This window comes from Cuculus canorus, chromosome 2 (genome assembly GCF_017976375.1).
Source record: "Cuculus canorus isolate bCucCan1 chromosome 2, bCucCan1.pri, whole genome shotgun sequence".
Lineage (NCBI taxonomy): Eukaryota > Metazoa > Chordata > Aves > Cuculiformes > Cuculidae > Cuculus > Cuculus canorus.
This window is the reverse complement of record NC_071402.1, coordinates 70,219,183-70,280,130: the sequence shown is the minus strand read 5'-3', so window position 1 is coordinate 70,280,130 and position 60,948 is coordinate 70,219,183. Positions and strand designations below refer to the sequence as shown.

The 60,948-nt window shown below is 39.9% G+C and overlaps 1 long non-coding RNA gene across 2 annotated transcripts; it reads right to left on the bottom strand.

Moving 5' to 3' along the window:
• Positions 1-379: 379 nt before the first annotated feature.
• Positions 380-22,037, bottom strand: LOC128851176 (uncharacterized). Of its 2 annotated transcripts, XR_008448446.1 has the most exons (4): positions 21,977-22,037; positions 9,876-9,949; positions 7,163-7,256; positions 380-6,326 (listed from the first exon to the last, which is right to left on the bottom strand). It is a non-coding gene; the product is annotated as an uncharacterized LOC128851176 (long non-coding RNA). The 2 variants fall into 2 exon arrangements; XR_008448445.1 differs by having other exon boundaries at positions 380-7,256.
• Positions 22,038-60,948: the final 38,911 nt, after the last annotated feature.

Below are 60,948 nucleotides of genomic sequence, written 5' to 3'. Positions count from 1 at the left end.
ATTCTCAGTCTAGCCTATCAGCTTGAGCACAAAAACAGAAGATACATTTTTGGTCTTTTCAAAAAATATTTTCTGTGTTCAGTGATAGCCTTGTTTTTTCTGCTAAGTAAAATTTTCATGAGGTTTGTGAAGCTGCCTATTTTTAGTCCACCTGCAGGGATAAAGCAGCCTTTCTTGTGAGCCAGGTGAAAATAGGGTTCCTAAAATGCGGATACATACAAATGGTATTTTGAGACTGAGCTAGTTACTAGGAAGGAGATCCCATTTCCTTACACATACAGTACTTGCACTGTGTTTCAAAGCAGACAAGCAGATTGACATGAGCATGCTTATTTGATACCCACTGCCTGCACGTGCATGTGGACTTAAGCCACTGAAAGGATCATGAGACACTGAAGGATCAGAGCACCTACTGCTTGAAACTGTGTTATGTCAGTTCAGGCCCTCTTCTCATCTAATACATGGAGCTGCACACCCAAAGCTGCCTCCAAAAACCCTAATTGAAAAATTCCTTCTCCAAATCCACTGACCTGTGTAGATCTTGCTTATTCCAGTAGACACTGGACACAGATGGCAGAGATGCTATAGGTAGACCCTGGTACCAGAATTGAAGCAGACCATGTACATAAACACCAGGGTTGGTATTCCCATAGGTATTCAGGTGTTTCTCAGATGCTGCAGTTACAGGGGTCAGCTTCCTAAGCTCTCTGGGCCCTTACCTCTGTAGTGGCTTTCTCCTTTCAGATCTCAGAAAAACAGGGGTTGGTATCAACACGTATCTGAATTTTATGCTTCTGAGTACTGTGTAGAGTAAAGGTAGATCCCCAAGGTATGCAGTAGGTAAGTAAAAGCTGGAAGGAAGAGTCAGCTGAAAAGACCAATATCAGTGAGCTTGAGGTTGTCAGCCTACCGCGGCTCAGCAAAAATCACATATGCACTCAGAGATTGGAAAATAAACAGGAAAATCAATACACCGTCCCTCTATGTTGCACATACTGAGATGAAAATAATTAAAATGCGTCTCACTGCCTGTCATGCAGATTTAAAAAAGCATAAATGCACTGTACTCCGCTGCTACTCTGGAGACATGGAGGAGGGGCAAATAAATGTCAGACTCTGAAAGGTGTGAAGTAGACATTTTGGCTTTGCGAACTAGCATGAAGGAGCATGAGACAACCACCAGCCACATGTGAGCAGCGCGCTGCAGAGCACAGGCTGCCTCTTGACTGAGCCAAGATCCAACATCAAGAGAGCATAAAGGGACAGGCTGCTCCTGCAGAGTGGTAACATATGCACACTGCAGGGTGGGGAAATGTGGAAAGTGGTGCTCATCCCTGAAGACGTGTAAAGATCAACAGCAGAGAGGAACTTCAGTGTAATGGTGATCATCACTGTAGGATTTTGCTCTTAATCTCCCCCATTCACCAAGCGAACCTGTAACCATCGCAAGCTTTTTCAGTTGAGGCTGTCTAGATACTGTCAGCAAATTGTTTGAAGTTCTTGCTGTTGAGGGATAAGCAGCTTTTATGCAGAAAAAGCTGGCACTTCAAAATTTTTAAAAACTAAATTCAGACATCAAGCTAGGAAGCTGCCACTGATGCAGATTTTGTGTAAAGAATGACTGCTTTTCCCTCAAACAGTGGAAAGGTAAAGAAATGGCACTCTACCCTCCCAGCGTGCTGAAAGCAGCTACAGGCTAATCCTGTCATTTCATACTCAGTTTAAAAGAGAAAGTGAATATAAATGCAAAAATGTAAAAATGTGTTGTATAACACACCGGGAAAAAAAAAAGTTGGTAATATTTTCTACTAATTAGTATTATATATGGCAAATAATGAATACACAGCTCTCTGGGACTGCATTGCTGAATGGTCTTAGTGGTAACACCACCTTCCTTCCTTTACACTTCTTTTTTTTCTGTTGGTTATCCCTCACGTTTGCACTGTACAGGTAGAAGTGAGCTCCTCACAGCAGTGACCGCACCTGGCAGCAAATGATATTTAGCCTGCTTGAGGGCCTGTGTAAACTCAAAAAGGGATTGTGTTACTCCTTCATGTAGGTTATTTTGTCAGGAACAGCTTTGGTCATCAACATGACAGAGCTGTTAGCTACAGACAGCTTGAAGAATGCTACAATGCATCTAATCCCAGTCAGATCTCCTGCACTTTCTTAAATGCAGCAAGCATGGAGTGTTGTAAGCGGTGTCCATGGCAGGCAGTTCTATTACTGCAGCTAAAGTAGAAATCAGTCCTTTACTGATCTGGACACACGTGAATCATATCTTTCAAGGACACGTCAATCGTGTTCTACCTGTGTGCTATATATGTGCACTGGTATTCAATTTACTGCATTTCCACTTAGTATCACCAACATTCACATATTGCAAACAGGAAGACTGAGGCAAGAAGTTTGGCAACTTCTTTTATTTCACAGATTTTTTTAAAGAATACTTAAACAGCACATCAGTTACTGTACTGAACACTACACTAATAAATTCTAGTATTGCATATGCTATATAGTAAAATTTAACAACCCCTTATGCTTTAGATTAAGTGTTTTCTCTCACAAAGCACATCCTGAAGGACTCAGCAACAATATTTTTATCATCTATCTAGGTACTTATATGGCTCCCATCACTGCTGTACCTGAGTTTATGGTAACTGTGAAATGGAGAGCCATAGCATCTAATATGGAATCAAAACAAGGAAACATTGTTTGTTGAATACTATATAAGCCAACAAAGGAAGCTAAACAAGACTCCCAATGAGTTCCAACCTCTTTTATGATGCTGAATCACTCTACTTCCAATTTATTGATAACAAATTGCTGTTGTTAATATTAAGTTTGAGCATCACCTGGAAGAAAGCCACCACTTCTCAAGAGACTGTGATGTGAGATACAGAGGAGGGTGGAAGAGCGGGATTCCCATTTTTTCTCTTATGAAATCCTCAAAAGAGAGAATACTTATCCTGCAACATCCATCAGTTGGTGTGAGTGACTTTTGCCTTTGTTTCTGTAAGAAGAAATGAGAAGTGCATACCAGAACGCAAGCATGTACATCTCATCTGTTACGACCAGCCTCTCAGAACAAAATGGCACTATCTCCTCAATGAAGACCCATTGCATTTTTGTCCCACAGTCATTAACATCTTCACAAAGTAAATGTGATAGACAACAGCACTGGGCGTTGTTTTTCACTCTCTATGGGGATACAACTGATGGCACAAGGCAGTTTACTGTGGAAGAATTCAGAATGTGAGAACATAAAGCTTTCATATACTTTTTTTTTTTTTGTGAACATGCCTTACTTCTAGTAATGAACTTGCTTAGGTATTTTCACCTTGGATAGAAGCAGGAGCAGGTTTTTACTTCTGAGGAAAAAAACAGCTGGGTCTACAAGCTTAAGCAGACCTGCTACTGAGAGAGGAGGTGCACACAGATCCTGAGTTGAAAGATTTTACATGCAACAGCACAAGTACTCTCAGAGCTGAGGACAAACTGGAGGACAGGTGAAGCAGACTGGTCTTCAGCAGGACATCCTTTGGGAATGGAGGGTGTAAGGAGCAGTATATGGAAGAGGAGAGAGGCTGGGCAGAATACTGACACGATATAAAATTGGCTCAGGAACACTTTGCCTAGAGGAGAACAGCTGCTGTGTATATGGAGATGCATTAAGACCTTCCCCTGGGAAAGGTTCCCCAGGAACCTCTACAGCTGGAAGGTTGTAAGCTGACAAGTGTCTTACCAGTAGGTCAATGGAAACACAGAAGTTCTCCTTCCAGTTTCATCTCACTCAGCTACAGACAAGTCCCACAACCACATTATATTGTCAAGGATCTGGCTCAGCTTTCATGAGAGTCTCAAACAAACTCTTGATCTGCAAGACATAAAAAGCCTAGACATCAAGACAGTGAAAGGGTCACCCATCAGAGAAAATGTGATGTTTCAGCCAGGAGATGCTTAGCAGACATCATTACAGCTGGCCAGAAACACGTACTAGCAGCTGTGGGACTTGGGACAGAAACAGTGTTTGTGAAGTCAGTTCTGGGTTTAGGTCTCTATTTCATTGAAGAAATGTCTTGTATTCTTTCAAGAACTTCAGAGCAACCAGCCTGTACCTGAAATCTGCATTATTCGATTAAAGTACAAAACCTTCTGGGTTCATCCGTGGAAATAAATATCAAAGAGCAAGCAGAAAATGAGGTGTTTCTTCTCAGAAAAGACTGAGGCTGCTGTTTCAAAGCCATAGAAGTGACACAGGAAAACCACCTGCGGTGCTGTCTGTTCTCCGTTTCTGAGGCAGGGGCAGAGAGGAAGAGACAGGGCTGCCAGATGCCATTTTGAAAGCAGCTTTTCTGTGTCTGGGGTTACTAAACTTTATCCTTGGATAAAGACCCTGCTGTCAAACCAGAGGAGGAGAGACAGGTTCTGCAGTACCCAGAATCACCCAGAATCAAGCACTTGAGATGCGGGGTGCATGTCAAAAGAGGTCTGAATCCACTGTGGATCTCACGTTTCCCTTGTCTGGGGAACGTTTCCACCACTGCTCCAGGGCTTCAGAGGGTTAAACCTAGAAACAACCCTGCACAGGCAAGGTGGCAATCCATACAGTTTACACAGACCCACAACTTCTCTACCATTAATGCTTGCTATTTCTTAACTTGTTTTTTTCTGCTGTATTGCAGGACCCCAGGAGGCTGTAGAGGTGTCCTTCTCTGATTCTGTAAGACCTGTTGTGCTCATCCTTTTTACCCCCAGCTCTGAAAATGGCAGCTGTTGGATGGGTGCACTGGGGAATTACACCTCCACTGCAAGGTGACCATATGGCATCAAAGAGGTAGAGGGAGCATAGTGGGAATAAGACAGGGGAATGAGGACCGTGGGGCATCAGAGGGTCTGGACCAGGAAAGGTGTGGGTCATCGCTTTATACAAGAGCCTGTTTCAGAGGTGGTGACCCACAGGCTACCCCTTGCCCCTTGCTGAGTCTGGCAGCTGTCTCAGCCGTGCTGACGAAGCACAATCTTTTTCTGACCTCAGGTCTCAACTTTAAGTGACAGAGAGCATGTCAGGTGAAGAGAAGTACCTACTGAGTCTCTTGCCATTTGATACTAGCCCCTCTTCTCCTTATAGAATTCAGGGAGAAAAAAAAAATCAAAATAGTCTGGCTAATCCTGCGTGTCTTTCTACCACAAACACCTTCTGTTCTGGCCTATGCAGTTGCTTTCACAGCTGGAAAGGGAATATTTTTTCCTTAAATAAAAAGAAGAAAAAAATGTCTGGACTGTCTTCAGTGTGTTCTGGGGAGCTTCGGGAAGCCACATGAAACTAAAATGCTCTCTATCACACCTTTGGCACCTCTCCACATCTCCCTGGGTGTTACTGCCAATTAAGTTACATTGGCTACACTTAAAATTTTTGCTGAACATAACTCATCAAAGGTAAACCCACGGAAAACCTTTGGCTTTGGAAGCAATTATGGAGACATCTTGATGATGAAACCACATGTTCCCTAAGGGCTGGCCCCAGGCATTCTGCATTAGCATGCCTGCACCAGGCTCCAAATTTTGAAGTGACCCTCTAAAGACACTTTCTACTGCCTGCTTCAAAGGCTGGACAAGAAGATCTAAGGGGAAGATAAAACCCGTTGGAACACAGGTTCTGCTTTCATAGCAGGGCACAGCAGGCTCAGACCTCATACAAAGACTAGGCACAGGTGGTAGGGAACAGAAAGCTGGTGTCATTCTTTATAAACCACTCTTCAGCTATTGAACATTTCCTCTGATTTCCCACCAGAGAAGCTAATCTCTCCAACAACCTGGATGACCAGCACAATCCTTTGAGCCAGCTTCCCCTCACCGACTCTTCCCATATGTAGCCCAGCCCCTCAGACTGTCTTCCTCCAGCGGCACCATGCAGTGGCCAGAAAAGATTGTTTGGGTCTTGTTTTCTTTCAATGCGAGCCTCTCTGCACAACCGTTAGTAGCTCTCCTGCCATAAGCCACCCCAGCCTCAGGAGCAGCTCGGGTGAAAGCATGCACAAAGGGCCTCTGGAGAAATGATGTGGCTTATTCCCGAGGGAAAGCAAGGCGGGAAGAGAGGTGGCTGTGGCTGTTTTTTTCCAGTGGAAGCATGGAGGAGAGTTCCTTGCCCATGCAGATGTGAGGATAGAGGTGGCTGACATGGCTTAACTTGGAGCTTGGGGACTGGGCATGTTATATTTTTTCCTTCTTTTCACTCCCTCCATTTTAAGAGAGAAGCAGTTGGGGCTGATCCTTACCTTACACCAGCACAACTTAGACTTCATTGATGTGCATTTCTATTTAAACTGGAAGAAGAGAAAACAGAATCAGTTTCTACTCATTGCAGCACTACAAATATAAGAAGAAAAATGACTGTGAGTGCTGTAAGACTAAGTTGTCATAGCAGCATAATTACATTTGAGTCTACTTCGTATGAAAGCAGACTGCCAGAACCTCATTTTGGAGGGAGAATCACCGTCATGAGAAAAAGGGAGCCTTGCGCTGCTCTGTCTAAATTGTATTAGACAGCAAACAGCAAACTGGATCTGCTTGCCCCTGCAAATGAACCTCCACGTATAAAATCAGCCAGGCAATTTTCATCTGTTGTGAATTCAGAAAGAGTTCACATGAAACACTTCTCCACAGAGTTTGAAGAAAGTACATCAAATTATAAACTGCAGCACATAACAATCTATTAATTATAGATGCAAACAGTGTTTTCCAGAGGTTACTTTTTCACTGAATTAAAATTTAAACAATGATGAATTGGTTAGGTTGCCTTCCTGTTGAATAAGTAATTTCAGTAATCCTATAAATACAGCTTCATTGACCATCAGCATACCATGCCTTGTAAATGCATCAACTGTGTTAAAAAACCCAAAGAGAATATCCCGATAAAGACAAATAAACCCAAAATGCACCTTAATTGCTTATCCTCTGATATAGAGACAGGCTGGATGCTCAGTTCAGGATACCTCAAAGTGACATTTCTTGTGGATGCCTGCTCTGGCAATTCTGTACACCTCTTCCCTCCTTGGAAAACTATCCTAAGGAGAGATACTTTCCCACTGCCGCATGACCACATTCACATCACATTTATAGTGTTTCGTAGCTGCTAGGAGTTTAACTTTCCTCCACACACCTGAAGTGACCATATTGAAGACCTCCAGAGGTGACTGTTGGGGTGGAGGCTGAAGGCAATGCATTTCTTTTTCTTCTGAGAACTTCACACCCACCTGCACCAGTGAGTAACCCTGAGTCAGCAGGACAGGACAATGGATACTGACTGCTGTCAGGGTAACTTCTTTCAACAACTTTACGTTACTTTAGGGTTTGAATGACTAACTTGTAAACAGTTTATATACAGAAATGCACAATAAGAAATGCAAAAAAATAAATGGCAAAAGCTTGATTGTGTTCTTACATGCTCCTGATAGCACAGGACCACTAACCAGAAATAGGAAGACACACAATGTCTGCAACAACCTGGAGCAGCTACAGAACCAGGCAAACCCAAACAGAAATATTTTTAGAATGGACCCCACAGAAGCAAAATAAGGGAAATGATGTCAGCAGGAAAGCAGAGAGAATATACTTGCTAACAGAGCATTTGTTATAGTTAACCAAAACTTTCAGCCACAGTAAAATAAAACTTCTCAGTAAACATTGTTTTTCATTTGACATTTGACACTGTCATTTCTTTTTCAGACTATAAGAACATTTTTTTCAGTTGATGGTTTGTCCAGTCTTTATGCTTTTGTTTGTGAGGAAAACCTTTATTTCAAGAAAAGGTGTAATTGATGTGGTGTCTGAAAACAGCACCTATCATATGTTGAAATAATATTTCTGAATCATAAGCAGCTTCATTCATCTCCAAAAGACATTCATGCTGAAGCTTCACTGTGACCATTTGAGTGTCAACGTCATTAAATATTTTGCAGTCACTCAAAGTACACATTCGAGAAAAAAAATTCCTACCAATCTTCCTTACTATATTGATAGCTGTAGTTATATTTCTGAACAGTCAATACTGTCTCTGCCATACTTTATTTCTGTGGCATTAGTAAACACTACATTAAAAGAAAATACTCTTGAATTTTATGGGTCTGGGAAAATACTCTGTCAGAGACAGAGATGTTTACATAGATCCTGTAAGATTCTGTCATACTTTCCAGATAAACATTTGTATTGTGACAAGTCTTATGGGGTCCTGCTTTCTAATTAATTTAATTGTGCAATCATTAATGCTATTTACCTCTGAGTTAAACTTTCACTTCTTCCTGGCAGTGATAGTCAAAAAACACTTTAAAAACAAAGCCTTAGCTCTATACTTTCTGGCTTTGCTTTCACAGAACATGGAGTTGAAGCTTCATGATTGTTAGGTTGGATGTTGTTTCTTTGACAGCAGTTGTGCCGGTGTAGAATAGGGTCACATTAAAAAGACGATGCTGGCAGCCAGCACAGCTGTCAAAAGAAGGTGAAACTCAGTTTTCAGCCACTTGGTTCCTTTTTCAAAAAGTGCTGCAAGCCCAGGTTCCTTGCCAGGTCTGATGAAAACCTTGGGAGGTCCTAAGGGCACTGAGGGTCCAAGGAAACTCCGTGGCCAGCAGCTGCCCACCTGCCACCCCACATTGCCCCACCGAGCACTAGGAGCAGGAGGGAGGTGGTGGCACCACATCAGACCTTAGTGACAGAGACAATATCCTCTGTGGACTGAAGCATTTGCTCCTATCTGTAGCAAAGGCTGTTTCTGTTCCTCCCTTATGGTCACAAAACCTTTCTCTGATGGTGTTCCCTCTCTCTCTCCTATCCATTTTGCAGCCTAAGAAAGCACACTGAAACTAACCCTCCTGTGCCCTAACAATAAACAGCAGTTCCTCCACAGGCCCTGGGGGCAGCAGAAAAGCCAGGGCATGGCCTTCTCCCTCACAGGACTTCTAATGCATGTGACTCCCCAAACCCACATCTGTGAGTCCCAGGTGGTGACATGGAGACAAGGCAGTGTTATTCAGAGATCCTAATTGGAATTATCACCTCTCTGTTCACATGCACAGCTGCTCTGAAGACCTTGCATCTGAGCATGTAAGTATTATTGGGTGTCCCAATGAGAGCATCTCCTTACAGAACAGCTGTGGAATTCCCTCTCATCCTGGGGTCAGCCAATCCTGATGCAATGCCCTGCTTTCTCCTCTAGCCTAGATCTGTTTCTAGCTCCAAGGGCTCAGCACATGTTTTCAGGTTCACTTTGTTCTTTTCTCTACTGATCTCATTCTTGCCCCTGCACTGCGTTCTGCCAGTAACTGTATTTTCACAGCATCTCACCACATCAGCTTAGGAAACTGGCTCACCTGGGAGAAAAAGGCATTATTTTCTCCCGATTATTTTTCAGCTGGATCAGTTTCCTCACTTGCTGCAGAGGATGGCCACAGAAATATTTCTGCTAGCACTAGCTTGAGGCTCCTCTGGGGTCAGGAACAAGCAGCTGGAGGCTAATGATTTGTTTCGAGACAGATCAGCTCCTTGAACAAAGTCTCAATACATCATCTCTGCACTAGTGCCTAGAATGGAGGGCAGGGAAGGGGGCCTGGCCAGCAGTCTCGGCCTGGATTGACTTAATCAAACTAATTTCCATTACTAAAGGAAAAGAGAAAAAAAGATGTTTAGCAGTTGCTTTTATTTACTCTGTTTTCCAGAAAAGACACTTTAACATATTGAGTAGCCAGACACCTTCCAATGAACATGAAATTACAAATCTTTGGGGTTTTTATCTATTGCTTTGTCAGTCCTGATAAACATCCCAAGGCTTATCTACCTTTTCCATTTATGTCAAGGGTGGTCTCCATGTTACTACTCACATTGATGAAGAAGACAGCAAACGTAGTTATGCCTGTGGGCTGAAAGGCAGCTCCTGACTTAAGGCATTCGGTACCTAAATAGATTGTGAGAGAGGAGATTGGGAAAATATTTTAGGGTATCAGACTCTGGAGAACAGCAATTAAAGTCGTAACTGAAAGACAGCCAAGATACTGTCCAAAGCTGTAATTGCTCATCTTTTGTCTAGCTTAACGACAGAGGATTGACTGATAGATCACAGGCAGAGAGGTTCTACCCAGTGCACCTTTAGCTAAATGCATGACACCAAAACTTACTATAGCATGTCATTGCTACAGAAGACAATCCATGGCATGGAAATGGCAAAAAACAAACACAGTGGCCTCACACACATCAATCATTGGAGGGTCTCAAACAGGGGGGAATGAGAAGTGGAATGGCCATTCTTCCAGAGCTTTCTAAGAGCCCCAGAGAAAACTGATCTTTATTTGTTACAATCCGAATTAGATCTTGAATTAACTAAAATGTACCCAGTTTACCAAATGCCCTCTATTAATGTACCTAATTCTGAGTCTCATGGGTTTTTCCAAGTCAGACACACTCCGACATCTGTTCACAATAAAAGCAGATGACAGTGCTTCTGTACATACAGTGCAAGATGACTTCTTGTTGAAATAAAAGCACTCTCCTGTTCATTAAGTAGAGTGCAACTTTTCACTTGCTTGACACATGCATTGGTGGATGCCACCTGGAGGGTTTGAGATGTGAATCAAAACAGATTGCAGATGATCTTTTAATAGCCCTGCTATTATAAATGAGGCTCTTGGCTGCTGTGCCTGAGTACTCAGGTGAGTATCACTGCGTGGAAAAATGTGTCCTGCTCCACAATAAACCAACCCACACAGCAGTGAGGGAGGTTCTGAGTACTGTGAGTCATACAGAGCTGGGAGCTAGTTATTACCAGTCAGCTCCAGCTTGCCCATAACGAGTTAACATGCCATTTTCCCTGTGCTGTCAAAGCCTCTGTCACTGTAATAGCCCGTTTCCTTTTTGTTAATATCTCTGTCAAGAGAATGAAGCAGCAGAATTGAAAGTGCCATGGTGTGTGATAGCACCGTTCTGCTCAGCCTGCGCTGGCAGCCTGCTGTGTTTTGATTAACGGGATGTTCTTCTAAAATTTGTATGAAATTATTTTTCCATGAAAACATAGGTTGATGAGAGAGGAAGGAGCATCCGAGACAGAGTCAGAAGCCAGGTGCCTGGTCGCTTGGAAATAGGCAGGGCCACTAGGGCTGTGACCACTTGCATTGTCCTCTGGCTGCTTTTCCTGTGACCGGGGCTCTGGTGAGGAGAAACTGCTCTCATCCTCATAAGTCACTTCCAGCTCTTCCTCAGCTCTCCCAAGAAGAGTCTGTCAATAAAGGTAAATTGTGCCCTGAGATGTGAAAGATAATTTGGAGTAAAACCTGGAAGCCTCGAAGTTTTACAAGATCCTAAGATATCTTTCAGCCAGTGAGCAAATTTCCCTGGTGACCCCAGGTCTTGCTGAGGCCAATACAATGCTGATTGCATGGCGTGCCTCCCTTCTGCCCATTCTGCAGATAAGGCCAGCAAGGGTTTTGCTGGTGGGAGGGTAGTGGGAAACTCCTTGCACTTGGCCTTTTCTTGATTCCTGAAACTGGATGCAACAAAGCTGATGAACAGGGAACTTTATTCCCTAGAGCACCTCACTCATTTGTAAACAGAGATCCCAAATCAGGGATCTCATTTCCAAGATTAAATATGGTCCACTGGCAAGGCAGATAGAATATAAATGTCCTGCTGTAGAAATTGGTGTGTTATTTGCTGCAGCTCTGAGAAGTGGACAGAATAGTCCAAACTGCAACATTTTTGATCCGATTTAGCATCAGTGCAAATGACACAGAGTGCAAGGTAGCTAGGACTCAGTCATTCCTTTCACTGAACTCTGGTTTTACTGCTTAGCTGAAGTTGCAGAAGGCTTCTGTGTCACAAAACGATCTGTTTTCTGCTCAGAATTCATTAGTAAAACAGTCCTGGCAAGTGCAATGTCCATATCATCCTTTTTAAATCACATCTACAGACTTTGTAACATCATTGCTGTGGCATCAATTGCAAGCTGATAAAAGATTAACTTTCCTACTACTTACAAATTTAAACTCATGAAAGTTTTATAAAAATATTTCAAAGTTTTTCTAATAAGTTGCTTTGACTTTTCAGTTTACATAGTTATTACAACTCTCTGAAAATATTTTATGTATTAATGAACAAGTTTGAAATATTTTAGTTATAATACCCTCCTCCCTCTTCTCCTACTCTGTCCCCTTAATTATGACATATATTTGTATGTACTCTAGCACCTTCATAATGTATATGAAAAGTCTGAGGTATGGGTTTTGTTTTGGTAACTGAAAGAACTGTATCAATAAATTTAAAGAAATTGAAAGGATTGGAAAGACACCAGTGAAACCTGACATCTGACTGCCCCAAGAAAGTGTGTCACCCCGCTTAAGCAACTCCCAGTCCATTCCTCCCACACCCTTTCCAACATAGAAGACTCTGAACACCGAACATGGCTTAGACCTCTGCAACTCACTGTAACAGGGCAAATGGTTTTATCCACCAACTCCTTTTTTATTGCCTAATTCAGCTCAAAACAATGCACTCCTACAAAAATCTTCATATCCTAAAGCAGACATTACAAGTTGTTGTACTCTATGAGGTTTGACTACTGCAATAAACACACTGAAAGCTGGGTTTCATTTCCTTTAGGGTATTTTTGCATTGTGGTGTTGGTTTTTTTTTTTCCTTTTAATGGACAACAAATATTGGCATGGAATGGAAAAGCAGGATGCCATTTATATGACACGATTTTTACCAGAAAATGGAGAAATACTGCTTAATAAAAGAACATGCTTGGCAATCCAACCATTTCTTAGTCAGGTAGTAGTGGATATTTAGCTGAATCTTTACTGTAATGCTTGCAAACCACTGTTTCTTACTAAACAAAGAAGTGGGACAAAAAGTGGGAAATGTATTGAACACGAGGGTAAGAATAACACAAATAGCACATGGCATCTGGAATAGACACGGACCATGGGTATTTCAGAAAAGAAATACAACAAATAAAACACAGGAAATGAGGACTTACAAATATTAAATCCAACAGAGGTGCACCAGAAGAGAAAAAGAAAGAAAAGTTTACATGCAATCGGGTTTTTTTTCCTTTTCAAAACACCAGATAGTGGTGCTGGATAAAAGGAAACAAGGAAAGAAAAAAAAAGGAAAATTGTAGCAAAATGACAAAGGAAGTTTTGCAAGAGGAAACTGCCCTGGCAGAAAACTTGGATAGGATAATGTGCATATGTGCAATATAATAGTTAACTGCCATAAAGCACCCACCACTCGTAGCCAAAATCAGCAAATGATCATGGCTGGGCTAGAGCATGCGTGAGTATTTTGGGTCACAGCAGGAAACATCACACACTATATTTTGTTGGGCTGCTGCAGTGTATTGCACACATGGTGGGGAGGGCTATAGATATGAAAAGGCAAAGCAGTTTTTTTCATTTGTTTATATTAAAAATAAATAGCTTTAGAAAATATGACTGAGTCAGTAAAGAGCATGAAACACAATCCTCAATTTGTTATGATTTAGCAAGTAAGAAGTGGAGAGAGGCAAAATCCATGCAAGAAACTCACACAATAGCTTTCCAAATCCCACTCAGTCCACAGAAGTGCTTTCAAGAGATCATACTGGTATTGCTCTAAGAAGACTGGCTTGTTTCAAAATCCAGCAAAAATAATCAGGTTATTATAAAATAAGCAACTGTCCCTGCCCAAGACGAGGCACAACGCACCCCAGGAAGAAACCCTGTGTAGCATGATGCCAAAGGAGTTCACTGGTTGGAAAGCTTTGGCAATCCACTAAACGAAAACAGAGCACGCTTAGGGACAGCAACCCCTTGTCAACTACCCACTCCTTCGCCTTAAGACTTTGTGCTGGTTTAAGAGCATTATCCTCAGGTTATTTCTTCTGATATCACCATAGCTTTACCTAATCTCAAAGAGTTGCTCTGTCTGACCTCTGAGTGGCAGAGCTGTGATAATCTCAGGATATAAGGAAGGTAAAACTCACAGAGAGAGATAATATCTTTTATTAGTCTAACCGGCAGAGCTGGAGAAATCTGCCAAGTGTGGACAGAGCCTACTTTCATTAGAAGCAGATACAGTGATTTCTAAGCTTTGTGTGCTGCAAGTGTGCTGAGACTGCAGTTTATATGGGTCATGGGCAAGCAAGCCAGCTCAAGCATCACACCCAACCTAACTAGTTCCTCATGGAGCCTTTGCAGCCAGTCTGCAGCCAGATTCCAGCAAATACTAAGCTGGGTAGGTTAAGGATAACACACATGCTATGCTTTCTGTGAATGCAGACTGGAGCACTTTTGCCGTAGAACAGCGGCAACAGCCTCGTGGAGTGGTGGGGTCCTACCCAGCAACCTAGTGATGCTTGGGACATAGGGATCCTATCTGGCCCAGACTTCCCTGCCTCCCCAGCTCCTTCTCCATGTATTAGCAGGACTGAATAAAGACTGAAGCAGGAGTTCACTTTAGCAGGGCTGTTTCTCAGAATTCATTCAGTTACTTAATTTCTGTTTGCAAACCCTCCAAAAGCTCTGTAAACATACTTGGCTCAAATCTCAATGTCTAGTGTTTGGTAATGATATGAAGCTGAAAGCTCGGGTTGCAGTGATCTCTTTTACAAGAGGATGGGAGTGATGGAGCATATCTAACAGTTACTTCTTAAGATAAAACCATTAAGAAATGAGAATTTACTAGAAAAAGGAAAAGAGGCATATACTTCTTAATAATATAAGCCCTGGAAAAACTCCAGGGGTAGTTTTTGAGCCAAGACTAGGAGAAATTTGCAGTATTTTTGGTTTCTTTACTGTATTTTTGACTTTGGGGTAGTGATAATGTGAATGCTAAGTGTCGTAGTCTGTTTACAGTTTCATTATCTGAAGTCCACAGACCCTCACTCTTTCAGCATCCTTTGATACAAATATATGTGTACAAAGTTACATATATTTATACATATAAAGTAAAACATATTTCAAGAATAAACATATACTATTATACAAAGGGATGAGTCCTGAGAGGCTTATGACACTACAGGTTTCTCTCTGTCCTTTGAAGTATTAGCTTTAAGGCACAAATCACCACCAACTGCCTTTTTTATTCATCTTTAAATTAGAAAGCATAGGCCTTGAGGTATGGCTGCTAGAACTGCCTCTGCTACCCCTAGGAAAATGACTTCTTGCAGGCACACAAATTATGTAGATGAAACCGCATCTCTCATATATTAACTTGGTGATAGACTCAGGCCAGGATCATCTTACTAGGATTGCATTAAAAGGGATGAAGAATTTCCCACAAAGGACTTTTGAACAGTGATTGGTATTTTTGAAAGGAGGAGACAAAAGTGCTCAGTGCTACCAAGCTCCATTACATCAGTAAATTACCAAATTGTCCTCAGACTATAAGAAATAACCTGCAGTTTACAGTGGCTAAGTTTTACCAAAATAACTGCAATGGAGTAGAAGCAAGAGGGGCACAGCATGTTCAGAATGATGCACTCACTTTAATTTCAGCTTATAAAGTAGGTCTACAAAGGTCAGCCTAGGGAGCAGATTTATTTGTTAAGACTCTCTCGTTCTTAATACAAAACTGAGAATACCCTCCAGAATACAAGCCTATGAAAGAGTAATTTTGACTCAGTAAAGCCTCCTCCCAACTCTGTATATGTTTGGCTATTGATTACTATTTTCTGTAATGGAGACAGGGTGAGATGCAGTCATTCAGAGAGATTTGTAGGTTTAATTTTTTTGAAAACATGGCCTTTGGGCGATATCTTGATGAACACATTTTTAAATTTTTATAAGATCAAAATAGATTTAAGGTTAACCCACCATAAACATACATATATACAACCTCAGGATAAACAATGCTGGCATGACTTTTTCCTAATTGTTTACCTATTTTATTGTTGTTAGTACTGTTACTCTAGCCATATTATTTTAATGAAAGCTAAAATTGCAATAATAATTATGAACCTCCCTCCTTCTTTTTAATATTCTTGTTAATAAATGGGGTTTAGTTCAAACAATGCAAAGTGTTTACTGGAATGTGGCCATAAATCATAAATTGCAAGCCATGCTTAAGTTTAAGCCCGAAGAACTATGGAAGGTAAAACATATTTTTTTAGGGCGACATAAAACTGAATTCCCATTTTAAATGTGAGAATATCATTTCAACTTCCTCATCACTCCACTGTTCGGTGATGTAGATAGGGACTTGTATCCACACCTCATCCTTCAGGGAGAGACACGTTATCATTTATGTTGCTTTGCACCAAAAAAAGAAGTTTTTCTCCTGGATACTTACAACAACAAGCCTTTGCTACCTTTTAAGTGAACTGAAGAAACAGACCCTGTGATTATCACTGGGGGTCACAGAGGTCACAAATGAGGTCAATTCTTCCCTCGAAAGAACAACACACTAACAAGTCTGCATCTCAAGGGCTAGGCAAAGCAACCATGGACCTGCTTTTTCTTTTCTTATCATTCCTCTTCTTCCTTTCTTGACTTTTTAACAAACAATCAGACTTCCTGACTCAGTCTGTAATCTTAGCAAAACCATTCAGAAGCATCTTGTGTTTGACTTTAAAAACATACATATTTTATTCATTTAAACAAGATCCAGCACTCCTTGATCATTTGAATGAATTCTGGTCTCCTTACAATGAGGTTTAGGACCACACTTATCATCAGTTGAGTTTTTTTCCAGATAAAATTTCCAGTTTGTTAAATTATAGGGATGGTTGTGTTTAAAAATTGGTAGTCCATGCCAGTATTGTCAGCCCAAAACTCACAGAAACACAAGACTTCACTGATGAATGCAGCAGAAAAAGTGACCTTCAGTCAGGAGAAGGTTGTTTGCAATTTTATTTGGTTTAGTTATTAACCAGATCCAGCTGAGAAAGGGCTTATCTAATTTCTAGGTACAAGTGCATACACATGCTTTTTCCATCCACAGTGTTTCTCAGCCTAAAATAGGCTAGAAAGTAAATTCCATTGCATTCTTCTTTTCAGTAACACAGGCATAGGAAGAACATGTTGAAATAAAAGAAAACTTTAAAAAGTCTTGTAAAATGGTTGTTAACTGATAATGCGTGGGTTTCAAATAAGTAAAAAAAAATGTCTGTTACTAGCATACTATGCTTAGAAAGAAGCCCTAGTGTTTGCAGTCACCTTCCGTATAAAAGCATAACGGCTTTATGTTTAGATATATCTGTTTGCACTGACCATGGTGGCATCATAGCTTCCACTTTAAGAAATCACTGAAAGCACTATCTGGAATTTTCAGTTATATGGTGTCTGGAAACAGATAAAATCTGACAGTTAAAACCCAACCCAGGACCTTGTTGCCCTTACCTGCTTTGATACCTTTGCCATGGTGATTCTGCGGCCAACTGCAAACTAAAGACACCTATTCTTGGCAGCCTCCCAACTCTTTAAAACAAGTTTGTGCTAGGCAAATTGGTAAATGATGAGCTTTCAAGGTGTCAAGATTTTGGAGTCCTGTCATTTGCCCTAATAAAAGTAGAATTTTTACATTCAAGAAGTATGGTTATGAACAATGGTAACACTAATCTGTTAGGGATATAAAATTAAAATAAAGTTTCAAAAAGGTGTCAAAATCAGAGAGGTTGCAGAGCAGCTTTCTTTATAAAGCCCAGGCAGAAGCAGTACAAGTACTGCTAAGGTGCTGGAGGATCCTGGAGCAGGAACTGTGAGAAACCAGGCAGGCAGACCATCACCTTATGATATTTGAGTGCTGCACCATAAGATGAGGGCAAACATCACTTTAATCCACCTGTATGACTTATCATTTACACTCCTTATAGCTCCAGCTGCACACAGATCCAACACTGTGCCTTTCTTCTAGCTGTGTTCTGTTAGCAATGGGCAGGAACCAACACTCAGCTTCTGTGCTTGTTGTATCTGATGAAAAGACTTTCCCTGGGTGGAAGGCATCAGTGCAGACTAATACAAGAGGGACTATCTGAAACAAAGTGGCTAAGCCAAGACCCTGAGAGACCATCATCCACTTTTTCAGTTTTATGTTATGGGTGACACCAAAATGCATCACAGAAAAGCATCAGGGCAATATGAATTGGGGAGGATCAATAGCTGATTACCAAATCTATCAGTGAGTGCTTGACACATGCAAAAGGTCAAGTCTTTCTGAAGTAAAGACGATGGGATAAGTGGACCAGCTCACTGAGTGAGTCTACAGAAGATGTCACCGCTTAGGAAGCCTTGGTGTCCCTGTGAGATAACTTTACTGGGGAACTGTAACATGAAAGCTTTGAAATTTTGAAAAGAAAACCTATTAGTATGACTTTGCTCAAACAGCACAAAAAAGACAGAGAACTGCAATGAAAGCCACCATCTCTTGACCAGACAATCCTGCCTCCCATTGCTTTCCTTTGCTTACCCCAAGCTCCCACCCTGTGCCTACATCTATGTTCCACTGTGTCCTCCCTCTCCCAACACCACGAAACACACTGCTTTTTCCTTTCAGTCCACTCACTACTCTCCTTCATAAAAGATCGATACTCATGACAGCTGCCAGCTGGTCTCTCTTGCCTTCTTGCTGTGCGCTGCCTATTCTGATAGCATGTAGGCTACCTGACTAGAACCTCTCACCCCACAGCAATTCTCCAAGCAGAAGAACGGGAGTCATGGAAATGACTTGGCTGTCCAGAAACTGAGGTACTTTTGCACTAGTGGGAATCATTTTCCTCTCTCCTCTCAAAACAAACCGAAGGAAACCAAGATGATTAGAAATAAAATAAAAAATAAGCAAGAAGTCTCGCTCAGACAACCACTGGAGTCTCTCCAGCAGTAACAACAGTAGGGTTTCATGGGGTAAAAGGGCGAATCAAAGTGTTTCCAAACCCCCTAACTTGTTGAAGTTTTGTTTATTTACGGTTATAATCCTATATGATACATGAAACAAGAAGCTGTCTTCAGAGGAACCCATCTGCAGCTATTGGCACAGTTGATGCATGCTAGTTGCTCCATCAAGCCAGGATCATGCAAAGTGTCAGTTCCTGTTCTTTCACTCCTTCCTTCTCCAAGGACAGTTGATAGCTCTATGTAGTAACTGGCTGGCATATGAAGGACTGGATAAGCTCAGCACAACTTGGTTGGTCGATGGCTGAAAATGAAATGCTTTCTTTTCAGATCCAGCACATTACAGACCTGGCTCCAAAGCTGTCTGTCAAGCATTTATATTCTTTTCATTTGCAAAAGAAATGTCCTAATAGTGGCTTTGAAGTCCGTTCAATGTACAACTGGCACCATCATATTTTAAATGCTGTGAGATTAGCTGTTACTGTGATCACTGACAGCAAAATACACAGACAAAAGCATCCCTTTTCATCTATCAAACCCACATTTTGGAGAACAGCTGGAAGTAGGGAGGTCAGGAATGGCAAGAAAATTCAGTAGTAGACCTAGCAGATTGAGAGTAGCTTGTGAAGTATTTTCTCCTCATGGCAAAAGGATATTTTAGCAGAGATCCTGTTGGTAACTGCAAAGTCTACCTTACTGATGAACATGCCTAAGAGATGGCTTGAAACTGTTTTCAGTTTTTCAGTGTTCCTGTTTTCCAGTACACGTCATGACAGAGAAGCCAGTTAGCTTTTGCAGGCACCTCTAAAAAGGAGAGAAAACCTCAAAGGAAAAAATGTGTGAACTTCCATCTCCTCCAATTACAAAGCAAACTGCTGCCCCTCACCTCTCTACCTCTCTTTTCGAGGAAATGGCTGACCATCCCTATTCCAGAAGATGTTTTCATATCACACTCCTGTTTCCTGGTTCCCTCCAACATGCACCAATAAGCTAAAAAACAGGTTGCGAAGATGTGTCTTTTTGAAGGGTTTATGCATTTTACAGAAAGAGGCACTTAATTGTTGGCAGATAGAGCCCTGGTGACAGTGCAGGGGAAAGCCAGGGATAGCCGTTTTACTCAGTAATGCGTTTCTGTTTGCCATTTCTTTAAAGGTAAATAATTTAATTTTTAACTGAAGTAGGTGCAATTAATACTGTTCCATATTTGAAGGATCTTGGTATTGTACAAGGATGGCCTACATTGCGTTTATCTCAGGTGCAATTGTTTCTTTCCAATAAGCTTTATATGTCTACCCACATCTCATAACTCATACCTGTTTATTAGGTATGATTTAAGCCAAAATCAAACCCCACGTAACCAAGCCCTCTTCTTTCAATGGAAATACTTTCTCCTTTCTACGTTTAATGGTTTAATTTTCTAACCCGGCCTTTATTGGCCCAAAATACTTTAAAACAACCCTCATGGTGTTGTGAATTCAAACTGGGAAAAGTATGCCACTGTCCATGTTTAAACACATACTTAGAAGTTAAATACTTTAAGATTCCAAAAGAACAGTACAGCACTTTAATTGATTCCAGTCACCTTAAGAGTTGCAAAAATATGTGGCACTTTACTTAGGGAAGTAATAGATTGTGAATAATTTATTTTTTATTCCTCACTCACAGGTGATGTGGATTAACCTGGCTATTTCAAATGACTTTTAGATTATTTTAGAGTGCTGAATAATATCCTGTTTGAACGCAGATATTATACATCAACAAGTCAATGTTTGTGCAGTAGGTTATTCAGAAGTTAAAGGAAATTCTGGCCATATACTCAGAGTTCAAATATTGGATTTATTATGAACATTGCCTGTAATACAGCAGATAAACTCAGTGCTTTTCTTCCTCCTTGTTCTCTCCTCCCCTAAATCCCCTTTCTTCTACACTTTTAACAGTCTGGTGTCAAGCCAGGTGCTCCTCTCTGGAAACAGAATACCTGTATCACCCCCGTTCTAACCAATGCTGTTGAACTTCCAACTCTGAAGCAATCCTACACGAAATTAAACGTTGCAGCCACTAAATTACAGGTTACAGGTACAAAAAATGCTCACTAATGATCAAGTGTGGCTGACAGCAAAAGCAGCCATCCTTGCTCACAGAAGAACACTGCTTCCAGCTGGGCACATGCCATGGAGTAGATAAAATCAGGTGCATCTCTAGTATAGCTTCTAGCAAGGTAAGCCCATGGAACAAAGTGTGTCTATAAGAGTCCTTCTCGAAGGTCTAAATATTCATGAAAGCCATTTTCCTGGTGATTTTCATGTATCTGACAGTGCCGTTAATAATCCTACTGAGCTTATGTTAGGAATCAACACTTCGAAGATTGCTGCCTTTCAAAGAGGTGCTGAATGTCAAATCTGTTACTTGAGCAGCAACAGTGGGACAACGTTTTCTGCAGTCTGACCAGAAAAATTTTGCTGGCATTAGTGGCATTGTTAATCTACCCACCTCTCTCCCATTTATCAAAACAAAGACTCTTGAAGGGTCACTGCAGAGCTTTTGAGGCACATTTCAATGCAGCAATTCTAGCTTGTACTTGATCGAGTGACCTGCAACATCTTTGATCTCCATTCATTGTAGTGCTGTCATTAATATTACGTGTGGTTTTGCATATAGGCATATATGCATATAGGCATAAAGGTCACTGAGAGATGGAGTGCTCCCTCCTAGTTATGTAAACAGAGAGGAATGAGTAAGGAACACTGTGCATACTACCCTTTATAGGAAACTGCTGCTGAAAGAGAAAGTGATTCTTCTTACAGGGAGTAATAGGGATGAAAATAGCAAGGCAATCTTTCTGAGCCCTGCTTATAGAGCCCTGCTTAGAGAGATCAACAACTTTACTTCACTGAGAATGGTTTGCTTACAAAGAGATACCATTGAGACAGATCCCAAATCCCTTTTTGGCGGCCAGCATAAAGATTCTGTTTCCCTTGAAACAGTGTATTCCTAGGCAACCTTGAACTTTTCAAGGCTTCCCTAGCCCATACTATAAGTAAGGCAGTCCTGCCCAAGGGATGATGCAGTTCCACAGTGATATTAATAGATGAATTTGCTCCTATTTTTTGTCATTGGGTTGGTACTTGAGCAGAAGCAGAAGGTGCTGCAGACGTAAGTCCTGTCTTCTCCCTCACTCCTCAGAGTCACAAAGAGGACTGGGAGCAGAGATAGGACTAGACTCAACACGAGCCACATGTTGACTTAACACACGCCACAACATGCATGTTCCCATAAGTCACAGGGAAGATTGACGAAGCATTGCTCTCCTTGAGGAAAGGTCCTGGGAACACAGGCAGCCACCACACTGCTACCTGTCCATGCCTGTCTTTAGGTTGCTTAATCCAGGCCATAGGTGATCAGTGCTGGGACAAATATGCATGTGAGTTAGAGGTAAGGTGTGGCACCAAGTATGTTTGAGCTTGTCTTGTACAAGACAGCAACAGAAGCTGTTCTGTTTCAGAATGCATGCAACAAACTATTGTAAGGAAAAATTTTCCCTTTACCAACTGATTTGGCACAAGCTATGACAAGCAAACATTCATTGAAACAGCGGCAGGTGCAAGACTTCCTGGCCTGTATCTCACTGTTTGTGGGTCACTGAACCCATGCCCTGAACTCCAAGAGGACTTAAAGACCCAGTGGGAACAATGAAAAAGTTATTTTGATCATATTAACTTGTCTGAAAAGGACTTTGAGAGTTGAGAAGTCTATTATATTTCCAAATGCTTTAAATGTATTCAATGTTCTAAAATTAATACAGAAACATGTATTTGTATCTATTATATATATGTATACACAGACACATTCAACACATCCTTGTAAATGCTGTAGATGGGCACAATAGTAAACCACTTAAAAATGAACTAATTGCTTTTCATAAGTTATTAAACATACTGTAAATAATTTTGTTTTAAATAAATACTAGACTTATTAAAGACTCTCTAAATGATGACATAACGCTTTCAAAGAGCTTTTAGTCCTTGAGTGCAAATCAGACCCTGTTAAAGGCTACCAAATAGAGAAAATTAAAAATATGCTATAGCATACACAAATGAAAATCAGAAGCACACATTTCAGACATTACTATTGTAGGAAAAAAAAAATATTTAAAACATTTCCTTCTGGACACAGAAACACAAAACCTTAGCAAAACACAAAGCAAAACAAAAACAACTGTTACGCAGCAGCCCATCCCTTCCAGCCTGGGATTTGGACAGCCTCATCATTTCACAGGGGAGATGGTGATTTTGCAAACTGACATAGTCAGAAGCAGTGCTAATGACAGAGGAAAAGGAGCATATTTCATACTGAGGAGGGAAAGACAAACACATACCCCCTCCTCTGCCTGCCCCTTCCCTGACAGAAGCCCAGGTCACTGTGTCAGGGAACAGCAGCAGCATTCCTGATCCTCTGGAAGAAATTCTGAAATATATGTACATAACTTGGCTCTCTCCCTTTTCCTGGTGTAAATCTGGTTATGTATTAACTACTCGGTTGGTTTCTTGGATTCCTGGTTGTCCTTTCTTGGTCTTTTTTGCTGCTTCTTTCCCCACACTAACTAAGATTCAGGGGAAGGGGGAAGTGTAGTAACAATTCTCCACTGAATCTCAGAGCAAATCTTAGACAAAAACCACTCATGGCATCCTCATTCATGGCAAGTGAGTTCATCTCTTGATGTCTGCACACCATTCCAAAACACCTCTGGTACCAAGAAGCTAATTAAAACAATCTACCAGCTCATCAACATCCAACACTCTAAAAAAGAATTCTCTGAGAATGTTGCAGTTGTCTTTCTCAAGCCCTGGAGAGCCACACCCAGAAAATGAGCTTGTTAGTCAGCTACGCTGAGTGCCTCAGAGTGAATTTCAAAACAAAGCAAGGATCCCAGATGAACCACCCTTCACAGTCTGAAAACCAGCTTTGCATAGCCACGACTGATTTCATCAAAGCTTGCATTTCTACTGGTCATATCAGGTTCTGTGCCTGCTGATGCTCGCAGTGATTACACCCAGTGAAAAGGAGTAATCCATTACCTTTATCACAATACTTTTAGTCATGACAGACAGAAGCGCTCTAAACATAGTACATGATTTATTTGCAGTGCTTTCTAATTTAGCCACTGAGACAAGTTACTTACAGAGACTGAATATCAAGGATATCTAACAGTGGTAGGTCAGCCTAGAGAAAGCAACTTTAATTTCTAAAAGATAAAGTTTTGGAAAGAAAACCGGTGACAATTAAGTCTCTGCTCACTACTTTGCCATTGTCCCCAGACATCAAGAGACTTCTGCTAATACACGATTACATCAGGGCCTCCTGCTGCCTAGAATCACTGTGTTCCCATGTATCCAGACAGAACAATCCAGGAGCTATTCATATATACTCATCTGATTTGCAACCAATGGTTTGTAAGTTTGTTGTGGACTTTATGGTCTTCTACAGTTTTTATGGGGAAACAGCACTTCTTGAGAGATAGAAGATATAGCACGGATAGGTTCAGAATACACGTCACTGATGCAAAGTATTTTCCTTGAAAATCCTCCTTCAAAACACAACTCCTTCAATACTAAAATCCCAAAAGCAAGCCCTCCTGCTAGTCCCTTCTTTAAACCATGTGCAGTGGTATTTACAATGTGTATTTGCCACATACTTATAGATGTGTGTATAATATGTATATACACTATAGCTATAGCTATACACATGCATATACATATACATATACATATACATATACATATACATATACATATACATATATGTTGCTGCGTCTGAAGATTTTAATCTAAGTCTAAGGTTTTAAAAGCGACTTCAATCTAAGGCTAAATGCAAACAATGTTTGAAGAATGACACATCACATGTTTATAAACATGTGTGTCTGAAGGTCTGTCTAAAGGTTTGTCTTCAGTAGGACTGTGTCAGATTTCAGTTATAACTTAATACCAGAAAAATGCTAGTAATTGCTGGATGTCTATAAACCTGTGTTAGCTAAGCACTACATGAGTTATTACATCAATAGTCTATTCTGCTGTGAAATGTCTCATAATTCTCCCTCAAGGAATAAAAACAAAAAAAGAGGGAAAAAAAAAAAAGAAGAAATGAGAAGACCTATTTCTTCAATACTAGTGGGAATACACTGAGTAAAAGGGCAATCAGACTTCCTATAGCAAATAGCAGTTACATCATTGTATTTTGAGGTTAAAAGAAATAATTGTTTTTTTCTCCCAGTTTCATTTTAAAAACAATTTCTGTACTTTTACTTTTTTATTTCATATTCATATACAATTTAGTATTTTGGAAAATTCTGTAACTACAAGACTGAGGTTGACATTCAGACTGTAAAGTAAGTACATCTGACTTTTGGGATATCAATGAAAATGCTTAGCAGAGTGGGCTACATTTATTTTGGGAAATCATTGCTATAAAGCATAAAATACAATTTCTGAGATTTTTTACCACATTACATAATATAAAAAGGCTATAGGAGGTGCCCAGCATTTCAAATTCTCCATAAAATGCTAATGTCTAACAAGGAAATATATGCAATTGATGCAAGCACACAGACAGGCATTCTCTCCCTCAGAAAGAGGAAAGCGTAAGATGGGTCATGGGAATTCAACAGCAAAGTTGCATAATAACTCACCAGTTCAGGTCACTCCTCTTTGTAAATGGAAGATAACCTCTGCCCACCTAAAATTATGCTTCTCTCATTGCAGAGTTCAATGGAAGATATTTTTCTTCATTTTACTTCCCAGAAGTGAAGTTTATAACCCACAATTTGATGTTAGATATTAGTCATATAATTGGTCTGCTGTAAAGCTGTTAATGGTGGCAAAATGATGTAATCCTTTAGGTCTTGCAACTCTTACTTTTTACGACACACTGTTAGTGCAGAATTATTTCCTTTCAGTTGTTTTAAGGATATTCTTCTGCTGCTGCACGTGATTCTAGCATTTGTTTTCTGGGAACATAGAGAAAGGCTTTCTCATTACTCTGTTTGCTTGGGTGAAGCAGGCTGAACAGCTGTCAATAACAACTCCTAGATCTCTGCTTCTGAGGGAAAACTTCCTTGTTTAGATTCATTACCATCTGTGAAAAACACAGATTTTTCTTCCTATTGCACATCCATCTTTAGGTATACAAGTTAAATTATACCTACTATTTTGTTCACTGAGATAAGTTTTTCTGCATGTTGTGCACTCCTCTAGTTTCTCCTAATATGGATAGTGATATGTAAAGACCACATGTTTAACTCAGTTCCAACATCACCAACAAAATTGTACAAGAACAATCCCAGCCCAGATCTCTGCATGTCATTGTTAGGTCACATACATTTTGAAAACCAGCTAGTATTTAAAACATTTGATGCCAAGCCAATATTTACTCAGGGATAAAAATCCACCAGTGTAGCATAACATCAAATCCCTTTTTCTTACAAGCATAATCAAACCCCCCTAAAAACCTGGATGATATATGTCATAAATTTTTTCCCAGTATTTTAAATAAAGTCTTCAAATACCTTGTAAGACCAGCTGTGCACTTCAAGCAGAAACTGTATTGTTGGTCAGATGAAGTAATTCTGGGTTTTTTAAGTATATGTTTCCTTTCTGACTACGCTGAAATGCTTCCCCTCTATGTAGGACATTGCACACTCACCTGCAACTCCCAAGGTCAGTCTTCACTGCATTTTGGAAGTAATGCTTCCTGGTGACACTTTTACAGCAACCAGGAAGAACTCCTATTTTAAGCAATTTTTTTGCATGTTTGTCATAAGCTTTCCAGTTTTGGAGATGAGATCCCTCACAGCTTGAGATGAGCACCATCTGCTCCTGGCCGTTCACTAGAACCTAGATTCCCATATTCCGTGAATTTGTCCCTTGAGATTTCTTGAGATTTCTCCGCTTCTAAACAGAATATTAAGGGCTAAGGTTTCCCTTGGGTGAAATGTCCCTGGGATGAAAATTTCAACAACAGACCTCTTTAGCCTAGTTTAACTGCCTCAGGCATTTATTTTTTCTCCAGTCATGCAATCTGTCTTTAAACTTCCTTTTCCCATTGATCAGTGGGATCTATCTGTATCTAGAGGTCCATGAAAACAAATGAAATCCTTCTGCCTCAGACTCACGCTAATACTTCTTTTGTGGTAGCAGTATCTGTCTCTTTCCCATAACTAAGAAAAATTCTTTCTTTAGGAGCTTAGAAATTAGAGTGGAATTTTTCATCAGGGCCAAAATATTGCGAAGAGAAAATATGGCTAATTTTCTAACATTCTAGGAAAGACTCCTTTTGGTTAAAACAGATGAAATTGTTGATGACAAGGCCAGAATGAAGGGAAATAGAGTTAATCCAAGTATCAACGAGGGCATGTGTAGTGGGCTAGAAAGACAAAGACAGACTTTGGTTAGATGGGTCAGTATGTAAGATAGCCAGCAACGTGCAGTGGTTAACCAACTTCACACAAAAGATGTTATGTTTTCTTCAAAGATGAAGAAAACCTCACTAGGAAGTTTAGAGGAGGCTTTGCCCTAGGAAAAGGAAATCTGGAGTACTCTGGTTTGTCTTCTTCCAGGAATACAAGCATGAGCACTGCATTGGTCTCCCAAGTTTCTGAACAATGCAGTTGTGGGAGACTGTGAACAAGACTTGATGGATGTCAGCGATGCTGTCTTCTTCCATGGTTGAAAACCATGTCAGGGATCAGACCACCTTTCTTTAGTGACACAAAGCCTGCTGCCGAGTCCAGATGCTCCTATAAGTGACCTTTTAGGACCTGGATATTGCAAAACAGACTTTACTGGTCTCTGTCTTTGCAGACTGCCTGAGCATTGGTCTCCTATCCCGGAAGCCACAGGTTACTGCATATAGATGGGTCTCCCCTTTCACATTTTACAATGCCATTTTTCATCCACATTTGCTCCTTTTCCTCCTTTTCCTATTTGTACAGTGAATCATACATAATATTCAAAATGGCTTTCAAAGCTGCTGAATTAAATGAACAGTCCACAGCTTACCAAACCCTGATAGAGAAATTAGAGACAAGCCAATAAAATCAAAGACACATATCAAAAGTGTAATGGAAACACAGAACCCTCTTTGTGAAAGTACTTTTGAATAAAGAAGGCATTTTCAGAGAAATATAAATTACTCTCCTAATAGCAGATGGTCTTTTCTACTCTTCAGCTTTTTCTTCAATACATCTGAATTAAATCTACTCAGAACGCACATGTAGCTTTTCCCTTCTTCAAACACCAATGAGACAAAACTACAAACAGCTCTGAATTGCAGTTCACATGTGGCACTGATGGAGACAGGCACTTTCCAGAGTGCCCTTATATGGCAAATGCCACTAAGGATATTAATGGACTCTAACTAGCAGCATTTAGTCCAGCATCATAAAACCTTTTAAGAACAAGATTAAGAGCCTCCTATAAAATCCTAATCATTATTTGACTTCAGATCCCCAGAATACAGTTTTCAGAGATGTCAAACACTTGCAAAGTTGGGACAGGTCATTTTAGAGTCAGTATTCTGAGAGCTAAATGACCCAGAAAAACAGGTCATAGGCTCCTGGAGGCTGGAGCTGAAATCAACAGATTCTTTGTTTTGTTTGTGGTTTGTGGGTTTTTTTAACCTACAGTGCAAAAAAAAAAAAAAAAAGCGCAGGTTCATGGAGTCACCAAGAGAAAAAGGTAATCTGTGTCCTTCCCTCTGTGTACTGCATAATATGTTCTGTGTCTTACCCACACCCACAGTCTGAAGGCCAAGGTAGTTGTTTTTGTTATGTACCACTAAAATCATATTGCTCCAAAGTGACTGGCCAGAAGACAAAATGACAGTCTCTAGAAGCCATGGGCAAGGATCCTCATTTCAGATTAAGCCACAAGACCAGTTTTCTTTTCTGCATATGACTATTTATCTTGGAGACACTGCCCTCATTCAAGGGAGTAGTTTCACAGCTGAGATGGTGCTGAATGCTCTTTAGGCAATAGGTTTTCAATTAAACTAGCGACAGAGGTTTTGGCTCATGGAGCAGCACCACGTCAATAAGTACAAGGACTCCAGATATTTACCCGAAGACATGTTATGGCAACAGCCTCTCTGACACAGCACCTCTCTGCTGCTGCATGCTTCAGGGATTGTCATCATGACCTTTTTGCTGCCACTCCTCTCCACTCCAGTCCCTAGAGGTTTGCAACTTTGGTTGACTTAGCTTATTCTCAGTACTTCTGAGTCTCTACCACAACTTCTCCAGTATTGCTGCTGTCCTGTTCCAAAGCTCTGAATTTTTGCAGACCACGTTTCAGGTAACAAGCCACCCACTTGACAAATGACCTCAACATCTCAGTTTGAGCTTCCTGGGGGCTAGATGCTTTCAACTAGAAAGCTGGGCTGCCAAAGATTTTCATTACCTTAGAAAACCCTTTGTGCACCAGGCAAATGGTACTGCTTAGCTGCCACTTAGACACAAGGACACTCCCTTACTCTGATTTATGTAGTTTCTCACACCCTTGGCTACTCTTGAATTGGTCACAAAGCTCAAATTGTAGGCCTACATCAGCTCTTACATCAGAGTGCTCAAAGTCAAAGGGACCTGATCCCATCTATTATATAGGTATGAGGGTGGAATAAACAGCAAAATGTTTCCAATATCTCTTTTGAATCATCTAACAATGCAGCTATACTCACATCTAAAACTCTAGTTCATGCCCATTTCCACATAGAACTGTGTTACTGCTAAGAAGGAAAAAATTCAATGAGTTAGGATAGGCTACTTCAATCGGAAGGAACCTATGATAATCATCCAGTCCAGCTGCCTGACCAATTCAGGGCTCACCAAAAGTTAAGGCATGTTGTTAAGGGTGTTGTCCAAATGCGTCTTAAACACTGACAGGCATGAGGCATCGACCACCTCACTAAAAAGTCTGTTCCAGTGTTTCACCACTCTCTTGGTAAAGAAATGTTTCCTGATGTTCAGTCTGAACATCTTCTGGCTTGGGTTTGAACCATCCCCATGTGCCCTGTTACTGGATACTAAGAAGAAGAGATCAGCACTTCCTTCTCTGTTTCCCCTCCTCAGGAAGCTGTAGAGAGCAAAGGACTATAAGAATCATATTAGGAGCAAGTTAACATAAACAGGAGCTGGAGCAACTTGTTAGAAGTATCTGAATAATTAGTGTGAGGCATACCATTTATTCTGGTACTTTAGTCTCACATTTTGTTTTCAGGGTTGCCTATTTTAGCCATAAACAGTTCATTTTCTCTAAATGAGTCAGAGTTTTGCAATCTCATGATTTCCTACAGTTGCTCATGCATCAGTGGCTTTTCCACCTGATTGCCCAGTGAGACCTCAGAGGTGCAAATATGTGATTCAGACTGGTAAGTGTGACTTCCAGTAACAGTAATGGATTTGTCCTTTGAGCAAACATTTCAGCAGGACTTGAGAGTCAAACTTTCAGCAGTTACAGTAATGGATGTCGTGTCCTTGTTGATCAGGTACTGTGTTCCTTTCACAGTCAAATAATACATTCATCTTTCCAGATAAAACACGTTGGGCAGCTTTTTATACTCGCTTTCACAGAAAGCTCCTCTGATTCAAACTGGTATCAAACTGGGAAAGGACAGGGGCAGGGAATCAACCCACTGATTGAACTCCTCCTATCTAGTGAGCCTGCAACAAGACTCTTCGGGCACTGCTCTTCAGAGCATTTCCAGTATCGTGTAGCTGAGCACGCCTAGAGCTTTAAGATGCTGCTGGGTCATGTTTCTGTGGGCTTCCCATAGGCTGCCTGTGGAACAATGATGAGAACAGGGGGAAAGTAAATCACTGACTCTGAAGCCCTTTCACTATCAATTATCACAGAGCAAACAGGCACAATAGTTTTATCTGTAAGCTTTCCCCCAGCTGTTTCAAGGAGGCTTTTTCAGATAACAAGGAATTTGCTTCTTAGACACAAAGTGTGAGTTCTTCCACAGCCTACTCCCTTCTTAGTTTTCCATACAGACCCAAAGTGGTGCCAGGTACAACAACTGGTATTGTTAGGGTGACACAACGTAAGATGTCAGTTAATTAGCAAAATAAATATGAGATGTACGAATAGCACATTCTAGGCAAAAACGTGGCAGATCCTGGCCAATAATTTGGATCAGCTGGCAGAAGAATCAGCTGACACATGAGTATACCTGACTAGTAGAAAGTTTTTTTGCTCCACAGACCTAATTTCACTGATATGCAGTTTTAACTTTATAACCCCTAAAGTCATAATCATTGTCTATACCTATGCTTAAAAGCAGGACTACAATTAAGTGATTATTTTTAACGAGATTAACAATTGTGTATCACAAAGAGAAGTGAGGCAGACAAAGGTTAAGAGATGTGTCTTAACCTTTTCGAACATGGCTAGATGATAACTATGATAGAAAATAATAGGTGATAGCTAAAATATGAAAACATCAGCTAAAACCAGCATAACTGCTCTGAAGGAAAGAGCCTAACAACTTGTCTGCTGTTCCAGTGGAAAATTAAAATAACGCCCACGAAGAGCATATTACAAAACCAAAAATTAAACTATCATCCAGCAAAACAAATACACAGAGGACGAATGACTGAAACTGACAACTGAAGCTTGATTCTTTAGCAACATCATGTGCCTTCAGCTCCTACTTGACTTCACAAGGACAGTGTTGTTGCAGGTCAGAAATGAGTGGCCCAAGAAGATGGGTAGAACAGGTCAAATGCAGTGCTGAACTCCCAGGGCAGCTGGTGGGACAGCACTGGTGAGAATGAGATAGGTTGTCAGTCTTCTGCACAAGCTGAAGGAAGGGAGTGCAAGTGTCAGAGAAGATGTTTCTCCTTTTACTTGCTTTAATACACATAGTCTTTAAATCCAGGGCAACTTCTTAGGGAATAGACAGAAAGGTACAGTTAATGACTCCAAGGATGTTATTTCTTTTTTGTTATTTCTTTTTTAACTTGGAGTTATTTCATAACTTCAAGTTAATGACTTCAGGCTGTTATTTCTTTTTATAATTAACTGTTATCCATAAAACCGAAGAAGTTAAAATAAAAAGATGCGTTACAGATTTTGGATAACAAAATAAATATTGAATTTTTTAAAAAGTGCTTGTTTGTAAAAGAGGTTAAATAATCTTGTTAATTTCCTGGTTTCCCTGTGAACTCAATTCTCAGCTCCTCCTACATCACCCATCCCTCTTACTTACCCGAACAAAGGAGAAACCTATCAGTTCTCCACCATAACTGTTAAAAAGACAATATTTTTATGTATACTCTTAAGGAATATCTCTTTCCAGCCCACAGTTTCCTCCAGGCTTCTTAAAATGTGTTAGAAACTTCACATTTTATCTTAATTGCTATCTCAGTTGGAGTCACTGAGCTGCTATCTGTTTTGATTTTGTTGTCTCTGCAGATATCAGTAAAACTGCACTTTGTTGAATCTCTGTGACAAACTAGGCAATACCTCTTAAACAAAGAAAGAAAGAGTTAGCAGACACAGTATTCAGAAAGCATTATTTTGCCAGAAATCAGAGTGATGGGGCAGAATGACAATAATACACAAGACTGTACCTATACTCCTGGGGTTGTATAAAATGTGCTGAGATACAAAAAAAAAAAAAAAGTTAAGGTCATTGTGTGGAACAAATTTACTCACTCCATATTACTGTGAAAGTCAGGAACATTTTAGTGAATGCACTTTTAAAGTTATATAAATTTTCAGATTTGTCTCAATTTAACTTCATGAAAACTGAAACTTGCAGAGCAAAGATCATTTAAAAAACCATAGCAGCTAAGTTCTTTGAGGCAGGGATTTTTTTCACTTTTTTGGGTAACATTAATTTCTTCCCTTGACATATCTTAAGGACATATCGTAGGACTTCTTGGAGGTGTGACTCCATTTTTCAACTTACCTAATATGAACTATTTCTTCTGTATGACAAAATTTCACCTCCACTGCGTAATACGGTCTTATTAATGTTGTTTCTGTCTGTGAGTTTTATATCATTTTATATCACTTTTATATCACTTCCACAAATGGACAGATGAATAATTTTTTTGTTGTGACGGACATAAAAAATCAGTGTGCCTCATAACCTCTGGAGGCTTGCTTGCAAAGGATGCTTGTCCTCAGCTCTCGAACAATCCTTCGTAGCTTTTGTGGTCCACTCCATTCATCCCCAGCTACAGCAAGTTCTCCCAAGAGCATATAGACTTTTTATTCATTCCCTGATGCAGCTGAAGCTTGGCTGCTTTGAAAGGCTTAGGTTACTAGGGGTTAGAAAGGATGAGCATCAGGAAGGCCAAGGTGCAGCTGGAGCTAAACTTGGCAAGGGAAGCAAAGAATAACAAGAAAGGCTTCTACAGGTGTGTCAAGCAGAAAAAGAAGGTTAAAGAAAGCTTAGTCCCACTGATGAACAAAAATGGTTCATCGTATCAACAGACAAGGTGAAGGCTGAGGTACTCACAATTTCTTTGCCTTTGTCTCCACTGAGCTCCTCACTCTTTCTAGGTCAATGAACAACAAGAAGGGGACCAGGGGGGTATAGACACTCCCACTGTAAGGTAGGATCAGATTTGTGACCACCTGAGGAACCTGAACATATACAAGTCTATGGGACCTGATGAGGTGCATCCCTCATCAGTCCTGAGGGAATCGGCTTATATGGTGGCCAAGAGACTCTCCAAGGTATTGAAAATTCATGGCATTCAGGAATACTTTGTGAGCAGAAGAACAACAACATTGTGCCCATTTTAAAAAATGGTAGAAAAGATGACCCTGGGAACAACCAATATGTCAGCCTCACCTCTGTGCCTGGGAAGATCATGGAACAGATACTCCTACAAACTATGCTAAAGCACATGGAGGACAGGGACATGATTCAATATAGCCAGCATGGCTTCGTTCAGGACAAGCCCTGCCTGACCAACCTAGTGGCTTTCTATGATGGGGTAACCAAATCAGCGAACACAGGAAAAGCAGTGGATGTAATCTATTTGGACTTTGGTAAAACCTCTGACATAGTCCCCCATGACATTCTTCTCTCTGATTTGGAGAGATATGGATTTGATGAGTGGACTGTTTGGTGGATCAGAAATTGGTCGGACGGTTGCATTCAGGGACTGACTTCCCCAGCACTGACATTAGACTGACAGGCCTGTAGTTCCCTGGATCCTCCCCATGACCCTTCTTGAAAATGGGCATAACATTTGCAAATCTTCAGTCAAGTGGAACTTCCCCAATCAGACAGGACTGTTGGTAGATGATGGAAAGGGGTTTGGTGAGCACCTCTAGCAGCTCCCTTGATACCCTTAGGTGGATCCCATCTGGCCCCATAAACTTGTGGATGTCTAATTGGAAGAGCATGTCTCTAACCATTAGTTCTTGGATCACTGGAGCTTTGTTCTGTTCTCCCTCCCTGTCTTCTGACTCAGGAGGCTGAGTACCCAGAGAACATCTGACCTGACTATTAAAGACTGAGGCAACGAAGGCATTAAGTACCTCAGACTTATCTTCATCCTTTGTTGCTGTTGTTCCCCCTCAACCAGAAAAGGGTGGAGATTCTCCTCGACCGTCCTTTAGTTGTTAATATATTTGTAGAAACATTTTTTATTATCTTTCACAGAATTGGGCCATTTAAGTTCTAGCGGGGCTTTAGCCCTTCTGATTTTGTCTCTGTATGACCTCATTCTATCCTTGCAGCCCTCCTGAGATGTCTGCCCCTTCCAAAGCTCACATACTTTCCTCTTTTTTCCAAGATCCACCCAAAGCTCTCTGCTCAGCCAAGCTGGTTGAGGTCACTTAAAATTCTAGTGGCTTCAGGCCACTTACAATTCTAGAAGTGCACCAAATCCATTTTCCTACCTATTAACAGTACTATTCTTTCCTAGCAGTCAGAGGGATTTATGTTTTTATTTGGTAGACAGTGAAATGTTAATCACTTTCACTATTATGCTGTCGCTGAATTCAATTGGATTTATTACAAAATGACAAATTAGAGGTAAAATAACTCTTTCCTTGGACAGTGTTTGCTTCAAATACTCTTGCCAGGGCCAGTTTAAGGAACCCACAAGTTTCAAGGGAGACTGGCCAAAACAGATTTTGCCTTTCTGATAATTTGCTCACTGGAGCATTTCCCCCTTCAGTATTATTGGGATAATGACTATGACTTGAATTTCACAAAAGGAAGGTTTGCAAAGAGAAATGGTGTCTTACTAGATAGTCATAGCTGCAGACAAGAGATGTGATTTCAAGGTTACAGCCCTTATATCAAACCCAATTTCACAATGCAATCTGGGGGGCAAACATTCCTGCTACAGACAGGCTGGGACAGAAGACAGATATGCATCTTAAGGAGCCCGCAGAAGTTGTAGCTTGCACCGTAGCGGATACTAACACCCGAATAATCTTTCCTTCCTACAGAGGGAAAGAGCTGGAGTCTTACAAAATTTCTCTGGTCTTCCACTCAGACATGTTCTCAGTCAGCTTGTTTATACTTTGACTTCCCTTCAAAGGAGCCACAAAATTACAGAAAAACCCTCTTTCCAGCAGCTTGGCACAAACGTTGGCATAAGCCATCAGCAATAGTGCTGTTTTACACTCACCTTTTTTTATCCTATCTACCCACTTACAATAGAAATCCATGAAAGAAGCCTCTCATGAGCCAGCCTTGTCTGATGATCTGCACGGTGGTTTGTCTTTTCAGCCCAGTGTACTTCAGACCTACTGCTTTCACACTCTGGGCCTTGTTGTTGTTGACTGCTGGTTCTTCCAGTTGTTAGTGTGAGGTTCCTTAATGAGCAGATAAACAATTTTATCACATTAACAATGTTTTTACAGCATATGCAAATTGCAAGAGCGCTAGCATTGAGGGAAATAGCCTTCTATCAACCCAATGCTTTCAACAAAAAACAGTCTTTGTGTATTTATTAGAGGGATTTGCAGTACATTATCTAAAGATTGCTAATTGCATACCAAGCTCGAATCAAAACTTCAAGCTACAATTTTCAATAACAGTATAAAATGGATTAGGCTTTTCAACAAAGCTTAACTGCTGCAGCAAGGTAGATGAGAATTCCTTACCAAATTTAACTCAGGACCTTTAATTATGGGTGAGTATTAACAATTCATTTTCCAACTTTTATTTTTAATGTACACATCTGTACCTTCAACTAGTCCAAACTTGTCTGCATCTTGAAGTGAAGGCCCACTCATGCTCCCATGTCAATCAAGAGGGAATAATGTGGGCTTGCTTCCACTTTGTTAAGTTTAAACTTTGAATTCTGTGGAAAAACAAATAAGAAAAAAAATCTAATTTCAATGGACTAAGGGTATTTTCATGTCTGTGTAATACTTGAGCAATGCTTTTTTTAATAGAGTAAGATAAACCATCATCTTCAGGATAATCTGTTTGCTCCACTGCAAGATCTACATTTTTTTCTCCTATCTAGTGAATTCTAAGCTAGTCAAGCCCTTTCTCATCATGTATTTGCACACTTCCTTATTCAGAAAGCCTCACAATTTTTTTGGTTATTCCTCCAGCTTTGTTATGACAGACACATTCATAATAATGTACCTGCTAGCCCTGCATCTTCCTAATTTTGAGACCTTGAGAAGATATCAGGAATAAAAGTCATAGTTTAAAATTCCATAATTAAAAATACCTTAAAAAAAGAATAATTGTTTCAATGCTTGTGTCAGATAAAGAAATGACACCTCCAAAATTCAGTCCACATGCTTTCCTGCAAAAATGTTTCAAAGATCTTTTAATTTTTATTAAAAAGTATTGAAGCATATCATAACACTTCTGTTTATAGCATAACCATGATTTATTCAATTTGATTTGCTACTGATGATGATTGAGACTCAATTAAAATGCTAAAGGAATGTCTTCAGTACATTGCAGATTTGTAGTGGATTTCCTTTTTCTGGCTTCCAAAGGATTGGAAGTACAATTTCAGGGAAAAAAGTCTCAACAACATTAAAGTCCATATTTAGACTCAGCTAAGTCTCTTTCAGACTGCAGGATTTCTTTTTCTTTTATTTTATTTTCTAAGTTATTCCTTCCCTCTAGCTACAGTAGCTATTTATTTGTGAGTTACTTTAAATCTTTCCCTTTTTATAAGGCACTTCACTTTTGACAGCACAGGAAAAAAATGCATCTTTGCCTTCTAAATTTAGTAGAAGGAGAAGAAAAAAACAGATTGTTTGCTGGTCTCTCTACTTCTATTCTTCTGTTCCAAACTATTCTCCATAAGTTCCTGTCTATCGCCTTTTGTAAATAACATCTGCTTTTCAAACTCCCTGTCTACTAATTAGTCTGGATCGTTTGTAAGAGTACAGTACTTATTTATAAATGTACAAATCAGATGCTAATGGTTAGTAACAAGAATTTCCCACTCACTCAGCATTTACATCAATTTCCATATTAGATCTATAAAAAAACCCAAACCAAAACAACAGAAAATAACCTAGGAAATTTGATAGGGAAAAAAGAAAACTGATTCAAAATTATGCATTTGGGTTGACATTTGCAAATGCTTTCAACCTTGAGAAAGTTTTTTTTCTGTTGATATGAATTTATTACTTGTTATTCTTATCTCTTTTCTAACATATCAACTGGCTTGGAGATATCTCCCTTATTCTGTGGAGAGCTTCAGCCTACGTCCTTTCTTCCTCAAGGGACTGTCTCTACTCCAGGTTACAAAGTAATTCCCATTTAGTTGCTTTCTGTTTCTATGACTATTTAGAAATTTCATACAAAACAAAATAGCACAGAGCATCTCCACCAGTAGAGGTTGAAGGAAGGAAGTCTTGAAGTGCTTATTTCCTGATTATTAAGGACTTGCTATTAAGAGACAAGGGACAAATACAAATCTACTTTGCCTGTGGCAAAATATGGCTTTGAACCAAAGATTATCTACCTTCACAAGGTAAACTTCCTGAACTTCATGATCTTGATGATAAACCCTATGACTTGATAAATTCAGTCCTAAGGGTCTTTCATCAGTAAGTTCCTTAGCTGAATTAAGCACAGTGAAGGACAAACCAGAAAAAAACAACGTGCTACTTTGATTAAAGACTGACTAAGTAAAGTTCTCAAGAGCCAGCTGGAAGCAAAACCATCAGCCAGAGCCACATCAGAGGGGATTCTGCACAACTTTGCTCTGGGATATACATGTTTTATGAATGAACTAGAGAAAGATGCGAGTGCTATCTGTGGAAAAAAACCAAACAAACCAACCCCAAAATATGGCTATACGCCACTTGTTAATAGCCAGCAAATCATTGCTGGAACAGCCAGCTACCAGATCCCTATCTCTCTGAAATCCTAGGGAGATAATCAGTGTTTTAGCCAAATACTTGCAAGTCAGAACTAACACAAACACTCATCACAGTTCTGGTCCCTCATGTGCATCAGCGTCTCTTCTGGTTCTTTTGGAAAAACATTATCTTTCTGAATCTCACCCTTCTAGCTTACAGTTTGATTTCTTTTGAAGAGGATAAGCAGTGGTGCCAGACATGTACAGAAGTTAGTAGTAAACAAAGGCATTACTAGTTACTTGAAAACAATGTCTCTAATACCAGGTTTGTCACTCTGGCTCTTCTTTCCTTTGGAAAGAAGGAGTCCTTGGGTTAAAAAGGAAGATTGCTGGGTTTGTGGAGACAGGGAGTTCTCGTTCCTCACCTCTGGCAACTGAAAGTGGTTGGAAAGCCCTAAATACATCAGTCACTACTGCCTTATGTCTAGCCAGGCCCCCCGACAGATAATTTCACTGTAGGGTGATCCCTTGACACCAAAGCAAAAGAATGGCCAAAGACAATGAGACACCAAGCCTCTCTCAAATAAACTGTCCTTTTAACCCAGCATTCTAACTCTGGCCCTTACGGCCATGAGTGGCCATCAGGGGAAGGAAAAGAGTGGGGTAGGCATATAGACACATGTAGGCACATATGCTCCTTTTCCGAAGTGTTTTCTCAACTTCCAGCTTTCACTAGTTCAGAAGATGTCCTGAACCGAATGTGGTTTGTCTACTTTATAAATCTGAAAAGGTTTAGTGTGGTATATTCTTCCAAGTATTCCCTTCAACCTGCCTGAAAACTGCATACATTCGCAGCAATCTTCAATTTCTTCAGGTCTGCCATGAATCACTTCCCTGAGGTGGGAATCCAATGCAATGCAAACATGTCAGAGCCAGCTAGTGTAGTTGCTGACAGAAGTTCAGCCACAGCCCAGGCCGACCATTTGATTATTCACAGAGCTCCCGCAGTGACTTTGCAGCTCCAATGGTGCCACAGTTGCACTGCTTCCATATCACAGCTCAGATCTGTGGGTATTGCACTACAGTTATACTGACTGCATACACAGTGCTTGTCTCCAACATCTTACTCTTACCTAATACTGGTAAATAATCACAGATTCCCTGCTGGGGCACACTCCATATTGCTGGAAGTCCCATATTGACATAAAAAGGAACAAGTGACCTGCTAAACCCATTGTCTTGAAGCACTTAACGACAAGGACCAAGAGCTAAATTCCTGTCCTGTCCTCCCCAGCTACCAGCTGGATATTTGAGAGCAAAGTTTGACACGGAGTTAGAAACCATTCAACAGCAGAGTAGCTGTTTGCAGTTTTTTAGGGCTCCTGTTTTACATCTAAGACTGTACAGCTTGACCTCAGATCAGAACAAAGCTCAGTAAAGTTTCTAGCTGAGTCACTTAACACTTTCACCCAAACTGTACTATTTCCATCTTCATTTGTAATGTTTACGGTAACGTGTTTACTATTAAATGTTCATACAAAGCTTGGAACGCAGAAAGTGCTATCTAACTGTTACACGTTTTCATTTTCACAATTCTTAGAATCTCCAAGGCAGGTAGCACACATACAGCTTGTAGCTTGGAATGTCTTCCAGTACACTAAGTGGAGGGGCAGCTATACAGGGGCAACTGTGGTGGCTAGCTAACATAGTCAAAAACGGGGTCTCATCCCATACCAACTGCTTTTTTATGGCTATATAGGCAGCCCTTTAGTGAAAGCTGTGCCACTGAAAGGGCTGCCCAGAGCCCCAGAACCATGCTGCCCACACTGGCTGCTGGCAGGAGGCAGCTTGCAACACCTCCACTGGGTACCTGCAGGCTTCCTTCTCCCTGGGAGCGGGCACCTGAGCTGGCATCATTTGGCACATGGAGCATGTATTTATGGTGCCATATAAATGATTCATAGGAACACACACCTTATTAGCTCAAGAAAGAATGAAAGATTTTTGTGCACTGTGGTCTATTAAGTAACAGTAATGGATCTCAATTACTTGAAAGACCACTAATTAATTTCTGTATTGGCAATGCCTGAGTTAAGAGGTTGGACAGGAGATTAACTCCTGTTCCCTCAGTGTTTCTCAGCCTTTCAGTAGCAATTTCCATGAGTCAAGCAATGCTGCAGGAATCAAATATTTAAAGAGAAAATAAAAAATCTAAAATAGCTGTTTTCATTACCACCTCCTCATTTCCTCATTAGTTGACAAGAGATACTGTAATGCAGGAGACTAATGCAGGAAAGGAAAAAAAGTTTTGCCATCTAAAAGATATTTTCCTTGTTCTGACATAATCCCCCTGATCTATTTAAATTGCTTCCCTTCTTAGACCTCCCTCTCCATTTTGGCTGCTTGTTCATTTTGACTTTCCTTCTGAACTGTTCTTCTCCTCCTCTGCTGCTGACTGAAGAGTTCTAAGTCATACTCATGAGTTAGATGTTTCCTGATATTTCTGTGCCTAAACCCAACTTTTCTTCTAGCTTGCTGAAAAACCGAAGCTGTTGTCAGCTGCCAAGCTTGGATTATAAGGCAAGCTGTATGTTGAACCTCTTTGTGTGCACTTTTTCTTACGGAAGCATACATCAGCCCAGGGATGACAAGTGAAGCAGTTTCAACTGGCACATTTTCATTCTATATTACTGAAGTACTTACATCCTGCTTCTAAGTATATATTACTCTGTACAGGGTATGTCATAATATACACTCACAATGTAAGCACCAGGACTATAATTTCTAAACAGCAGTTGAAATCCTCAGTCACTTATATGGTTTTGGCAACATACTGCCTTTCATTTTTCATATCACTAACTCTGCTCGGCTTAAATGCTTTCAATTTTAAGAACTGTTTTCTCACAAGCTCAACCCTCAGATTTCTCTTGCACCATCTAAATTGAACTATGAAATCTCATCAAGATCCAAGAAATCTGTCTAGGTGCACAATGTAATAATGAGATTTAAAAACTGCTCAGCTAACAGACTGAGAGTTACACTAAGCTCAGACTCCCCCATTCCTAATTGAACCTTTGACTGCAGTGAAGATCTAATACCTGTTGTCACAAAATGTTCCTTAAGGGACAGCTCAGGAATGCGGCAAGAGTAAATAGCTAAACTTTCTAAACTAAGGCTGGCATTACCAGGTTTTTGAGTCTGCATTGACAAAATACAGACAAGCAACCCCATGGCTTTCAAAAGATCATCTGGTAAGAATAGTCTTCGATTTTGGAAGTATCTCTTAAGATGAGATCAGTCTACACCAAAGACCTCAGCTTGCAAGCAATATTGAGGAACATAATAAGCCTTGCTGGGAGCAAAGCACAGTCACACTTTCATCAGCAGTTCAGGAGATGTAACCACCTTCCTTTTCCATATTCCATCTGTCGCATTAGGATCTCCATCTTCTTTGTCAGTTAGCTTAGCCTCACCTCCTACATTTTTGCCTCACAAAAGCAATACACTGAAAATAAATAACCCAGACCACTGAGTCATTTAATAAGCTCTTGACTGATGCTTGTGAACAAGTCAATGCTGGGGATCTCCACTAGGATTCTGCACCAGACCCCGTGCAGCCATTGCAGCAAAGCAAAGACAGGTGCTGGTGGGAGTCACAGCCTTGCATGGGATCAGCCCAACAATTCTCACACCACAACACAAGCACTTCTCAGATTAGCAGTATGAGGGCAAGAGAGTACAGAGCAGTTTAGGAACTTCCTACATATCCAGTGGTGGAGCAATTTGTTTTTTTGTCATATTTTTAACATTTTTTACTTGCTTTTATGAACAGCTTTATTACAATGTCTGAATTTTGTCTACTTTGCAACTGGTGTTACTTAAGAACGCTTAAAATGTTTGGATTATTATTCCAAAGCTTTATATTTTAAAAAGAGAAAAGGGATAACTTTATATATCTTCTGTCCCAGTTTTAAGTCTGAGTCTTTTTTTTTTTTTTAAACAAGTACAGTGCAAAGCTTGACTGTGAAGACAGAATTTGAGGAAAATAGGCTCTGAAAATGTGTTCTAAGAAGAATTAAGAACAAGAACAGTCTAATTCTACTCCATCTTTTTTCTTAATGGAATGAATTGTGAGTCAGTGCATTTAGAAGTCCACCTAGGTTACAGCAGCTTGTCTACTTTTATGTTTTGATCCTACACTGATTCAGCTTTCTTTAGATATAAATACTGTAAACTTGAAAGTCAATCTGAGGTCAAGATCTGATGATAGCAGTGTATACATTATGAAAGAATAATGAAGTCACCTGTTACAACACTGTAAGATATAAGCTGAGGGTTTAGATGGTCATGATCCTTGAAGGCAAAACTTCACAGAACACAAATCACTGATCCAAACTGAGATCTGATAAAAACACAATGTGGAAAGCAGAATTAAAATCTACTGAAGTTCAATAAGGAGTTGTAACTCAAGGAATGAGAAACACTATGTTTGGAATGATAAAACCTAATAAAATTCAACAGGAAGGAAGATTCTTAAAACAAACTGAACAGTCATCTCTTGCCTGCAAATATTAGAAAGGAAATCAGATCCATTCATTTGGAAGCAACTACTACTGTAAAAGAGATGAGGTTTTCTCTTTTTTTTTTTTTAAATCTGAGTCACACTAATCAATTCCAGCTATGATACAGAAAAAAATGTGATTTTTCCATATGGCTCTCTCTGTAAACAGCAATACTTCTGAAAAAAATTTATATAAATAATTCCAGAGAGTAAGCAGAATAGTCTGAAGTTGGTTTCTAAAAAGTACTTTTCAGAATTATTTAAAACATATGGAAGAGCTGGTCTTTCAGTTACTCATGATTCTTGAATTTGAGATTCAATTTTATGCCTGAAATTGCTCTTGGTAGATTTTCAAATAATCTTACTTTGCCTTCTTTACCATTTCTGACTCTGAGTCACAGACCCTTAAATACATTTTCTTCTCCAAGACTAACCATAGCTGGAGACAATGTAAAATTCCCAGTTCTGGAAAGCCTCAGAAAGTGGACAGTGAAATTCAAAACATTTTTATCAGGTAAAGGGTACCTTTATTTTTTCCTGTTATGTACATTACTGTCAGAATCTGAATATAATTCTTATGTGTTGAGACAAAATTTGTAGCTGATGTTAAACTACAATTGATAGAAATAAGCTTGCCTGATACCAGTAGTATTTATAAGTGTGCTTAATTCCTGGTCGCGTATACCATACCTACATGTCCTCCCTGAATTTTTCATGTATGTTCTCCGGTCAAACGAAAATATCTGTAGGTCAATTATTCAATTACCTTAAGTTGCAAGGCTCAGGTGCAGAAGGCTTTGAGGTTTAAGTCCTTCCTGCATCAGGAATTAAACTCTTTTGTGAGTTCATAAATAACTAAGGTAGCCATCAGGTTTATGCAATATTTATCCTGTTTGAATTCACCAGAAATACAATTTATTTCATGTCTGCCTATTTCCCTGTGTTCAAAGTCCAGAGAAAATAGTTAGCCTCTCTCATGCTTGTGTGCAGAGTTCAGAAGATCACTGTGTGAAGCAGAACTTCTCAAAGCAGGCTCTATGGACCAAGTGGTGACAGATCATCTGGACCAGATACCTGGCTCTGTTCTTCATCTCTGGCTGCTGCCTGTGAATTGAAAGATCAGAGACTCTTTCATACTGCTATTGCAGGTATACCATTCCTGTAATTGCCATCAGGGAAATGTTGTAATCTCACATGGGAGAGGATATAAATAATCTTGAATGGGTTGTGAAATGTCCAGGAGACAGTTTGTTTATTAAGACATGAGCTGTGCTTTGAATCACACGTAAGCAAATCTTGTTTGGTTCCTCATCAACCATTAAGGATTTTTCTCATTCTTAAAGGTGATGTGATCACCAAGACTGGACCTTGTGACCTCTTCTTAGACTGCATAATAGCTAATCTGTTTATATCAAAGGGCAGATACTTCACCATGCTAGACAACCTACTCTAGTTTAGATTCAAAAGCCCAAGATCTATATACAGTCCAAAACCTGTAGGCAGTAATATTTAAGGTTTACCACCTTTCAAAAGCTTGCTTTCTTCTTTGTGCCTCCTTATACAGATACATCCTCCAAATTCATGCTCAAACAGCCTATAGCTGATGTAGAGTTTACCGGTGTTTCTATACCACCAAAATCAACCAAGACAATCTGAGAACTATACTGGCTTCAGACTGTGAGGTCCATTAATCAGAAATGCCTTCAACCAGTGCAAAGAGTCTCACTAAAGCAGCTGAGTGTTTGAAAGGCCCATACCAATTCTGTCAGGGGCTCCATATGCAGGTAGAGGGAACAAAGGCAGTAGGAAAGACTTGGGAAGATCCCAGGAAGGATCCCTAGGAGAAGTACAGCAGCCAAGGAGGCACTGAAGTAACCAGCAGCGTGTTGCCACAGACTGTGCCAACTCAAGGTTGCTGGGAAAGGATGAGCAGGAGGCCAGGATGCAACAAAGTTCATACACAACTGCTGCTCGGAAAGGTAGTTAAAAGTCAGAGTGTATACAGAAGGACTCAAAACTAGATTGAGTGTCTTTGGGCAAGATTTGCAGGGTCTCAAGTCTGCCCTTTGCCACTGCACCAGATACTCCCCTTCCCCCTTTTCTGCTCCCGTCAAGTGACTTAATTAAGCACTGCTTTCTTCTATCACTGTATTAAGAAAAACAGTAGACAGAAAGGAAAAGTCTTAGCTGCGTGATTCCCTCTTCAGTCATAGGTATGAGAAAATGTTACGCTGTAGACAGGAAAAGTGAACACCCATTCGCCTCCCTTTCACCCCCTCCTGGGACATTGGATTCAGTTAATGAAAATATCAGGGGAGTGTCATCTTAGAGTTTAAATGGCATATTATTACAGGGAAGTGGTCAAAAAAAGGATTTCACAAAATTTCTCACTATCTGTATTGTTTTAACTTTTGGTTACAACATCTATGCACTTCATAGCTCTAAGGGGATATGTAGTATATCCAATACCCCGAAGCCCTAATTATCAATACTATAAGCTCCCAGCCTCTCTGTATTTGTAGATAAAAGCAAACTATCAATATCCACTGGGCCAAATTCTTCCCTTGTTCACCCTGGTGAAACTGTTTCTGTCTTAGAAGTAACTGAGAGCCATGCTCAATTTGCTCTGCCTTCGTGTAAAGTTTTATGTCTTTCTTAAGCACACATTTTATTACTAGATCTCTTATTTCCATCTGCTTCTACTGACTTACACAAGAAGTCTCTCTTTATGGCATTCTATAAACAAACTAATGGCATGAATGCAAATTACAGCAGCCGTTCCTTCTACCACAGCCTTCTCTATGCAAAAGTCTGCATGTGCAGAAGGGATATGCAGAATTGTGTTTCTAGATTTGAGCTGCAGATTTTGTTGATTTAAATACAATATTAATTTCTTCCAAGAGATGCACAATGAAAGTTATGCTTGTTACATCGACAGTAAATAGCTTTCTCCACAGCAGCTCCTTGGAACCAATTCTAACTCTATCCGTCAGTCGGGTACATGCCACTGACGATTTCTGATCTACGGGATCTAGACATATGAATAACACATGTCAATTTTCCCAAGCATTTACAGAGATGAGCAGCATCTAGTGATCTCTTTGTCTCTAGCAGCTAGGCCTGTGACTGCCCTTAGTTTTGCACCGTGTTGAATTCTCCTGAACGCTCCTTCGCAGAGTCTGCAAAACAACAGCCTGCAAGTTGTGAGAAGGAGGTTCCAGAAATCGCTAGTCACCAGGCTTTTACCAGAGGGAAAAAGCTGCACCCAGGCAAGGTGATCCTTGGGGTGATTCATTTGAGGTGCATTATGTTCTTTCTTCAGTCGTGACATCCACATATTGCCACTTGTTCAGGGGAGCTGATATAGACGCTAATGAGAGGCCCTCAGCAACTTGCCATTTCCTTCCTTCAGCAGAACAATACCCTTTGACCTGAATGTTCATTTTTATTTTGGCAGAATGTTTTAAGTATAAGCAAACAGATATATTTTCACCTTGTACTATAAAGCTGAACAGCGTAAAAAAGCCAGTAGCAAACAGGCAACTAATTAAATTCTTCCTTGGAAAAACACAGCAACAACTCGACTGTTTTATGAGCAACATGCTTTTCAACTGGCTGATTCTTTAGCCTCAATTCTTCCTTCTACTTTTAATACATACTTCATGAAATCCTGGAATTAATTATCTCCACAGCAATATTCATCAAAGCACTCCTGCTTCTGTGGACGCCAAGGATGAAAGTTGCTAGACAAATCTAAAGGAAAACTGTACCCATTGGATTCTCACAAGCAGGCTAAGTGTTCGCAGGATAAAACTAATAAAACTGGAACATTTCTTTCAAAATGTATTTTCTCTCGGCTGATGTCTCTGAGTGGTGCTAGTACTTCCTGTCTTGATGATGAACATATTTTCAAGAGCATTTTTCTTCTAACAAATAGACATTCTGAGAGGTAACCATATGTTTAAATGCTCCACAGTGCCATGGTTTGAAAGAGGAAAGGGTCTTACAGAAAATGTGCCAAGACAAAATCCTGGCCTACAGGAGTCAAAAGGAATTTTGCTTTTGATTTTAATGAAGTCAGGATTTCACTCAAGAGAACTGCAGAAGGGTCAACCTATTCAGAGGAAAAAAGGTATCCAGACGTCTCTCAGCGTTACGGGTTCTAAATCAGAAATTGCTGAAGCACTGTGGAACCTTTTCTCTCTTGCTTTACTGCATGAAATAGAATGCCTTATTCTTAACTAAAGTTTATTTTTTCCCGGTAAAACTAATATAAAAGAATGTATTGGAGAAGAAATGCTGGTGTACTATATTGTCAGACATAAAAATATCTGTTCTGTCTTACAGCTTAATCCTTCTATGGAGAGTTAGATACCTCTTTTTTATGTTGACAACCATATTTATTTCTACTTTATGGATTTACACCAGAGCAAAAAGAGAACAATGAACCCCTGGACTGATAACACAGGCGGTATTTTGGTTTTGTTGATTTTGTGGGTTTTTTTTCTAAATGGAAATGCTATAGATGATTCACTGGCACTCACAACTACACGTGTCCACAAGGCCAGTCAGAGATATGAATGGCCATTTTCCCTCAGCTGTCTTAAAAAAAAAGGACACACACCTTTGGTTAAGACCAAATCATATACCCATTTCAGAATCCAAGGGAATTTTAATCACCATGTTATTACAATTTAGTTTCACTCAGCCTCTTTTTTTCCTCACAATTCCTTCCAGACACTGCTTTTCTGTTGTGTTCAGACAGTATCTTTTTGGGATGCTGACATTCTGCCATATCTTTGCTTACAAGCGTATAGAAGGAGAGTATAATTCCTGCCAAAGGTCTCACCAGTTGCAAAGCAAACAGAAAGTGTCCTCAAAATGTTCTATCACATGCAAAATTAGACAATGTTACAGTCAAGGAAACTTCATGTATTTAATTTGCCTTGTATTTCAGTTAGTGCCTCTTGGTGTACACTCCTTGATAGAAATGTGCATGGAAATAGTGTGCGGTAACCTTTCCATTACCACCCAGCCTTTTGCTTGAGAACTCTAACACTGCAGGCCCAGACTCTTTGACTCACTCAGGCTTAAGCTGCTGTCTGACAGTGCAATCTGTCACTGCCAGCCTCCAAGGAGAGGCCGACAACAAACCGTGTAGTAAGTAATCAACCCACAAATACTTCTACGTCCTTTCCCACTGTGATTGCAAACCTTTGAGCTTGAAACTGATCTCAGTTACATCAGCATAAATCCTAACACCATCGAACTATGTCATTCCCAGTAATTATTTTAAGGGAAATGAGTCCAGATTCCAGTGCAATGAATCCTAAAAGCCATATGAGACTTAATATAGTCATATAATTTCATTTTATGAGCGCACCTCAAGTGAGCAGCAGCTCTAACTGACCCTCAGTGTGCATTCTCATAGCAAGTAAATTACAGAGTATTACTATTAACTTTTTCATTAGTGTTGCAAAGAACTGTTAATTTTTATTTATTTGGAATCAGCTGGGTGCAATTACTGTATAATCACCAGAGAGAAGTGTCATCTTTGCCAAGTGTTGGTTCTGTAATTACAAGTTAATTACAAGGGTACCTGTGCTGCAGCGCAAAGCAACACTCCTTAAGATCTGTTCTTATATTCAGAACACCAAGGACGAAGAAGGTTTCTAATTCCAGAGCAAAGGATATGGTTGTATGATTTAACCACCACACTGTCCATGAAAAATACTTCCAGGGGAAATTTTATTTGTTTTGTTTTTTTTTTTTTTCAATTGGGGAAGGAGTTCAGTTTCTCAGTACCAAAACAATTCTGATAAAAAGCAGAAATATGTATTCAAAACAGGCTTCCAATTCTTATTGATCTGTCCCAGGCTTGACATCAACTTTCACCACCTAAGTGAGCATTACCACAAATTCTAGGGGGCGAATGTGAGAAGTTGTCAGGTGTATCTCAGCACTGAGATGTAGTAAGAAAAACATCAGTGTTACTACTCAATTGGGCTGGTAGCAAGTCAGAGGGGAATAGAGAAAGCCCGATTGAAAAAGTTAGCCTACAGCAGCATCTATCTTTTTTTCATCAGAACAACCAGTACCTCAGAGAGGTTTGTTGTCTTCTTCCTCCTGCCCACTCAGCAAAACAACTAGCTTGCTGAGCTGGGCCTCAGTACATGTCATTTATCCAGAAAACAGAATCCTGGAGAAGAGCTACAAGGTTTTATCTAAACATGAAGCACAGATCTCCCTCTTGGCAAAAAAAACATGCTAGAATGTGTTTAAACATGAGACTCCCCAAGACGAATGTGGCAGCAGGGGCAATTGCTGTCTTGCTCAAGGCACCCTCGCATCAAGCAACCTGTCATGGGATATAGGGAGCTGAAGCCTCGAGTCTATTTCCAGTCTGGTTTGAATGCACACTGTCGTGGTTTCAGTCCCTAACTCTTCTCTTTCCTTAGGTGGAATTTCAGTTCCAGGGTAAGAACCACAAAAACTAACCACACGCGTAATGTACAAAGCTCACCTACTCTGTCTTCTTTCATGCAGGAATCCCAAACATTCTGTTGAAGACATGATTTACTATAAATGCAACAGCGAATGCTTAGCACAACAAAAAAAACCCAAACAATAATGCAACCATAGATTCTGGCTGTTATTATCTAAGGTTTTGGTGAGATCCTCTTAAGTCTGCACGTCTGTAGTTCAGAGGACAGATTACTCCATTCAGGTCTCTGCTTCTCCTTCAGTCTTTTGGCTTTCTCATAGCAGTCCCTCTCAAATTTGGTACATAAAAGCAGACGCATCCAAAATAAAACAAAGCCCTAGTCATTCCCCAATTAGTTTACAGTCTGTTGCAATGAGCTCCTGTGTGGCTTGTGTAACAAATGAGGTCCCTTCAATTAGATGGTCATTGCCAGCAGCGGCTTAAATGACAGCTGTAAATTATTTTTGTTCCAAACAGATAACTAGCATTACTTCATTCATAGAGCTTGTCTTGTGCTTTCAAGATTCAGGGAAAATGGGTGGTTCCTATGTGTGATTGTTACACTAAGAAGCAAGGATTAGATTTTTTTCTCAGGTACTTAGGTGCCTGGCTCCCACTTAAATCGATGGAAACCTTTAGAAATGTGGGCCCAAATGACCTGGGGCTTGTGTAGTGTGTCTGCTCTACTGCCTCCAGGCACGTGCTTAGCCAGCTGATATACTGGCTGCTACAAGGAGCCGTAAAAACATCACAGTACTGAGTCATTGTTAAAGCAAGAGCAGTTTGTCAAACCGTATCGAGGGTCTGATGAAGAATAAATGCCACAGTCATTAATATCATCTCTGAAAGCACCTTCTCTTCTGGATTTTGTATCCGTAGTGCACTGTACAGTAATAAATTCAACATAAGCCAAAGCATAAGAGTTGACACAGGAGATCTACGAAGAGCATGCAGTTGTATGCCACGATTCATACATTAGTACTAGTTAACATGATCCACCCGGAAAAAAGGAAAGAGCACCACCTCAGATCTCACAACAGTATCATCCTAATGTGAATTCTCCAGCACCTGTACCCTTCACTCGCCACCTAGAATGACACACCAGTTCTGCTCAAAAGTTCTTTATAAATCTGAGCATAAATCTGAGCAGTTAATAGATTGGCAGTGCATCAAAAAGATTTAGAAATTGGGTAGTAGCAATTTTTTTCTTAAAACCGTTGGATATGAATTAAGATGAAAACAGTAGGCTTCAGCCCAATGTGAATAATTTTGCAAGGACATTAATGTCACTATTTCAGTAGCACTGATATGTTTTCTTTTTACATTTCCATGTCTCAACTTAACCATATTCCACTTGGGAAAATCAGTGTCCTAGTCTGTACTGGTCTTACAATGAAACTACTTTTTCTGACTCGGTTTTACTAATTTAAATCAATGGCAAAATTCCTGCTCTCTGCAATGTGAGCAAAAGCAAATGCAAAGTTACGTGTTGCCTATCATTGAAAAACAAGAAGATATAATTTTACAAAGTTATGATCTACTGCACTTCAACAGTTTTTCCTTTTTGGAGATGATAAATTTATTCAAATTAGAACTACGGTATGGAATGTACATACACACTAGGTTTATTTGACTTAGAACGCAGAACTGAGTTAAGAGTCTCTTGAATCTCAGCTGGAATATAAACAGCAGAATTGAATCTGCTCTGACAGTCCAATTCTACCACTGTCAATTTTCTAAAATATTCAAGTACAGTCAGTGACAAAATGGTGTAAAACAGTAAAACCAGGACTGTTCCACTAATCTGTGAACATTCAACAATAACCCTGACCAAATAACAGCTCAAGAATGAGAATATACTTCTGAGCAATTCTCCAGGCACTCAAACCAGGGGAAATCCTATGAGAAGGAATAGGATATCTTCCTTACTTACTGTTTTAGTGTTTCTTTCAGTTAGCTTTTGATGAGGGAAAAAAACCCAAATCAAAGAACTCTTGGTTAGTGGTTTCAAAAAAACCTAGAATCTTGGATGTCAAAAGCATTTTGTTTTCATTTAATGCTAGGGCAGTAATATTTGAAGACCAAAATGCAGCATGGTCAGAATCCTTAGGCAGGAAAAGTGTTTCCTTCACAGCTGTTGTTGACAGATTCATGGAAACATACAGGTAAACACAGACTTCTGGCATGTGACAGGTTAGCCTACTGTAGGCAAAGTTAGAAGGTTAACCTCTATTTTCTTCAAAATAAAATGTTACTGGCCTTTGTCCTTACAGATAATCCTGAAAATGAAAAAAATCCATGAAAATCAATCATTAAGGCTGCAAGTTTTGACAAAAGCTTGCTGACACTGCAGCCTCAATCTTAACCTCTAATCTGTGGTATTTACAGAAACTATACCGCATTTCCCATCTCTGACTTGCTGATTTCCTGGCTAACTATATAAGGCAGTGGTGGGGGACAAGGGGGGGGGATCATGGACAAAAAAGAGGAAAACAACTATAACTTCTTAGAAAAAAATGAACAATCTTTGTCTCTACTGGAACTGTTAACCTGTTGAAATCTAACAATAGGTTTTCAAGGAGATCATTCCTCAGCCGACAAAGTACTGGGGAGCTTTTACTCTATTCCTAGCAGCCTAATCCCATTCTTCAAATCAGTGGAAGACCGCACCTTAGTGACAGATCTGTGGCTTAGGAGGATAATCATCCTTTACCAAACACATCTTTATAAAAACACCAGAAAGCAAAGAGGGAATCTTTTAAGGATAGCAGAGAGCATTGTCAACTCTCCCCTCACTAGCTCCTCAGATTAGTACTGGGAATGGCAGCATAAGCCTGGTGTGCTTGCATGAACTATTGTTCCATAGGCCCATTCAATATACTAAATAGTCATCTCCATTCAGAGGTGATGGTAAAAAGAGGGCAAATCCTAAACGAAAACAAGTCAGAGATACTCCTGGGCCTCCTCCTACTTCGAGAGGTTTGGCACATCCCCCAGAAGGGACAATCTTCGAACAAGAAGGATATGGCCCCATCTGACCACCTCTTCCTCCAGGAAGTGGCCAGTGAGAGCCATGGCTGGTGATGCCACTTGGAGTTCTTTGGAACAGGAGCTGGTCTCCCCTGCCAGGTAACAGCTGATATGCAGAACAGCAGCCAGAGTGTATTAAAAGTTTCCGACAATGCTGCCAGAAGAAATGTGCTGTTCATTTGATACCTACAAATATTCTTACGATGCAGTTATGTTTTCACCACTGTATGAAAGCTGTTTTAATCAATGAAAGCCTACAGAGAACATAGATTAAAATAATAATACTAAAAAATACCCTGCTGGCTTAACATCATTTTTCTTAGAAATGGATTAATCAATCATGATGAAAAGCACTGAAGTGCATTACTGACAATGTTATGACTAAAAAAGAGTGTGAGCTCAGCTCTCACCCAGTGTAAGAAGGTCACTCTCTACCTCACTGCTTTTCTCTATTAATCTTTCTGTGATACTTGTACAGAGGTGGTTATGGCTTTGTACTGTGGATGTGTTTTGTATATTGCCTTTCATGCTGATGACACTTCTGACCAGTCTGCTTTCCTAGAAGCCCTCTCTTTTGCTACTCAGGATGATGCATGAGGTTGAAACAAGAGTTTTGCCATCTGACTCCAGCACTGAGTTCACTGCATGGGCAGGTAGGAAAAATACTATTAGTAGAGTGAATTAAGCAAGAGCTAGGGTTGTTGCCAGATAGTAAACAAACATCCTCACAAAGCAACAATGAATAGTATGAACAGAATAAAGAGGCTTCAGTTCTTTCCATAAAGAATACTGTAAAATTCTCCTAACTGTGCTTGGCTGGAGCTCAGTGACCCACAGGCTACAACAACATATTCTGGAGGTCTTCTGTGAAAATTCTTTTCCACAATTCATCACGTAACCACCACATCTCATAATTAAGAGATGGTTGGACTGTCAAGGGAGATTATTGTACACTTGGCATTTCAGGTTTTACATTTGGCCCTGGGCTCAAAATAAGACGCACACCCCGTACTTGCAAAACTTTCTTGAGTGTGGATTGAATTATACTTTGTCTGCAGTTCTTCAGAAGCTTATATCCGAAAGGCCTCAATTAGCATCAGAAAAATTAGGATCTGTGTCAATGTCAAAAGGAAGAATTTGATCAGATCTGATTTTGTACAAGTGCAGCTCTGTAACTCAATAAACTTCAGAACTTCCTTTTTGAAACTTAAATATTAGCCCTTCTAGCCATCATGGTAATTAGCATCTAAGCTGGCCAAACCCTTATAGGAAAGGCAGCAGTGCTATTTCATTTAATACAAAACACACATTGAAGAATGCTAGAAGATCATTCCTCCTCTTGCCTCTCCCCAAACCTTGATAGTACCAGAAAAAAATATATATTAGACATGTTCTGTCAATCTCTATCATTCACTGCATCTTCCAGGGTGTCTTTGACTTTTTCCTTCCATTAAACCCATAGCAGCAAGTACAGCTGATCCACACACCAAAGCTGATTGCTCCAGAGGCCATTCACAGTCCTCTTACCTTCAGGAACTAGTCTTAGTCAGCTGATCCAGCCATACACCTAAGCTCAACACTGGATCAGCCATCCAGGCCAGCAATTAAATTTAGTAGGATCTAATGGTCCTGCAGCTAAAATTCAAATATTTCCATCTCAGAAGGTCCCTTAGTAATATTTCACCAGTCCCTTACACAATACATTGTACAGCGGTTATGCTTTAGTACAAACTCTCTATCTGAGACATTATGTCACCTGCATGCTGGGCACAAGTCTTGGTCATTAGACTGGTTCAGTTTCTCTTTTAAGGCTGTTCTTGGACATTCCCAATCTACACAACCACCCTGGTCCCTTGAGTAGACTTTTGATGGCCTTTCACTAAACCAGAGACACCATATTTGTTAGTGCAGCATTTAATTGCTCATGTCACACTTCAGACTTACTACCTGAGTTGCACAGCACTGTTAACTACTCTTTCCCCTTTTTAAGGTCTTCATAGAATTGTACTAGCTTAAAGCCCTGTCACAAAAATACTAATGGAAATACATTAAAGGAGCCGCATTGTGCCACTCTGCTACAGTACACTGGTGTTCAGCATATCGAAGAAACATGTAAATAAGACTGAATAAATCCTCACAACAAAATCATAAAGCAAGTCAGAAAAGGAATAAACACATGCACAGAAAAGCAAATGGGCGTGTCCTGCATTACATAGTAAGACTAAAAATCATTCTAACAGCTAATCTGTCATCTGTTTCATCTATCTATAGAAAAACGCAGAGAAAAAACTACTAAAATGTCAAAAAAATTAAATATTGTTCAAGGAAAATATTTAGAAAAATGCTTCGATCTTAAAAGAAAACATTATCTGCACACTTACTCATGAACTCAAAACTCAAATACCATGAGTTGAGATATGATTAAGGTCATTTCTGCATCCTTGACTCTGTTCCTGTGTCATTAATGCTGTGTTCATCTGTTTATCATTGGTAAATAGCCCATCCCCTACAGCCACCTCAAATGCACTAAAAGCCAGTTTGTCAGCATAATTTTTCCAATGAGCTATGCTTTAGAAAACTGTTTATGATTTTGGCTTTCAAGAATGTGTGTCAATGATAAGCAAGAATGAGACTGTATACCCCCTTTCTATTTGCTCCAGCTCTTAATTCCTTTTTCTAAGACCATGTGGAACTTATCAGCACAGTGAAACCCTTGAGGCATGAAGAAACCATGTTATTAATGCTATTAGTGCTAATTAATTCTGCCAACAAGGCCTCTGCAACTAGTCAAGACATCAGTCTTTGCCAAAACCAATAGATTAAATAAATTTAAAGTTCTAGGACAAACCATTCCAAATTATAATGAGCCAAAAAGAAAGTTAGGGAACCACTGAAAAAATGAGGTTATTTTTGAACTTTCCTACAATGTAAATGCTTTGTTTAATTTGCTTCAATTTTGCCGTGCTTTTGTAGATGAGTTTTTTTCAGTTTGTACGTGTCCACACAAGGATTAGCTGTAAAATGAATAGCAGTTGGAAGTGAAAACCAACAAATTCAGTATCATGATATACATCATATTTTGGTTTTGAAAGTATTGTCACACATCACAGTAAAATAGTAGTAGTTCTCTTAAGATGCAGGTTTCTCATAAATTATTATACAGACAACTGTATAATGTTACAGAAGTATACATATTGTGAACATATTAGATGAGAGCATACACAATATAAAGCGTTCCATTACAAGCGTGTTAGTTGTTTTTTGTACAGCTCTCGTGTTCTTCTGAGACAAGAAAGAACAGAAATGATTTATGTTTGCACTTCCACACCTTTGAAGCAGATTATACTCACAGGCTGAGGAGGTGACTTTTAACTGCACCTCGCCACCTTTCCAAGCTATTCTCCCCAGTGCACGAGGCTCAAGGCTCTGTTATCAGGAATGGTTGACATGATTCTCACACCTTAAGGACCCTGACAGTCAGCTAAACATGTAATTAAGCAATTCTTCAAACACACAATTCTTCTTCTAGAAGTAGGTAACTGGGCTGGAGGAGACAAGCACGTTACCTCAGAACTTCTCACAGCACCCTGCAAGCTTACCTCTGCATACAAAGAGAAACAAAGGAAAGCTGTGTGCTACCTAGGCTCATATTTAGGTGTAATCCCCTAGTTCTTTATAAGCATATACTTGTAGCAAACTAAATCAGTAACCAGAGAATGGATTACTCCTCTTTTTTAAAAACTCCAAGGTAGGTTTGAAGAAGTGATGGAGCCAAAATGGTGAGGTGGTGAAATCTGGAATTTCCACCCTCCAGAAAAGCACACCAAAATTTTACTGTTCATTTCTGGTTACAACTAACATAAGCTTAGTTTGCACTTACATGGTGTGACATTGCCAAACTAGCCTTTGGCATGACTGCTCAAGGTACAACTTGGACATAAAATCAAGTAAATATGTTAAGGTACCACCTGTTCATCCTTGCTCATGTGAAGCCCAGATTGCACACACTTTCCAAACAGTTCATCCCCATTACTTTACCAGCTTCATATTTCTGTTCTACTCAAATAATGACACTGCAATATAAATGTGTCTAAAATGAGTTGTGCTGGCCTGAACATTCTGTTATGAAAAAATTAAATTTTATCATCAGATTCTTAATACATGGCTCTTTCTGAAGACCACTTTAATTCCCCATAAACCTATGAGTTACACATAAAGCAGTATACTAAGAGAATACTGGTCACCCCAAATTTAAGGTGTTTTCCTAGGAAGTTGGCTAATCTAGGAAATGTCTAGGAAAAATCAAACTGGACATAATCCAGCCACTGCTTTTATTTCTAGCCCAGTTTACTACCTCCAAACCTATGCTACATAATGCAGGAGAAAATTCTCTCTTCTCGGCTTATGTCCTGAAATGAAGAACTTACTATGACCCTTATAGATCTTTTGTCTACCCAATACAATCTCAAGTTCTACTCCCACTTATACAGATGCTTAATTTTTTTTTTTTTTAATGTTGCTATTTGCCTCAGTAACATTCTGTGACAGGAAATCTCATGAGTAGATTATATGCTACACTAAAAAGTCCTTGTTTTTTACAGCATTTGCCAGCTTTGTAGTCTCAATTAACTTTCTTCTCCAAGTGTACTGTGCAGAGAGCAGGGAATGCTTATGCTTCTTATCTTCCTACATCCGATTACTTCCACTGGAGTAGGTTTGGTACAGGAAAATACTAAGAGTTGTTCCCTGTCCAAACAGCAGTGAGATGGGGCACTAAAAGAACCATGTGAGCACTAAGGTACTCATCAAAATAATCTGAAAACAAACCAAATGAATCAGAGTGCATGTATATTTGTGTCTAATGGAAGCTAAAAGCACTCAGGGTATTTATTAAGAAAGTGCCTCTTCTTGGGACATTATTTAAAGAAAGTTTTATAATCCTCGTTTCTACTGCTCTGTTTCCCATCTGCATGTTTGTATTTGTTGACAAGATGCTAGTGAAAAATACTGTGTAAGTTCCAAATATTAACTCTTTACATGCCATTTATATATGTGCTGCTATCACATAAAAATTTTTAATCAGCATTCATTTCAATAAAGTAGAACCATTATGTGATATGTTGCCCATATTATTTATATAGATTTTTTTTAAGTGTATAAACTTATGATTTCCTATGCTTATTCTTTTTATCTTGACGGCAAAAAGCCAGACCAATGATTTCAATTCTGTGGCACCTGGCAGAATTTCTCTGCTACATTTCTATCACAACAATGTGGAACAATAGCCACTTCATTACAATGTGGCTCATAACTGAGCAAAATGCTAAATTATCAAAACTAGAGCTTTCTAGCTGAGTGGCATTTCTCTAGAAATCTAAGTATTTCCAGAAAAGCCATGCCAGGCAATGAAGTACGCAGGCCTTTATATACCCTTTGCATTAAGGGCTTCTGCCTAGAGATAGAAGAAATGTTCCTTATCATCCTTTATACTGAGTTGACAGTCAATATTTAGTGATTAGGAATCAGTGACGAAAACACAGGATGGCTACAGAGGTGACATGTAGATTAGATCTGCGGGATGTGGGAAAGCTATTTAGAGCAGTCATGTCAAAATCTATGGTTTCATTAACAGAATGAAATAAAGACCCGACAAAAAAAGTTGGATTTTGCACTCTAATCTCTAGAGTTAAACATGCAATGATGCTAACTAATCCAGCTTTAAAAAGGAGAAAGGAATTGTACCACAGAAGCTTATTTCTGTGACCCTTCAAGTAAGCACACTATGTATAGAATCATAGAATCATAGAATCATAGAATAGTATGAGTTGAAAGGTACCTTAAAGATCATCTAATTCCAACACCTGTGCCATGGGCCGAGATGCCTCCCACTAGATCGGGCTGCCCAAGGTCCCATCCAACCTGGCCTTGAACACTTCCAGGGATGGGGCAAATATAAGGCTACTTAGACAACACATGCAGCAGTCATCTAGGTAGATAGCCTACAGACTTCACAGCAGTTGTGAAAGCAGGCACTACATTGGCTTTTCCTCTCTTTAGAGTCATTTTATTTGGAGGACAGCTTACTCCATTGCACCACTTATTTCAAGTACACAAAGATGTGGGTCACTCTGAATGAAAATTCTGTACTTTTTTTTTTTTTAAATACTTTTTTAGATAGAAAATCACTTCTGAACAGTATGGAGAGAATCTATATCATGCAAGATTTCTTTGACTCCTGCAGAACCAGAAGATGTTTCTGCCTTCGAAATATTTCTCCCCTGAAGAGAGAAGATTAAAATCTTGTTCTTGCACAAAAAGCAAGGACAGGGGTTAAAAAACCAGAAAACCTGCAATGCATTCACAGATGAAATATACATAAAAAGGAGAAATGTCAGGTGAAGACTGAAAAAGGGGGCAGGAAGCTATGCAAAGAAAAAAGAACAGAGCTTTGGTCTCTGAGAGATGAATTCATGATCTAACTCATAATCCAAAAGGGCACTAGTCTTTGTAGATCATCTTGACTAATGTAGCAAATTTCTGTCAAGTATTCTAAGACACTAAGTATGTGCACTACAATGCAAGTTCTCATTTACCATCTGTACTCTTCATTATGGCTTGTAAACCTTAGGTTGCCCATATGGCTCCATTCCTGAATCCTTTCTTTGATGATTACTTTTTATTAACCTTCAAGCACTTACAGCTTTAACCAGACTTACTACACAGATTTTTTTTTCATGCAGTACACTAGGATATAAGCTTTTAAACTTTGCTTTAGAGGTTTTAATTCAGTACTGCTCTAGGGCCAAAATGAGCAGTTGTGAACAGGGACTCAGTAGAATTCCAGAAAAACTGGTGTGGTGGCTCATGCACATCTGATAGTCCAGAATAAAGTAAAAGGAAAAAAAAAAAGAAAACCAAAAAAATTATAGAGCAATTCCAGATTAAAAAAAAAAAAAGCTTTCCTCAGGGAAAAAAAATGTTTTGAAAGCAGCAAGCAGGGTTCAACTAACCTAGTGTTTCTGGTATATCCTCAGTTGAAGTGATAAAAGACCTTTTTCCACTATTGGTTTAGTTGACAGTGGAATAGCATTTAAAAGTAACCTCAATACTCATCCTCCCCCCCTTTTGGTGCTTTACGATGGTTCAAGTTCTCAATTCCTCCTGCTGAGAAGTCATTAAGACAAAAGGCTAATGGTAAAGACCATGAAGTGAAAACTGAGCTTGTTTCCATGGTGTTTGGCACGTGTTTAGGAATGATTCAAGTCTGAAATTACCAAAGAAATGGTGTGGGAAACATCAGCATCAAAAGGGCCAAGCAGGAAATACATCAGACTTTAGCCTGTCAAGAATTCACAAGGAAAGGGAGGCTGGAAAAATCAAAGGGAAGAGGGAAGCACAGCAGGAAGAAGCACCCTCACACCTACTTTGCCAGGTTTAGACGTTGAAAGGGTGCACTTGAGAACGAGTTTTCCAAATCATATTTATATATTTTTTAACTATTCACCTTATTAATCACCTGAACCGATGAATCATCTAAGCTTTCCTTCAGTTCTCTTGTATTTTGTCTTGTAGGGTCTTGCCTGTACAACAACTAAAACATAATTTGTCCTTTTCAACATAGGACCACTAAATATCCACTGCACTTATAGTTCAAATGGTACAAATCCAAGTTCATCTTAAAGATTTAATCCTTCCATCCAATTATTCTGAGAAGCTTGAAAGCATTTTTACAGAAGCATGGTTGCCAGAGCACAAGACTTTTGCAGTGGTGCAGTAGAAAGGCAACTAACATTCACTTGCAGACCACAAGGTGATGGTGTGCTTGTATCCACCTACAACACGTGTCATCACCAGCTGCCAGGCAGTGCGGCGGCAGGATCCTACACTCTAGCTGTGAAAAGCCAAAGAAAGACCTCTCGAGCCCAGTCCAGACCTACTTTCTCTCAGTCCCTTTGCCAGTTTTTCAGTCAACACTGTTCTGCTTTCATCTTGAATGTTGAGATAAACACAGAAAAAAACCCCATCTGAGGCATTTTCTGAACTATTGCATTACTACTATGGGACATCTTCCACATATACAGGTTTTAAGGTTGTCTTGCTCTTTATAAGATCACAAGGAAATGTAGACAGAGAGAAGCCAATATATGCAGCCCAAAACCAGTGGGCAACATTGGCAGGTATGCACATGTAAATTCTTAAACTATTCCCATTATATAGTTTTCTGTTTTCCAAATTTTCACATACCTCACGCCTCTCTTCTCTGCAGTGTTACATCGTAATACAATCAAATATATCACTGCAAAAGTGAAGGGAGCATGACTTCCCAACCCGACTAATTACAAAACATAAACAACAGATGTCTGCTAGTCCTTCCTTACCCCCTATTTCTAGCGAGGGGAGGTGCTGTGAATATAAAACATGGAGGCCTTTAGAGGCCATGGCAACGCCATCCGCTCTGGTAATCAGCTTACATGTTATGCACTTGGAGAACAGGAAACGAGATCAGCAGCCTGCTGTAGAAGATACTGGGTTTATTAATACTTTGGGGCTACTCTTTCTTTTTTACAGCAACTGTTGATAATCATCTGCACAGATCTCTTTGGTACTGGTTATGGCAGACAGTAAAAACGAAGAGATAGAATGAAACAGCATAGACATGTATCTTTGTGTGTCACTAGTGAACCATATCCTAGGCTGGGTGCAATAGAAG